The 72,089-nt window shown below is 37.4% G+C and overlaps 3 protein-coding genes across 4 annotated transcripts in view; 2 read left to right on the top strand and 1 right to left on the bottom strand.

The window, feature by feature from the left end:
• LOC122049562 overlaps positions 1-10,925 on the bottom strand; it is a 16,702-nt gene extending 5,777 nt beyond the window's left edge. For both annotated transcript variants that reach the window (XM_042610938.1, XM_042610944.1), the window contains exons 1-4: positions 10,850-10,925; positions 975-1,060; positions 360-881; positions 66-275 (exon numbers count right to left, since the gene is read on the bottom strand). In XM_042610938.1, coding sequence (XP_042466872.1) covers positions 66-275; positions 360-881; positions 975-1,060; positions 10,850-10,870 — 839 coding nt within the window. In that variant the 5' untranslated portion in view covers positions 10,871-10,925. The remainder of the gene's footprint in view (positions 1-65; positions 276-359; positions 882-974; positions 1,061-10,849) is intronic.
• A 14,169-nt stretch (positions 10,926-25,094) lies between these two features.
• On the top strand, positions 25,095-35,156 carry LOC122049554 (succinate dehydrogenase subunit 5, mitochondrial-like). The gene is made up of 6 exons (XM_042610925.1): positions 25,095-25,253; positions 25,875-25,921; positions 26,011-26,088; positions 28,239-28,543; positions 28,653-28,838; positions 34,815-35,156. Exons 1-6 carry the CDS (start codon positions 25,159-25,161, stop codon positions 34,869-34,871), a joined length of 768 nt encoding a protein of 255 aa, XP_042466859.1. The 5' UTR covers positions 25,095-25,158; the 3' UTR covers positions 34,872-35,156.
• Positions 35,157-37,136: 1,980 nt separating this feature from the next.
• On the top strand, positions 37,137-37,739 carry LOC122025855 (extensin-1-like). The gene has a single exon (XM_042584696.1). It carries the CDS (start codon positions 37,137-37,139, stop codon positions 37,737-37,739), a length of 603 nt encoding a protein of 200 aa, XP_042440630.1.
• Positions 37,740-72,089: the final 34,350 nt, after the last annotated feature.

Below are 72,089 nucleotides of genomic sequence, written 5' to 3'. Positions count from 1 at the left end.
GAATGTTAAGTTTCATTTCCTCTTTAAGATCATAGATTTAAGGAAGCAACATCAGTAATAAGTACTTCGAATTTTCTGAAAAGAAACAGAGAGCAATGCTGTCATCATTTGGTGGTAAATTATTGAAACTTGTAGGCCATTCATTTCTTGAGAGCTTTGTCATTTGCAGCACTGGTGGCAACTTAGTCACTATGTTACAAACCTTCTCACATGCTTTAATTGACAGACAAGCTTTTAATGGACCCAATTCCTCATGGCGAACATCAAAGCATCCGCTGCATGTCATAAGATAAAAGCTAGGATAATGACAGACTATCTAAAATTTTATAAAAATGGAATGACAAACCAGTATCACTGACCTCCAAACAGGACAGCGAAGGAGCTGCACCGATAAGTCAAAAGAGAGAAAAGTGTTTTGTCTAGTTTTTTCTATTTCTACTTGCGAGAGTGCTAGCAATTGACAAGAATTTTTAACAGGAGAATTTTGGCAAGTAGAATTTGCATGAATCTCTTCATCCAAATGTCCCCCGTCCGAAATTAATCTTCCCCTTGGTATAGTCAAATTCTTTGGAATTTGTACTTCTAAAAGTTTGTCTTTAGTTGCTTCAGCAGATTCATTCTCCAGCAATATCAATTTTCTCCTCTTATTCTTTGAGTGTTTCTCAAATAGTATTAGAGATGACTGGGGAAAGCCTGCATTATTCTCATGTCTTTTCCGTATATTCTCCATGCTAGCGATCCTTTTCGTTTGCTTAAACTGACACTTCAAGTGCTTCTTGGTTCTACGTTGGGTTGGGTTGACCATGGATGGCCTAGGCTTGCATTGTTCACAGGACCAACTTATCACTTCATGCTGACTAGGCAACTTATCCAAACAATATCTGCAATAACCATATGAATTTATATAAGACAACACAACATATAATAACCTACGAAACTAAAAGAAGTGGCTTGATTAAGCTACAATAAGATACCTGTGCTCAGCAGAAATCTGACAGTTGTTGCAAAATACAAGAAGTTCAGCATAGCCTGATACACCACATGTCTGGCAAACTGCCACCTGCAAAACCAAGTGTGTAATAATTTTTATTATTTATCTAATAACAAATGAGCATACACGAGGCAGCAAAAACATGCATTAAATCACGTCTCCTTTGGGACAAAAAGAGCGGACTATAAATATTTTCAAGGATAAGATATGTCCTCATAAAAAGTCCAATCTGTTTGTTACTAAGATTTAAAATTTCAACCCGTGCCGAGGTTTCGGTCCTAGACCGGAACAATACGATTTCAGTACCGTATCATGTCGTGCCGATATAGTTCGATATTTTTTAAATATAAAATATATTAATTAAAAACTAAAATATTAGCATAAATATTTAAAAAATAAACAAGATAAAATAATCTTTTAAAAAAGGAAAAGATATGAAAATAGATAAATAAAAAATTTATTATAATTTTTAAATTAAAATAAATGAAATATAAATTAATTAGATACTTTTATTAGGGTTTAATAAAATCTCTTTAGATTATCTCCACCATAATTAGGAGTTGATTAAAAAATTAACCTAAGTTTAATTTAAAAAAATCTGAAATCCGACACCACTCGCGAGCTCGCACGACTTCAGTGTTGTCGCAGGGTTGCGCGACCAGCCATGGCCGCAGGGATTGCATGACTCCTTCAGTGCGACCACTTTGGTCATGCGACCCCTCTGCAGTGACCGCAGAATCGCACGATACCTCCATGACTACAGTGGAAGGATTATGCGACCTCTCTATTACTGTTGTAGGGTTGAGCGACCCCTCTACTGTGACCACGGGATCGCACAACACACCACATTTGTCGTGGGTCTGGTGTCGAGGTCATGTCGATGCCGATCGCCAAGTGGAACGAGACGTTTCGCCCGTTTCGACACGGCACTTTAAACCATGTTTGTTACATATTGTTTTCCTTTAAACCTGTAGATCCTCAAAACTCACAGATAGCTCCACAGCCAGGAAGAAGGCCTCAGGCTAACTAAAATTGTTCAGATAGCTCCATAGGGACCAATTCGCTCAACTGAAGCAAATCTTAATGGGAAGTCCAGGAATACCGTAGGAGACCGTAAAGATCTATTTTTTCAAAGACTCGTTGTCTTGGTACCGTGGGCATACTGATAAAAAAGATTTCCGCATTAGTACGATCCAGAGCCTCGCTAGCAACCACGCTAAGGCAGAAGGTTTAATGGAGGCGGATGCACCCCAAGGCACAAGGGGGGCTATTCAGGATTGGAGCTTAGCTTCCACTCTATGGCTGGCTATTCAGGATTAAGGCACTAACCCATTAATCTAGAATCTATTGGACTAAATGCTCTCATCCCTATTATCCTTGTCCCTTGTATAAAACACCCCACCTCAATGTCAAATGGCAAGCAAGTTGCATCCCCTGAAATACCACAAAAATTTCAGCTCTCTAACATGATTTGAGGCCAAGATTGCATGGATATTGATCTCCCTACTTCACATTTTTGGAGCCACAGCCCTTCCCTGGACAAGTTTGTTATGATTTTTCCCTTTGACAACCCTTAAAAACATTACTGCTCTGCTCTTGTGAATCATAAAAGGCATTGAACTAATGTACGTATAAAAACAGCAAACACCCTTTGTCGCACACACAAGTTCAACAAAAGTAAACTAAGAATATGTGACTCATTTATATTTAGATGAAGTTTTTTCTATTTTATCATTGTTAACCAAGTCTTTTTATCTGCCTCTTCCTCTATTAATGAGTATCACATCACCTAACCAGGGCATTTATTGAACGCCTAAGTGCATGCTGATATTATCTTAAACTAACTTCTTGGAGTTTTTCCTCAATAAATACAACTCCGATTTTCTCTCATGTGTTTTTATTTCTTAGATGTCCATCCTCGAATATCCACACATCCACCTTAACATCCTCATCTCTGCGACTCTCATCTTTTATTTATATGTTTGCTTTATAATTCAACATTCAACTTCATATAACATAGTAAGTCTAAGGGTGTGTTTGGTTCGTGGTTATCGTTGATAACCCTGTTTGGTTTAGATAATGACTAATTCCCAAGTAATGAAGGATGTCCGCCACACCACTAAACATCAGAAAAAGTAGGAATCCGATTCCTTTGAAAGCCTAGGGTGGCGCTTGGTTTGGATAGTTGGAAAATGAGAAAATAAATTCATTCTCAAACCTTGTGTTTTGTTAATGGGAATGGAATCAAGATTTTAAAATGAAATCTAAAAACTTGGGTATTGATGAAATTCATCTCTTCTCTTGGATTTTGATAGGAATGAGAATAAAAATTAAGTTTTGAACAAAAATATCCTTAATATATTTGTTCAATTTTCCTTTCATTTCACTTTCTCTCTCTTTATTCTCATTCATCATACTTTCTCTCTCCTCATTCTCTCATTCTACTTTCTCTCTCAACATACTCTCTCCTCATTCTCTACCATTTCTCCTATATTATCTCCCATCACACTCTCTCTCCTCATTCTCTACCATTTTCTCCTGTATTATCACTCTCTCTCCTCATTTTTCTCTTCATTCTCTCACATCACACTCTCTCTCCTTATTTTCTCTCATCACACTTTCCCTCTCTTCATTCTCTCACATCACACTCTCTCTCCTCATTTTCTCTCATCACACTTTCCCTCTCTTCATTCTCTCACATCACACTCTCTCTCCTTATTTTCTCTCATCACACTTTCCCTCTCTTCATTCTCTCACATCACACTCTCTCTCCTCATTTTCTCTCATCACACTTTCCCTCTCTTCATTCTCTCACATCACACTCTCTCTCAACATACTTTCTATCTCATTATTCTCTCTCATCATATTTTCTATCTCCTCAATCTATACTCATTTTCTCTCATCACACTTTCCCTCTCTTCATTTTTTTCATCACACTCTCTTTCAATACACTTTCTCTCTCATTATTCTCTCTCATCATACTTCCTCTCCTCAATTTATACCTCATCATATTTTTTTCTCTATTTATTTTTTTCTCATCATACTTTCTCTCTCATCACTTTTTCTCTCATCATATTTTTCTCTCACATCTAATTTTTTTTCTCTTATTTTCCTCTAAGGGTAAAAAAAAAAATTTAAGTTCATTCCGATTGAAAATATTTAACTAACCAAACATTATTTTTAAAAATGATACCCAAACTCATATTCATTCCTATTCCATAATACTATGATACTCATTCAGTCCGATTCATAGGAGTGACTCAAACGCCACATAAGATTTTCCTTGATTCTGAAGTTAACAAAATTTTTCCAAAATTATCTTCACAGTTCTACACATCGAGGAGAGGGGAGGGGCGGACAAAGGAGACAGTCTTTGTCACGGCTCGTTTTGCACACTGACTGTTGGCGATGGGAAGGCATCGGGTCGACGGCTAGGCCGACTCGTCGCAACGGCGACGACTCGGCAACTCGCAGTGGCTACGGCTGGAAGTGGCACCAATTCCCCTCTCCTCTACGACAACCACGGTGGAGGGGAGCAACGACTTGCGAACCGATGCCAATGGGAAGGCATCTGCCAACGACGACAGCGGCTCACAATGGCACTGCGACTACGACTGCAAGGGTGGGAGAGTACACGAATGAGGGAGAGAATGGGCCAGTAAATAAAAAAAATAGACAATAGGCACAAGGAAAAAAACACAGTGAATTAACAATTTTAGGCTCAAATAAGATAATTACAATAAGTTTTGTTTTAACAAGGGTAATACAGTAAAATCCAATAAATTTTGTTGTGTTACCTAGGATTAAACCAAACATTAGATTATGTTTTATTCTCCGTAACCTTAGTTATATGATTACCTTGTAATTATATAACCAAAGTTATACATAATAACTTGAACCAAACACACCCTAAGTTTCATTTTGTAAAACTTCTCTTTACAAAGAAGATCTAATGTCCTTCATTTTAAGTATTATGCTTATATCCTATGTATAACACCTTTATCAACTCCATCATTTTACAAAATAATCCTCAATACTTAAAGCTCTTAGTTATTAATAACTCATCATTTCATAACTTTATAATTACTTTATTATATCTATTACTACTAAATTTAAATTTTATATATTTTATTTTTACTCTACCAAACCTAAAACCTTTTAGTTTCAATTTTTTTTTTGCCCAAGATTCAACTTTATATTATTCAATCATGTGTCTCATCCACCAAAATAATATCTACAAACAACATGCAGCATAATAACGTATCTCAGATATATTCAATAAATTCATTCATTATTAGTGTAAAAAGGTACACACTTAGAGTTGTTCCTTAATATAAGTCAATCTTTATAGGAAATGATACAATTAATGAAATCTTCACTTTTATCGTTATATCGTCATACATATCTTATTGTTTAAATATATCCTACACTAACATCTTTCTTTTTTAGAATTCTCCACACAATATCTCTTGAGACTTTGTTATAAATTTTTTCTAGGTCAATGAATACCATGTAAATGTCCTACTACTTTTCCAATACTTTTCAATCAGTAGTCATATATAGAGCTTTCATCATTGACCTTTGCATGAATCCAAATTAATTTTTATTCACCTTCACCCTACGTTAATGTGATATTTTTTTCATTTTCAATATTAATACTTCCCTAGACACTTTTATATCTATATTGAAGTATTACCTAATCCAATCGCTTGCTCATTCTAAATTCTATTTAAGACTTGTTTTACTTTTGAAGTTTAAATTAATAAAAATTTGAATTTCTATACTCCTCTAGTTCGTTCCAAAATCTTCTTAAACCGTTGATAAAAGTTAAAGAAAATACTTCCTCCACTCTATCATTTTCATCTTTAATACATTTAATTTGAGTAAGATCCCTTATTTTCCTCTCTCATCAAAATCATTATTAGTATTAAGTCAAGTAGTCTGGATATTTCAATATTAGTTGAAGCATATCAATAGCATGGGTGTTGATATCATTAAACACCAAAATATCAATAATAAAATTAAATTAATAGTGCATAATATAATAACAAAAGGATATCAAATTGTTATTTAATACTATTAGAAAGAATAGATGGACTAAGCTACTAGATTACTACAACTTAGACTAGTGTGAATAAGTCAATCAAAGATTGTTGTGAGGCAAAAAACACTTACTCCGACAATTAGCCACCACCCATTAAGTCACCTCCCATTAAGGGTCAAGTTAACAACAACAAAAAATCGCTTAAGGATGGCATGCACAAGATGAATACTATAGGCACACAAAGCAATCAAAAAGATGAAAAAAATGAGAAGATGAGAAGGGAAAAAAAAGGATAGTCGGGTGTACGAAACTTCCGCTAATGTAGGATCCCGAGGAAGAGTCCTACTTTGCAAGAGTGTTTTCGAGATTCGAACCTATAAATCACACTAAAACAACTTTACCTACAAGTTTTAAGTCCCTTATTCATTATGTTCCATGATCTTACTGACAATGTAAGTGTTAACTAACATATGCATACGACGAGAATGTAATACCTCCTAACCAAATGGTGAATGGTTAAGCATCCAAGACTAATATATGAATACTTGATTCATAAGGAGCAAACCAAAAGTATCATTGCCACCAACTCGTACATCATTGCCCCCTTATGATACGGTAATGGGACATCTTCCTTACCTTAATAAGGACATCATGTTAGAAGCGCATCATTCCTTATGATAGTCACAGATGTGACATCTCCCTCTTTCAGGTTATAAAAAATCCCACCTCGCAGGCCAAGGTATGCGAAGATTTTTACAAACATTACCTACACATATGCATTACTTTACTGTACTATTTATCTTCTTCATTCTTATCACTAGAGACTGACTTGAGCGTCAGTGTAAAAGACTAGGACAACCCGGACTCCCTCTAACAATCTGTCTACCTTTCCTTGTCTTCTAGCAGCCCAAGCACTATTGACGAAAACTTTCGGTCTCCTCTTCTTGGTTTTTCTTGAAGGTCCAGCAGTCCAATCAACCTAAAAGATAACTCATTACCTTCTTCTCTCTCTAAGTCACAGTGACTTAGTCCCACTTCATCAATAATCCAGCACTCCAGCCTTCGTCGCTTCCAGACTGGATCATCAAATTTAGCGTCATATATTAAAACACACTACACCTAATATGGAACGTGAAGATGGGCAATGCCAAAAAACTCTCATCATTTCCATGATCCCGGATGATTTTGACAAACAGAGCACCGCCATAGTGCAGGAGCAAGAAATCAGAGTTTTTTAGGCATCGTTCTCGTTCGACCGTTGCACTAGAAGCTTACGAATCTTCGTCCCAAATCCTTATTCTCCAGAGCCTCAGTCGATCGACAGGTTGATTTTTCCATTATGTTCTCTCCTCGACGTGGGCGTTAAATCCTCAATCGGTTAGCAGGAGTCGAGGGACAGAGTTAAATCCTCAATCAGTTGGCAGGTTGGTTTTTCTATTATGTTTTGTCCCCGACTCCACGGGTATTCGAAAGTCGAGACACTGAGTCAAATCCTAAGCCGATCGACAAGTTGATTTTTCCATTATGTTGTCTCCCTTACTCTGCGGGTGTTCAGGAGTCAATGGATCGAGTCAGATCCTCTGTCGATCAACAGACTGATTTTTCTATTATGTTCTCTCCCCGACTCCACGAGTGTTCAGGAGTCGAAAGACCAAGTCAGATCCTCAGCAGGTCAGTAGATTGATTTTTCCATTATGTTCTATCCCCGACTCCGTGGGCGTTCAGAAGTCAACTCTGTGAACCTTAGGAAGTCGAGGGATCGAGTCAGATCCTCAACCAGTCGGCACAGCAAGCACCATAGCTGCCCACTCGACACGACCACCGCAGCCACCCGACACAACCACCGTCACCACTCTCAACATTGAGACAGTACCTTACGACTGGCAAAGAGGCTATAATCGCTCATTCGGACTTATGGTAGGCTCAAAGCCTCTAGCCCAGCGTTACAATACATGTTCCAACGCCGCCAGAAACCAAGTTTATGTTTCTATGCTACAAAAAAAAAATCTGATTCTTAGGGCTTCGCTCCTTGTAAAGGTCGGCCCCCTCCAATTCTTAGAATTTCGCTCCCTTTACGACCACGAGCTCTGCTCCCACTTATAGCCACGAGCTTTGCTCCCACTTATGACCACGAGCTTTGCTCCCACTTACGGCCACAGGCTTTGCTCCCACTTACGGCCATGGGCTTTGCTCCCACTTACAACCATGGGCTTTGCTCCCACTTTACGACCACGAGCTCTACTTCCACTTACGGCCACGAGCTTCGCTCCCTCTTTATGGCCACGGGCTCTACTCCCACTTACGGCTCCCCAATCAGAGAGTGAGAGTTTAGCTCCACGATCAAAGACTAGAACCTTAGATCCCCGATCAGACACTAGGGGCACAACTCCCTGAGCAGACACTAGGGGCACAACTCCCTGATCAAAAACTAGGGGCAGTTCTCGATCAAGGACTAGGGGCCTAGCTCCCCGATCAGAGATTAGGGGCTCAGCTCCCCGATTAAATACTCAAGGGCTTTGTTCCTTACGACTCTTAGGGCTTCGCTCCCTACGATTCTCAAGGTTTTGCTCCCTTTGACTATCAAGGCTCGGACTATTCTCTCCCTAACTCTGCGGACCTTTGGGAATCGTGGATCGAGCACTATGTCACCGCTATAGTCGCCTGCTCGACATTTGCTCGACCGCCTGCTAGGCATCCGCTCGGCTGCTTGCTCGGCATCCGCTCGATTGCTCGCCCGGCATCCGCTCGGCCACTCGCTCGACATCCACTCGGCCGCTCGCTCGACATCCGCTCGACCGCTCACTCGGCATCCACTCGGCCGCTCGCTCGACATCCGCTCGACCGCTCACTCGGCATCCACTCGGCCGCTCGCTCGACATCCGCTCGACCGCTCACTCGGCATCCACTCGGCCGCTCGCTCGACATCCGCTCGGCCGCCCGCTCGGCATCCTCTCGGTCACCCACTAGGCTGCCCGCTCGACAACCAACTTGGCATCCGCTCAGCCACTCGCTCGGCACAACCACCGCCGCTCGCTCGACTCACCATAGCTACTCACTTGACATCATACAATGGGCCTAGTGATCTTTCCCCGACACTGCGATCAAGATTCAGCATTACGTAAGGGCTTCGCCCCCCTATAATTCTCAAGGCTCTGCTCCCTACAGTTGTTAGGGTTTCACTCTTCATTGACCACGAATGCTCCCGTGCTAACAAATCGCCACAACACAAGAATCCAATCAGTCGAACTCGCACCTCCTTCAACTAAACTTGAAGGAGAGGCTTGTGATGCAGTTAATAGGGATGATGACATGTGGGCAGGGGATATTTTTAGGATTTTGATTGTTTTTTCCCCGTTTTTACTGATGGTCTTCGTCGAAGAAAGGAAGGGGCTTCTTCGTTTTGGCCCGTCTCACGCACGCCACCACACTCCCTCTCCGCGACGAACGTCACCGGCAATGACATCTTCTCCTCACTCACCGCCGAGGGACCACTCCTCTCCTTCCTCTCATGCGCCGCCAAAGGGATCACCTCTTTCAGGCAACCGCCTCATGCTCATGCCTCCAACGCCACTTTTGTAGGATCTCCTTTCTCGCCGTCATATCTTCATCCTTGCCATTATCTCCCCCCCCCCCCTTTTCTTCCTCAGGAGGTCACCGCCTCCTCTCTCGCCAACCACGACACCGGCTACGCCGCCTTAGGCGACGACCACCTTACCGCCATCGTCGAGCAGTGCCTTCTCCTCCTTCCCGCCACTGATCTCCGGCTAGCGAGCCGCCTCCCCTCTCCGCGATCCACCCCCATTGCCAGATTTACGCCTCAGCCACTAGCTACCACCATATCTATGCCCTAGCCGTCGAATTCTGTCAGATCTACTCCTCGGCTACCTTGATCAGCCTTCACCATCACCTCCTAGCTTCTAATCGCTGCCGACTCCGCCAGAACCCCTCACGCACACTATCGTACACTTCCGACACTGATCCGGCATAAATCTATCGCTATCGTAAGCCTCCGACGCCGATTGAGCCCCCAAACCTTCGTCGTTGTGCATTTCCGTTGTACTTCACCTCCATGGTCAATTCGATTCCTAAAGCCCTAGCCGCAGTTGTGTTCCAGCCTTCGACTGTGTTCCGACCTTCGAGCCGCTATTGTGTTCCAACCTTCGAGCCTTCGACTGTGTTCCGAGCAGACACTTCCGACCTTCTCTTGGCATGCGCCTTCTCCAGCTCCCCGAGCAAATACTTCAAGGCCCAAATCCCTGAGTGGATACTTCAGGGCTCAACTCCCCGAGCGGATATTTCAGTGGCTCACCTCCACTCTAACCTGAAACCTCTCTCGGATCCAGATATTCAGCTGCTCAGTGGCACATGGAATGATATGACACATGCAGCCGTATGGTGGACGTAGCATGATCCCACGAGATCTTATACAGTGCCAGTCTGCCAGATATGATTGATGTTAACTTCTGATACGACGATGGGGCATCTTCCTTACCTTGATACAACATCTTGTCATAACAATCACAAATGTGACATCTCCCTCTTTCATGTTATAAAAAGTCCCACCTCGCGAGCCAAGGCATGCGGAGATTTTTACAGATCTTCATTTCTATTGTCGGAGACTGAATTACGCATCGGATTGGAAGGTTGGGGCAACCCGGACTCCCTCTAACATTCCATCTACCTTTTCTTGTCTTCTAGTTCTAGCAACCTTGCATGCACCATTGACGGAAGACTTTATGGCACCTTTGGTCTCCTCTTTTTGGTTTTTCTTAAGATATATAGCAATTCAGTCAACCTAGAAGACAGCTCATTACCTTCTTCTCCCTCCAAGTCATGGTGACTTGGTCCACATTCCAGCCACCTCACCGGTAGACCAGCCTTCGCCACTTCTAGATGGGATCATCAAAAAAAAAAATTTACAAGACTAAGGACAACTTCTATTATCAACTTGACTTGAAAAAAATCTAGAAACAAATATTCAAAAGATAATAATCTTAATCAAGAAAACATGATAATCTTTAAAATGTCAAAGTCCATTCTCAATGATCCAAGCATCTTCAATCTCTACAATCCTTTCTGACAAAATAGTACCAATTAATGTTTCATCTGGTGATATCAGCAACTAAAAAACCACAATGCATTTAATTTAATAAGAAGGTTGGGTCACGGATGAGATCGTTCAGAAATTGTTGATACACAACCTATAGGCAAATCAATAGACAAAGAAAAAGCTTTAAATATTGCCTACATACGGTAGTAAGTCCTCAATCTTATAAATTAGTTTGATGCAAGTGACCGTCTTATCTTTGAGACGGCCAATCCTACTATACATGGAGTATGATATGGCAACAACACAACTTAGTACATCAACATATGGTCCAATGCAGAACAATTAAATAACATTTCAAAACAAAAGTGTGCTCTTGAGCATACTCAATCGCTTGGCCACAATTAGCATGTTTGGACTTATCTTCTTCTAAAACTAAATGAAATTCAATACCTTACAGTTCAAATGAAGAATGAACTCATGTGATAGGGGTAATAGCACCAATGTAGGATTTAAACCATTTGTTGTAAAACTCTCTATTTGTGGAAAAGTGTTGTCAAGCCTTGATGAGTTTTTCACTGAAAAATAAAATGAGGTGCCCTTTTAGCTCAATGTGTCCCCTATGTCTGCCTCAATCACATTGCATTTTAGAGAGGTTAAAGTTTCAAATTAAAATTTTAGTTATCTTTTTTTAAATATCCCTAAAGGCTGTTTATGCAGATTTAGGGCATTAAAACTCCTCTGTCTTCATGAAGTCCAACACGGGAGCCATGATGATACTAAAGTGCTTAACAAAGCGATGGTAAACGGTTATAAAGCTATAAAATTTTCGACCTCTTGAGCAAGTACATAATTAAGCCATTATTTGATCAACCTAATCTTTTCTAAATTAATCAACATGTAAAGGGTAGCCCGGTGTACGAAGCTCCCACCAAAGTAGAGTCCCGGGAAAGGGTATTGTACGCAGCTTTACCTTGCTTTACAAGGTCTAAATTAGTCAATATGTCTTTAACAAAAATGATAGACCTGAGAAAGAGAACCTAAGCAGGTAGTAAAGAGCACTTTTTCATATTGCTAAACAACTTTTTGGCATTAATAGTCTCTAGACTGAGGCAAATGTAGTTAAAGTGATTATCATGTATCACGATATATATCAATATCATCAAAAAAACACCGCAATGATTTTTACTATGAAAGATTTTAGGAGTTGCTTATTCACTCACATAAAGAGGTACTACAAGGGTAACACTAACCTGACAAACAGTTCATACCATCTTACATCTTATAGACAGTTTTCCATTCATCACCAATCCAAATTCAAATTTGATAGCTAATTGCACAAATCAATCTTAGAAAACCAACAAATTCTTGTTATCAAATCAAGCATGTTAAAGCCTAAGTTGGAAACATCATGGGTCTTTTATTCCACCTCTCATGGAGGTACACATAGGCCGAACATCTACTACAATTCTACCATCCTTTGACTCAGTAATAGGTCACTCGTCATTAGTAGCTAGGAGATTTTCCAGGGGATTACATGATAGTTGAGGCAAACAACAAGGCAACAATGGTCTAAACGCTCTCATTATGGCACTTAGCAAATTAAGGATGTATCTTACTTCATGACTATCCTATTAACCATCCTGTCCACACAATGCATCTGACCAGGTCAGATGCTACTCAAGAGCTATCATCCACAATCTCATTCCAATTTTATGGTTTCTATCAACAAATATGATTCCTCCACTTCTAGGTTGTGCTTAGTATATCATCCCAAACAATCACCTCGCTGATAGTTACAGTGTAATTGTTACAAGGGAAGAACCACAAAAAAATTAAAGTGAAGACAAAATTTAATTAACTAGGCTTCACCTCTATTTCCTTTAGTGAAAAGAGGTAAAGGGAAGGAAAAAACGAATGAATCTTTTCAATTTTTCTCTATATAACTAAATCTGTTCGATTTCATAACATGTGAAGGAGCCCTACCACATGTTATCTTATCAATCACATTTCATCCTACACAAAATGTTTGAAAAGGAATCAATCCTTACCTTACGAACTGGTTTACTACGAGGGAAGGAAATAGCTAGGTGATGAAAGAGTACAAAAATCATTCATAGGAAACAATAAAAAAATATTTCTCTTACTAACTATGGGGGGAAGAAAGAAGTAAAATTACCCTTTAGAGCATTTCCTTAAGGAAGAAAGATGGAAAGCTAAATTTCAAATTTTAATATATTGATAATTTTAAAAAACTATATATAAAAAATATATTAAAAATAATTTAGGAAAAAAATCAAAAGAAGGTCCCTCATTTTCATTATCATCAACAGAAAATCTCACATTGAAAAAATATCAAAAGAGAAAATGAACCAATTTTTCATCACAAAAATACTCTTATTTCAATATTATTGTAGCAATTTTGCCCAAAACTAGTGTAACATAGAATAAAATTGCTTCTAACTTTACCAAAATTGTTACACTAAAGGGCAGCCCAATGCACAAAGCTCTCATCAATGCAGGATAAGGGTCTGCTTTGCAAGAAACTATTTCCAAAATTTGAACCCATGACCTCAACTTCACTGCTGTGTCGAGGCTCCATTTCAAAATAGTTACACTATTATATGAAAATACCTTTATTTCAACTTAGTCAAAATAGTTTCATAACACTGTTGTAGCATGTTGTGACAATTTGACTAAAAATCAAAATTGTTACACGTTATAGTAGTTTTGACCAAATAGAATGAGAGCAGGTTCAGACACCCAATGGAAAACTCCTTTTAGCCCTTTACTTCCCACCTATCTCAGCCAAAGGAAATGAAGGAAGAGAAAGGCTGGAGAATCCTTTTCCCCCTCATTTCCGTTTGAGTTATATTCCCTGAAACACAGGCTGTGGGTGAGAGGACCAGACGCTGGTGGAATATATACGAAGTCAAACTGCCATCACAGCACATACAGATACAGGAATCTTGAACCCATAAAGCCACCATGCAACCAACCTAATACATGAATAACGATTACCATACCTTAAGTCTCAAAAATTTTTGCTAGGAAGTTTGCGGGTTTGAACCATGGCATCCTAACATCCTTCCTTCAACCGTAAGAACAAATGCAGAACCCCTAAAACCCTATAACTTAAAGTAGAACACCAAGCCTGGCGCTAGAACCACAAAAGATTCGAGCGACGACAAACCTAAAGTTGGAGGAGCCGGTTTTGCTAGGAGGTTGGCGGAGTTTGAGCCATGGCATCCTAACACCCTTCCTTCGGCAGTAAGAAGGATGGACGACACATCAAGAACTCAAAACGAACAAGAAACGAATGCAGAATTCCTAAAACCCTATAAATCAATTCAAAAGTAGCATACCATGTCTCGCGCTAGAACCAGAAAGGATCCGAGCGACGACAAATATGAAGTTGGCGGAGCCGGAGATGGAGAAACCGAAGAAGATACAAAACAAGAGGAGGAAGAAGAAGAATGCGAGAGAGAGAGAGAGAGAGAGAGGAGAAGCAGGTTTCGGTTTCTTCCGCTGGACGGCTCGAATGTGATAAATAGCACGGCGGTCGGTGCGTCGGGGGTTTTCCGAAATAAGTGAGTCAGGGTTTCTCCAGACTCCAACCGCTGTTAAATAGAAGCCGCCACTAAGGATTCAATTAAAAAGGCAAGGGTTTAATTATGGATACAAATCGACGTGCACTAGACGAATCGTTCAAAGTTCGCAATTTTTTTTTCTAAAATATTTTTTAATTAAAAAATACAAATATATATATACATATATAAAAAGAATTTCCTGCAATTGCCGCACGACACGATCGCCCTAATCTCTATCCACGTGGCCAAAGGACCTTTGGCCTCGTGGCCAGGGACACAATCACGTGGCTAGGGACCCGATGAGGCAGTCGCCGTAGTTCAGATCCTCTGTCCCAGTTTTTCTCTGTCTCCATGTCTTATTTTCGATCGGACGATTCAGATAACATCTTAAGGATGTCTTACACATCATAAAAATGATGCACACATATTAAAGATGTCATGATACCTTGAGATGTCATCTGAGCCGTCCGATCAACAATGAGACATGGGGACAGAGAAAAATCGAGACAGAGGATCTGAACTGATCAAGTCGGTCGTGCAATTAGAGGACGTTGATCGGGCTGCACACCGCACTCGGCCAAGTCGACCGGCCACGGCAACCACGCGATGAGGTTTGCCTGGCTAGGGCGACCGTCCCGGGAAGAAGTATTTTTGGGTAATAATTAAAAAGATGACCTTTTATTATAATCAATCAAGAAACGTTTCTTCTTTATTTTTTTTTATTAAAAGTGAGTCCCACACCCATCATCTCTGTCTCTTTAAAATTAGATCGCCGTCTTTCAATATTATTATTTCTCATCGTATATATTAAATTATAAATTAATCGATTAGTTCTATAAATATAATAAATATGTAAAAATGATATGCTATCATTTGAATGGTTTAGTAATTGCTACAAAATTTAAGGCGGAGCCACGTTTTAAGGTTACCCGATTTTAGTCCGGGGGCCTTACGGCATTGAGAAAGAACTATTGCTTGAATTTGTGGTGGAAGAAACGAAAAACATGAAAGCAAGAGGAAGGTTGTCACATTTAGGGTTAATTTTGTAGTGTTTAAATTTATTTGATTGTTCAAGATTAATCTTATTTTTTTTATAAGTTTAGTTTAAGTTTGATTTGTTAGATGTTATCAAATTCATAATTGAAATTTTTTTTATTATTTAAAAGTTTTCTATTTTAAATTTATTTAATTAGTTATTGAGTTTAATAATACAAACTTATTTTTTTATTTTGAAAGTTTATTTATTTATCTAGCATATTAATAAGAATTTTATTGATGAATATCATTCAAAAATATTATTTACGAATATTATTCATAAACATTATTCATGAACGATATTCATGAATAAATTTATGAATGTTATTCATAAATATTGTTCATGAATATTAATGAACTAAATCATATATGTGTTCAAATTTATTTATTTAATTTAATAAGTTATTCAAACTTGTTTATTTAATTGGTATTATGTATTGAATGAACATAAATAAAATTTTATTATGGTAATATCATGTTTGTTCATGAACATTCGGTTCATTTACAATATTAATTATGTAGCAAAAAAGACAATTTGCTTATCCCAGTGTATACATTAACTCATCCCTAAGTTAACACAGAAGAGATAAATCATGAATAGCTATTAGTCATTAGTACAGATGGTCAAAATATAAGAAAAAATATGCTCCGACATATCTAATTTTGATCCTATGACTTTATATAATAATATTTCATGTCTTAATCATAATACCATCCGATCCTCCGAATGCCCCTCTCCACCCCAAGAAGGCGAATACGCTCGCCCCCAGCGCCCCCGCAAATTCGTCCTAAGGTCAACACGAAGGAGGTAAATCACGGACAGCTACTAGCCTTTAGAATAGTGACTAGCACATAAGGGAAGTATTTACCTCGGTTTTACTGAGATTCGAATCCTAGATCTCACTATAACAATATCTCATATACTAACCACTAGATCAATCCGAAGAAATATTTACCATACTAATCATGAACCGGGCCGTCATCAATCTGGATAGATCAGCTTCTGCCCTATACATCTAAATTGGGGAATTAATGTACAGTGTTTTGAAGGCAGTCGTTACCTTTTGAGTTTTGTCAAGTTTTTATATATTATTTTTTTTAAGTATGGTTTTTTAATAATTTTTAAAATTTAGATGCATTTTTGTTAAAATATTTATTAATTATCTCATAAATAATTTGTGCGACTAATTTGTAATTTTATATAAAAAAAAAGGGTTTGACCGATTCATTTACTTTGCAAATTAAAAGGGGGAAAACGTGAGATTGGGATAATTGAAAGAGAAAAAAAATAAGTTCACAAAATTAGAAAATTAAAGCATAATCAGTTTTAAATATGAAGCTCGTTTGGGCATTTGATTTTTTTTTAATTTAATCGATTGACTCTTTCGATTTAATCACGGTTGATGCTCCAACAACGATTGTCGAATGTAGGAGTGAGCATTTGATTAATTTAATATTAATTTTATATAAATTATTTTTATTATTATTTTAAATAAATTTAGTTAATTCGGTGTTAATTGAAATAACTAATTCAGTTAATTCAATTTTAGTAAAACTTTGATTTGATTCGATTAGTCAACATTAAATCGATTTTTTTTTAATTCAGTTAATTTATTGACCGAATGCTCACCCCTAGCCGAGTCAAATTAAATTAAAATTTTAATTTGATTCCAATTTAAAACATTTAAGAGACTATCACACTGTTAATATTTCAGGAATTTATGAAATGACATACTTAGATTTCGAAAAAAAATCAAATCACACCCCTATTTGACAATGATTAAAGGACACATTAATACTCCCAGGATGTATTACAGACGATGGACGTATAATATCTTTGACATAATGATCAGGGGTTAATTCTCAAAAACTGATGGTCTGGGATTTACCCTATCATCAGGGGCGGAGCTAGGATATTAGTTTAGTGTAGGCAATTGCAGCTACCGTTGACGGACATGTTGCGGAGGGTGCCTCGTCCAGTTCCGACAGCAACCCAATAGTAGTGAAGCAACTAAAGCTCTCCACATTACAAGTCATGTTGTCGTGTATCTTGCTAAAAACTTTTTGCATCATCTGGCTATTTTTTTTTTTTTTTGCATCATCTGCCTAATTTTTTTTCTTATACTTGTATGGAAAACACAACAAGAAAAGAAGTATATCAACATGTATCTTGCTTTCGGCATACTACATATGCTTGTTATGCCGTTTAGTTAGGAAAAAAACAAATACTAGATGAGAGAATCATAAAATTAAGGGTGGTTTCGGTGCCTAGGTCAGCAACAGAAAAAAAATATAAAAAATTAATGTTTTTGTTCAATAATGTATTTGAAGTGCAATGAAATTTTATAAAGAATTTGGGATTGTAAAAAATATTATTAACATGCATCAAATATTGTTGTAACAAGACAAAATGAACAAGCGCTTATTCTTTTTTTGTGTCATCTGCATCATCTATTTTTTTTTCCTAGGTTGTGTTAATAATATTTTTTAAGTGGGTTCTGGCTCAGTGTGGGCAGCTGCCCACACTGGGCCTGTGCTAGCTCCGCCCATGCCTATCATGCACCTATACCCTGTATACCTCCCTCCATATCCGTAGGGCCGACACTAACGGGACCGCTAAGATAACAGATTTATCTTTTTTTAAAAGAAAAATTAATTTGGGTGGTCTTTCAGATCTATCCCTCCATCATTAACTTTTCATACATCGATTTCTAATGTATTATGTATCCCACATATAAATATATAAATTTTAAAATAATTTAGATGGTTCGAATATCCATATAACCTCAATATCTCTCTCCCCCTCTCTCTTCTCTCCCGGAAAGTAAATCTCTCTTCTTCTCTTTTGTCAATTTATGCACTCAATTTTATTATTTTTTTAAGTTCACTATTAAAATCATAGCCAAGATTTGACATTAAATGTATCTTCTCCAACTCTATTCTTTCATGTGGTTGTAAATGCTGGATCGTAGACGTTCGATAGAGGGGGGTGAATATCGATTATAAAAAATTCGTCGATAAAAGTAAGCGCAGCGGAAAAGTAAAACAATGCAATCTAAGACAAGAACCAATTTTACTTTGTTCGAAGCCTTTGGCGACTCCTACTCCAAGGCCCATACACGAGGATGCTTTCGATGGGCAATTCACTAGCAGTTCGAAAGATAATACAAACTAAGTACAGAAAATGCTAATGAAAGAATTAAAGCAATACCAAAAAAATAAGAGACTTAAAAAGAGAAGCAGCGTGTTTGTCGGAGCTTTGCAACGTCGCAGGAGCACAGGAGAGCGAGTTCTTCAATTCAGAATTGTTGTTTTGAGCTCCACCCTTGCCCCTTATTTTATATGAGGCTCGGGGCACCCCCAGATCCCTTCCGGGTGCCCTGGTGTGACGTAGCAGGTCCAACCAGCGAGCTCCACGTGTCGACGTCGTAATCAGGATAGAATTCGCCTCCGGGCGCCCAGAGCGGATCCTTGGCATCCTTGAATTCTCCAATTTGAGTCAAAATGTGGCTAGGCAATAAGTTGACCAAAAGTTTGGTCACTTTATCATTTGCCTCACTCCTTTGAATCTGCTCTTTGCTCCATTTACTTTTCTTGAGGACTTTTCCCTTGGAGTTCTTTGGAGCTTCGAATCCTTCCATGAGAGCAAACCATTGCTCTATCTCCACCATTAAGAAATTCTCAATCCTTGATTTCCAAAGATCGAAGCATGTTGAAACGTATGGTGGAGCCACCCTTGTGTCAAATCCAAGTCCATCTTGGAATTGCATCTTGAAGTTGAGCTTCTTGAATTCTTTGACTTTGATGAATTTGCTCCAACTTTTTCACCCTCTAGCTTTACTTGTTTTGTTTGCCCATTCCGGCGATGATTCCGGTGAAGAGCGACCTCGCTCTGATACCACTTGTTGGGACCGAAATGTAGCTAAAGGGGGGGTGAATAGCTCGTCGCGTGCTAAGTGCTATTTGTTGCTTGTTTCTTCAAAGATATGCAGCGGAAATACAAGAAACAACTACAACAATGCTAACAGATGGATTTTACTTGGTATCCACCTCACAAGAGGTGACTAGTCCAAGGATCCACTCACACACACACACCTTCACTAATAAACACTCATTTTCGGTAACTACTAAAGGCGGAGAAGCCCTACAAGACTCTCAATACAGAAAGAAAGGAAAGAGAACAAAAGTATAAGCAAAGCTTACAATGAATACAAGAAATCCTAACCCTAGCTTTCTTCTTCTTGCTTTTGATCCGCCTCTTGACTTGGAAGAACTTCTAAGAACCTTCAAGAACTAGCGATCTGGAGCTTAGAGAGAGCTGTGGAGTTGTTGTCGAGGATCTGAGATGAATCGGTGAAGCGCTGCTGAAGGAATCGAATGCTTGCAGCTAAATACGACGCCAACGGTCGGATCCTGATCGATTGGATTGCTCCCAATCGATCGGGGAGGCTTTGGATTGATCCACTGATCGATCCAGAGCGCCTCTGTGCTCTCAGAAAATGCCTGGATCGATCCAAGGCTTATCGCGACAAATTGCAGCTTCCCAATCGATCCATTGATCGATTGGGGCCTCTAGATCGATCGGCTGATCGATCCAGCAGGCTTCTGTGCTCTCGCGACTGCCTCCCAATCAATCCACTGATCGATTGGGATGAAGGCTTCTCGTGGGGACTCCCCAATTGATCGGCCGATCGATTGGGCTCCAGCCAATTGATCGACTGATCGATCCAGCTGCTGGTTTTTGCCCAAAACCAAGTCCCAAGCCCCTCAAACCAATATCCGGTCAACCTTGACCTGTTGGTACATCATGCCTAGCATCTAGTCACCCTTGACCTGCTAGGACTCCCTCACCAAGTGTCTGGTCAATCCCTTTGACCCACTTGGACTTTTTTCCTCGTGCCAAGTATCCGGTCAATCCCTTGACCTACTTGGACTTTCACCAGATGTCTGGTCAACCTTGACCCATCTGAATTTTCCCCGTGCCTAGTTTCACTCACCAGGACTTCTCAGCTGCCTGTCTTCACTCACCAGGACTTCCAACTGCCTAGCTTCACTCACTAGGGCTTTCACCTGGCTTCACTCACCAGAATTTCTCATTGCCTAGCTTCACTCACTAGGACTTTCCATCTGCCTGGCTTCACTCACCAGGGCTTTCACTTGGCTTGGCTCACCAAGATTTTCATACTGCCTAGCTTCACTCACTAAGACTTTCCATCTGCCTAGCTTCACTCACTAGGTCTTTCACCTGGCTTCACTCACCAGGATTTTCATACTGCCTACCTTCACTCACTAGGACTTTCCATCTGCCTAGCTTCACTCACTAGGTCTTTCACCTGGCTTCACTCACCAGGATTTTCATACTGCCTACCTTCACTCACTAGGACTTTCCATCTGCCTAGCTTCACTCACTAGGTCTTTCACCTGACTTCACTCGCCAGGATTTTCCTTCTGCCTAACATCCCAGTTAGGACTTCCCAGTCAAGTATCTGGTCAACCTTGACCTACTTGACTTTTTCTTTAACCAACATGATCAGACCCTGATCAGAGGGGAATTGCACCAAACAATCTCCCCAAATGAACAACTGCACCTGCACTTGTCCATATCATCGAAGTCTTGTATTGTCAAACATCGAAACTCAAACCAAGACTCAAGTTTGGTCAACCAGGTCAACCTTGACCTGTGGGATATTGCACCAACAATAACGCAACCCCTAATTCAGTAGGCTTTTCGATTGGATCTGACCCGAGTTCGGATTCGATTTTTACTTGATCCTCGAGCTTCATCGGCTCCTCCTGAAGTTTGATCAACTAGGTTCAAAGCTCATGTGCATCTTTGTACTTTTCTAGTATGCATAAAATATTGTTAGGTGAAACATTACAAATAATTTTACTTACATTTGTGTTTAGTTCCGAGTTCCGAGAAGGTTTTCTCAATATCGGCCAATAATCAAAGTTTAGACTTCCTAAGAAACATTCCATTCTTCGCCTCCAGTAGTTGAAATCTTGATCGTACGGTGGTGGTTCGTTGGGGTTCTATCCTTCTTGAAGAGCCATTAGTCTTGCACACATGGAAACAGAGAAAAAGTCCCAAGACTTGGTCTTGGATTAGCAGTGTTGAAAAAAATATAATTTTTCACTATTTTTTAACAATAAAATAAAATATTAAAAAAATATTATCTCAACTTTTTGAAAATATAATATTTTGTCGATACTAAATAATGGTGAAAAGATGACAATGTATTTTTCAAAAGTAGTTTTGGAGGGAAAAAAATGAAAGACATAAGGTTTTATTTTAAAAACAAGCAATATCTATTTTTTTAAAAAAAAAGACCCCCCTTTGTCTGATTAGTGGTTGCACCAAATCAGAGCGATACCTGCTCTGATACCACTTGTTGGATCGTAGACGTTCGATAGAGGGGGGGATGAATATCGATTATAAAAAATTCGTCGATAAGAGTAAGCGCAGCGGAAAAGTAAAACAATGCAATGCTAACACAAGAACCAATTTTACTTGGTTCGGAGCCTTTGGCGACTCCTACTCTAAGACCCGCACACGAGGGTGCTTTCGATGGGCAATTCACCAGCAGTTCAAAAGATATTACAAACTAAGTACAGAAAATGCTAATGAAAGAATTAAAACAATACCGACAAAATAAGAGACTTAAAAAGAGAAGCAGCGCGTTTGTCGGAGCTTTGCAACGTCGCAGGAGCACAGGAGAGCGAGTTCTTCAATTCAGAATTGTTGTTTTGAGCTCCACCCCTACCCCTTCTTTTATATGAGGCCCGGGGCGCCCCGGATCCCTTCTGGGTGCCCTGTTGTGACGTAGCAGGTCCAACCAGCGAGCTCCACGTGTCGACGCCGCGATCATGATAGAATTCACCTCCGGGCGCCCGGACCACCTTTCTCCAGGGAACATCTTTCCTGCAAGGCAAGGTTAGTCCGAGATAAATAGATAATGTATATCCTGCAAAACAAAGTGTTAGCACAGTTTATAAGTTCAATATAGAAAGTATGACTTAGATTCCGTCTTTCCGAGACCGGAATCTAGTCACGATCTCGACTTAGATATCCGAAATGGATCTAAGATGAATTGACGCCTAATGTTCCCTTCCCGGGAACGCGTCCTCACGGTTACTCCCTTCCAGTGACTTACCTTTACTCACCTGGTAGATGTCCGGTCAGCTCTTCGACCCGTCTGGACTTCTCGCCAGCTATCCAGTCAGCCCGTCGACCTAGCTGGACTTCGTGCCAAGCCTCTGGTTAGCCCGTCGACCCACTTGGACTTCGTGCCAAATGTCCGGTCAGCCCGTCGACCCATTTAGACTTCGTGCCAAGCGTCCGGTCAGCCCGTCGACCCGCTTAGACTTCGTGCCAGACATCCGGTCAGCCCGTCGACCTGTCTGGACTTCGCCTGCACACTCGGTCAGAGTATTAAATCACGACAAATCTAACTTAACCTGATTTGTCATTCAACAAAACCTGAGTTAGATCGTTAGTGTTAACCGCACCAATAGTAAATTCACAGAAATCCTTGACCCTGCGAGGATTAAATCCCCATCCCCTCTCCATCTTCGCTTCCCATCCTCAAGAACAAATCGAAGAGAATAGTCATCCTCACTTCTCATCTAACATTCACTGAACTAATCGGGGAATCCATATCCCCGCCGCCATCCCTGTCCCCCATCGCGTCGTATCAGGATCAGTTCAGGGACGGAGATAGCATCCTCATACCAGCCCCCCATTCGTATGGATTATACCTTGTCGTGGGTTTTCCCCATGGGGTCCCGATTTTGTATGGAAAATTATCATTCCTAGCCACATTGGACTTGATCTAAGAGTAGATCATGACCAAGTTGGGCCTCATGTAGGGAGATTATACCTAACTTGGTTATATTCTGCCCTCAAATCAGGCCCAACGTGGTCCTGGTCTCTAGGAAACCATGCATGAGCATTCTAGTTAAAAGTTGACATAATATTGGAGCACCTCTAAGGAGTTTGAAATAAGTAATTGTGAACACCTTTTGACTCATTGCAACCTTATAAACTCGCAAAATCTGAAAATGAGTGCAATTTGAACTTTATAGGTCGATCAGTGGATTTTGACCGAAACTCACTTATAGACTTAGGCTATTTAGATTTTTGCTAACTTATACTCATCTAGAAAAATTGAGTGAGAGGAATGCATATATGATATTAAACTTTAGTTCTGATCAAGGAACACTATAACCCTATGTGGGGAGACCAAACTCAACTTGGTCCCAATCTATTCTCATACCAAGCCTAATATGGTCATGGTCTCTAGGAGCAGACCTAGACCAATTTGAGTATTGTCTCCTCATACCAAACCCACAATGTTTCTTAGTTTGAACTAAGATTTCGCATCATATTTATCTTTCTCTCACTCAACCTTATTGATGGGTGCAAGTTTACATAAATCTAAATAGCCTAGACCCATTAATGAGCTTTGGTTAAAATCCACTAATTGACTAGAGAGCTTAGATTGCACCAATTTCAAGTCTTATGGATTTATGAGGTCATAAGGAGTCCAAAGGGGCCCTTCATTACTTATTTTGGATTCCCTAGAGGTGCTCCAGTATTGTGCTAACTTTCAACTACAACACTTAGGTCAAGTTTCCCGGAGACAATACCACGTTGAGCCTAATTTGAGAGCATGTCAGGACCAAGTTGAACCTAGTCTCTCCACGCCATACCTAATATGGTCCTAGTTTGCTCTCAGATTAGGTTCAACGTGATCTTGATCTTCAGGAGACGAAACTCAAATATTATAGCTGAAGACTTTTTTCTCCTTGGCACTACTAGGGAAACTTTAAAATAGTAAAAGAGGACACATTTGGATTCCTTGTCACTTTATAACTTCGCAGGATTTGGAATGAATGTAATTGAAGCTCTTTAAGTAGATCAATGAGTTCAAATCGAAATTCACCGATAGACCTAGATTATTTAAATTTTTATGAATTTATAGCTGCGTGAAAGAGTAGAGTTTGGAGAAGATAAACTTATTTAATAGTTAAATTAAAAAAAATAAATTATATAAATGGACAGGTGAGAGAAAAAAAGACACAATGACACATCTTTCACTCCTTAGCAGGTAAGATATTGTTTGGGATTATCTCATACCCTATTAAAAAAATATCGCTCCACTAATGCTAAATGAATCTTTTACCTCCTTCCAAGTGAGTGAGTCCGTTCTCTCCATCTGCCCCCAGGAGAACACAACTGAGGATGACCGGACCCACAAATCAATTTAGATCGCCGACGGTCTGAATTAAATCATGTACAACTTACCTGATCGAACGGCTTAGAAGGCCCTTCACTTCACGCACTACTTCTATTCGATAAATTCGCCCTTAAATACTGATCGTTCCCAGCATCAAAATTGATTCCGCTTTTCAGTTTCGGCGTGGTGCTCTCCGATCGTAGACGATAGCGATGGCGGCTTTCAGAAGAGAGGGAAAGAAGCTTCTGCTTTTCTCTCCATTCTCCAGAAAATCGATTGTAGCTCCCCGATCCGCAGTTTTATCTGAGTAAGAATACATAGATAACCCGTCTGTTTGCGGATCTGATCTTCTCGGCCAGTGTTTAGTCTCTAAAATTTCTCGTCGATTCAAGGCTTGTAAATTTTTTGGATGGTTATCAAACCGTTGGTTTGAAGAATCGTACTATTTAGTCAGATATCAGTGTAAAAGCTACCCATGTTCCTGGATCGATTTTGAAAGAAAAACATCATGGAAATCGTTTGCCCATTATTAAGATTACGTGAGCGATCTTAAAGGCAAAAAAGGTCGATTTAGCCAAAGTCGTCCACTTTAGGGTTTTTTTTTTGCAGGCTTTCTTTGTTGATAATCTAGCGATTGAATTTTCTGGAAGACATGGTTGTAAACTTTGTATTTTGACATAGTTTTCCTTTAACCACCTCGGTTTAAAAATAAAAAAATTTGTTACTTCATCCTTGATCGAGTTTATCTTACCCAGTACTTATGGAGATATAATCTGCATAACTACCATTTGTCCATCTCTAGGTGCTTCTAAAATATTTTATAATTTTCACCTTTTCCTTCTGTAGCTACTTTGATTATTGGCATGGATAATCTTTCTTCTTACCTGAAAATTTTACCAAACTATTAACTTTTTGATTATGTCACCAGTGTGTTAATGCCAATGGAGGGATGCTCAATTTCATCTCAGATTAGAAGTAAGAAAGCATTGCCACTTCACTTAATATATTGCAAAAGCCAGAACATTATCTTTGCATTTGGAAGGTCAACTTTGTTTTTGTTACAGCATTGAAGCTCCAATCTTCTCAAGTCCGAATCCAATATCCAGATGGCATCTCGCAACCATTTCCTGCAGTTATTAGAGGTACTTTTAGTACACTTTAAGATTTTGATTATTTCAATGCATAGACTTGCAGAGATGCTAGCTGCCATTTGCGTTACATAGAGCATTTAGGTGATTTTTTCTCATCTTTCTGTTAGACTTTTGTTCAGTTTTATGCTTATATTTTGTCACAAGTGATTCTAGATAGTTGTGTTATACTAAATTATTTGGAAATGCACTATTTCGGGACTTGCGAGACATATTCTATAGTTATTATTTGTGTTTCTTAGTAGATTCCTCACGTTTTTGTTTTCACCATTATTTATTACTCTTATAGAAGTATACATCAAAATTTAAGCACAATCATTTTCTTTTTCGAGATTTGATTGCTGTTTGTTATTCTATTGCTGTCTTATTCTTTCGTATGCTGTGAATACAAGAGGTTCTATTTGTAAGGCTTAATTTTGTCTAAGACTCCTGTGATACTTTATTCAATCAACATTTGCACAAATGACCATGTGATTTTTTTTAGTTTCTTCTTTCTCATTTTCATAAATTACCACAATTTTGGAAAAACTGTGTGTTAACAAACTATCATGATGCCATGGTGGTATTTTCCTTATGTTCCTTGGACTAACTAATAAATGGACTATTTTGTTATGCATGGTGAAGGTTGAGTGACCAAAACTTGTATATTGTTAGTTTGAGAAATCAATCTAGTCAAGATTGAAAGATATTTGAGTCCAAAGGTAGAGGTGTCAGATATATTGGGAATTGGTAGTGTTATCAACAGTGCAAATGCATTGCCTATAATCTATATATTATAAGGGTCTTGGAAATTGATGGTGAGAATTGGTGCTTTGAACAAGGTCTTGGAATATATCTACCGAGCACACTATTTCACCTCCAGTTTACTTCAGAGGAGGTTTAAAGGATTCTGGATGATTGAAGTGTATAGTTTAGAGGAGGTTTGATGACCTTTTCAAAAACATCTCTAAACCTCCCATAAGAACAATAGTCCAATAGCCTCAAGAAATATAGCACCCTTATGTGTAAATATGTTGTTTGAACCTCTATAGTCTTTGACCTTTTTAGAGACAACTTCTCTCATTTAGCTTGATAAATAACTTTGATCTTGTTTTAACTTTGGACTGTGATGATGTTTAATATTTGAATTATTTATTTGAAAGTGTATTTCTTTTGGATAGCATAACATAAATTCACCCACCTCTTATGTGATGTCTATCGTCTGTTTCATGTTCTATGATTAAATCATAGTTACAAAATGTAGCTCTTAATTTTAAGTTGTTGCAAGTTGAGATGATGGGCTTTAAGTCTCAATTAGTTGATGTAATGCATAATGTGTAGCAACACATAGTGGGCAGCACCCATGACAAGCAAACCTATTCGGCTATTCATAACTTACCTTTGAACTCCAATCGTTATTGTGAAGTATTTCAAGTTTCTACAACTTTAGTTTGTTATGACCCTTGGATATAGATCACGTAATGGGACGGTTTACCGGTTAATTTTTGGAATCAATCTTTGTCTTCTTGGTTTTACGACCTTGACGACCTATGGTGGTAGGGATAATTTGAGGCTCGTTGGGATTAGAGAACCTCTCAATCTAATCTTTATTGCATTATTCTAGCCATTTAAATACATTTGACGTTCCTTCCCGACAAAGAAAGAAAACAAACACTTAATAAGAAAGGTTTTTTTTTACTCCTATTGAAAATAAAAGATACTCAACTTAAATAAAAATCAATTACTATAGCCGAATTAATTCTCTTGATATGCACCCTTCTTTCTAAATCTGTCGTGCACAGATTCTCTTTTGTTGCATGGGCTTGCTCACGGTCCATAACATAGTTACAGGTGAGTAAATGTGTTTCTTCACTGTTATATCCTTTCAGATTATCTAAGTAAATTTAACTTACTACATTTGAATTTTTTTTATAGATATTCTTAACATATTAATTCCACTCATGTGACAACATTTCCACTGTCACAAACGTAACACACTGGTGCATGTTAATTCTGCAAGTTATCAATCAAGATATCCATGTTTTTCTTCTTATCCATATTGTTTATATTTCACAGATTTCACTTTGCAAATGTAGGATTGACAATCTTTCTATTGCTAACTACCTGACGAGATGTCTCTATTGTTTACAATGGAGCTATTTCAGGTTGTAGCTTTTTTCCTATGGTGAATTTAACACGTGCGTTCAGTTCAAACATAAAGCAGTTACCTTTCATCACTGACCCTGACATAGAAGCTGCATTAAAGGATTTATTGGCAATTAACTGGGATGAAATACCAGAAACTGTCATCAATGAGACAAAGACAGCTCTGTCCAAAGCTACAGAAGATAAAGCTGGCCAAGAGGCACTGGCAAATGTCTTTCGTGCAGCTGAGGCATCAGTGGAGTTTAGTGGGGTATTGGTGTCCCTTAGAATGGCACTTGATGATCTAAGTGGCTTTAGCGGTGAGGTCTGTTCAATTTATTTCTTTTCATCTAAAATTAGCAGCTGGATGTCATTAACCTCATTTTGCAATCAATTGCCCCAACATGGACCTAAATAAATATGATTATTCACAGAATGTTGGTCACCTGCCAGAGCATCTGGAAGATGCTATAAGAGCTGCATATAAACGATATGTCACTTACCTGGATTCATTCGGTCCCGATGAGACATATTTGAGGAAAAAGGTTGAGCTTGAATTAGGAACAAAAATGATACATCTGAAGATGAGATGCAGCGGAATTGGATCTGAGTGGGGAAAGGTAACAATATTATGTTGTTATCCTTTGTGCTATACTGCTATGTGTTACAAGTTATTGCAGCATGATTTGTCTCTTTTTATTACTCAACTTCGCATGTTTGCTTATGTATGATATGGTAGAGTGAATCATGGGTGAAATTAAATGATAGGCGGATTTATCATCTGGGGAAAACCTTTGTTCTCTAATTTATTTATTCGGTAAACCTGAATTTTTTAGTTGGCCATTCATGTTTCATCGCTATTATGTTCACTGCTGTTCAACCACTTGTGATAGCCATTTGACGGCCTCATGATTGTCATGTGGCTTCAAATTGGTATGGGGAAAAATTGAAAATTTTATTATTATTATTTTCAACTATGGTAATGCCATATGGCAGGCAACCAACCATCAGTGCCATGCTTCAACCATGTGGTGACCAAGTCAAGCATGCAAGTGGGTCGAATTGAAACTGATTTCTATATCTTATAATACTAAGATCTTTAGAATTTAAGTTTGTGTTCGTCTGCAACTTGAATTACCTGGTGGTGTTGACTGCTAGTTGAACTGAGTTAATCTTGGGCCTAACCTGAATAGGTTTTGCAATGTCTAGAGGCAACTGACAATCTTTTATCTTGGCAATTTTGCAAAAATGGACCAAAGTTTTCCTTGTTATTTTCATTCTTATGATTGATTTATACTTACTAAAATATGCTTGGTTTCACTGCTTTATGATATTTATGGAAATAATCTAAATATTATTCAATATTTGAGATTTTTCTCCGAGAAACTTCACATTTATTTCAATAACTTTGCTTCCTTTTATATACAAATTGCATACTCCTATTCAAGGAATTGAAATCACATAATATCTCCTAATCAATTACCGCTATTATCAAATCAAATCTTCCTAATTATACAATATCAAATCAAATCTGTAATAATCAAATATGTTCAACAAATCTGCAATAATCTGCCTAGATTGGTTCTCCACACTTCCCCTCAATTTAGGCGGTAGATGTTTTCTAACCCAAGGATCGTGCTCATCTCACTTAGATTAGGTCTGAACAAGGCCTTGGTAAGGATGCTTGATGCTTTGCTAGAATGTAGTTAAAGGTGATTGACTTATCTTCAATTCTCTCGTTGATGAAATGTCGATCAATCTCCACATGTTTGGTATGATCATGGTGGACATAATTCTTGGTAATTGCGATAGTTGACTGGTTGTCGCATAAGATTAGAGTAGGGCATGATGTCTCGACTTTGAAATCGTTTAGCAGTCACTTTAGCCATATCCCCTCACAAATATGCAAGGCTAGTGCTCTAAACTCAACTTCTGCACTACTTCTAGCGGCCAAAGTTCGCTTCTTGCTTTGCCATGTTACTGGATTTCCCCAAATGAAAGAGCAATATCAGGATGTAGACCTTCTATCATTTGGAGACCCTGCCAAATCAGCATCAATATATACTTCTAAAGATCTGCTACTTTATTTCTTGGATCATTCTTCAGGTATATCAATATAAGATTCAGTGCCGTCATGTGATCCGCAGATGGATTACTAAGAAACTGACCCACTCGACTCACTAAGAAACTTATGTGACATGTATAATCAGTGTTCTAAATGATGGTTGAGGCGGCCGCCTAGGCACTACCTAGGCGGGAGGTGGGTATTAACTGCACCGCCTTTGCCTGAGGCAGTGCTTTAGGAGGTAACTCACCTCCTTCTATCACCGCTGCGCCTCGAACCGCCGCCGCCGCTCACCGTTTCACCACTACGATGTGTTTCCTGGCCCGGTGACTAGTCCGGATGCGTGTGCGAGCTCGTAAGCATCACCCGAGCCTGGCGACGTGCCCAGATGTGTCACCCAAGCCTGATGATGGGCCCGGACGCGTTGCCTGAGCTCGATAACGGGCCCGAAGGCCTCGCCTGGACCAGCAATGGGCTTGAATGCGTTGCTTGAACCTAGCTATGCGTTTGGACGCTTTGCGCAGTCCCGACAATGTGTCAGACTCGTCGTCGAACCGAAATAGGCACGCGGGTAAGTTGTAAGTTAGAGTTTAATTAAATAACATTAAGTTAATAATTTTAATAAACTCCTAGCTATGATTGCGATAATTTAAATAGATTTAATTAAAGCTTAATAAAATTATCTGATTAATTTAATATATGTATATATTTATTTATTTTTAATTTTTAATATTTAGATTAAATTTTTATTTTTTAATTAATATATTTTATTAAAAGTAATATTATGAAGAATAGTAATTATTTATAATATTATGTATAAAAAATAAAAAAAATTCAAACGCCTAGGCAGCCGAAGCGGTAGGCAGTCACTGACTGCACCGCCACTACTACCTATCGCCATTTACAATACTGAGTATGAGATAGGTAGATCAACTCACCCACTAACCGTTGGTATTATCCCTTGTCAGCCGCCAATCCATCAGTTCTAGTCATATACCTTGTATTGGGATCCATGGGAGTTTCAGCCGGCTTGCACCCACTTATTCTAGTTTCACGCAACAAATCAAGTATGTATTTGCGTTGGGAAACAAATATGCTTTGTTGCTTCATGCCACTTCCATTCCCAAGAAATACTTTAAATGTCCCAAGTCTTTGATCCCGAATTCTTTAGACATGAGAGATTTCAGTCTTCTAATTCGTCACCATGATTTCCTGAAAGGACAATATTATTAACGACAATATCATTAACGTACACAATCAAAACAGTGATTTTCTCATCTAGGAGTATTTAGTGAACAAAGTGTAATCAACTTGTGACTGAGAGCATCCATCATTCTTTAAGACTTTTGTGAATCTGTCAAGCCATGCTCTTGGTGATTGTTTCAGCACATACAGTGTCTTTAATATATTTTCTTTGTTTACTTGTCTCAAAGCGCTGGGATGCCCATTTATACTTCTTCAGTCAAGTCTCTATTAAGGAAGACATTTTATCGAGCTGATACAATGGCCACTCCAAGTTGACACCAATGGATAGTAGAACACGAACTGTGTTGAGTTTAGCGGTGGATCTGCCACCTCAGCAACCCCCTAGAGTCGGCCCCACGGCGGGAGGCACATGATGGGGTAAATTCTAGGTCATGAGTTCTTGTGAGATTCGATCGCTGTTACACAATAAATGCTATGTGCCCCACCGTCTATGCTACGCCCTGGGGCACTATGTTAAGTTTAGCCACTAGCCTCAAGGTCTCCTGATAATTAATTCCATATGATTGAGTATATCCTTTCGTCACTAGGCGTGCTTTGTACTTGTTTGTGCTCCCATTTGCATTCTGTTTAATTGAGAACAACAACCTACACCCCACATTTATCTCTTCTAGTAGTAGCTTTGTTATCACCCACGTGCCATTCTTTTCTAGTGCATTATATTCCTCGAGAGTCACCTTCTTCCATTCAGGAATTTTAAGAGCTTCATCCACAGAGTTAGGAATACTAAATGCATGAAATGATGATGATAGCTTTGTGTAGGAAATGCAATTGTGAAGAGGGTGTTGAGTGTACAATCTTATAACTTTCCCGCGTGCAATTGGTAGATTTAATGTAAAATCTAGCTGTGGACTAGAATCTATTGTCTCATGTTGTGATTCAGGTTCAACTTGGCTTGGGGAATTTTCTTGGCAGTGTTGAGGTAATACCGGCACTCGATGTTTCCTTCTTTCATACACGTGTAGAATAGGAGAATGAGGAGGAAAGAAAAGCCTAGAACCTTCCTTCCTTCTCCCTCCTCCCCGAATTGCAGCTCTGATACCATGTGGTTTTTCTCTAGAAAGCTTTACATTTAGGCTACGTTTGGTTGGGTATAATGTAATTGAGCTTGTAATGTAATCAAATTTGTAATGTAATGTAATGTAATGTAATCTTGATTACATTACCACGTTTGGTAATATAATGTATGTAATCTTTGATTACAAAGGTGATTACATTCTTTTGTTTGGTATCCATTATTTTTTATAAAGAATGTAATTCATATTATTATAAAATGACAAAAATATCCTGTGACTTCTACCAACGGGTCGCCGCACCTCTGTTGGAGCTTACGTCCGGTGACCGATGACGGTCGGCCGGTGACGACCGACGATCGGCGGTTGGTGACCGGCGACGACGACGGCGGCGGTCGGCGAGGGCCGGCAATCGACAGTGGCGGCGACGACTGACGACCAGCGACGGTGGTGGTGGCCGGCGACCGACGGTGGCGGCGGCGACCGGTGGCGGCCGACGACCGACGACCGGTGGCGGCCGACGACCGACGACCGGCGGCGGCCGACGACCGGTGACCGCCGCCGCCGGCGGCGGCGGCGGCCGACGGGCGGTCGACTAACTAGGGGTATATTCGGCATTCAAATTTTGATTAAATAGTTACCTCGTAATGTAATCGGATTACATAGTATTTGCTTTGTAATCCAGATTACAAAACTTCACTACCTTTTGTAATCGAGATTACATTACATTACAGGTTTAAAGTTAAAACAAACAAAATAATCAGCCTTGTAATGTAATCCTGATTACATTACAAGGCTGATTACACCCTACCAAACGTAGCCTTATTTCAATAATTTTACCTCCTTTTATATACAAATTACATACTTTTATTTTAGGAATTGAAATCACATAATGTCTCCTAATCAATTACAGCTATTGTCAAATCAAATTGTATACAATATAAAATCAAATATGTAATAACCAAATCTGTGCAATAATCTGCCTAGATTGGTTCTCCACAATATTAATATACAGGAGTATCTTGTTTTATTTGTATGGTAGGAGAAAACAAGTAAATTTCTCTCATAAAAGTTAAAAGACCATTTTGGTTGTGCTCCTTATCTTTTCAGCTAACGTGCCTGCTGGCTAGGCTAGACTTGACTATACTGGATAATAACACTGTGAAGAAGAACAAATGGTTGTGTTTAGCCTTAATTGTAAATGGGATTTTAATTCAAACAGTCTTTGTAATTAGTTTTAGTATACAGTCAGTCTCCTATAGACGAAGGTATTAGAATGAGTTTGTCTCCAAACTGATTTATTATTATTGAGAGTGATCTAAATAAAGAGTCTTGTAGACCAAGCTAATAAGAGTTCCACCAAGTTTTGAGCAACTATATGTATGTAGGTTAACATCTATAAATAATCAAGCAAGGTTATCTCAAATATTATATCTCATCCTAATATTCAACTTCTCTTAGTGTGTACTGGTATCCCAGTCCCATATTCCTAATATCTCAAAACGTGTTGAACAATTCAATGCATACCCATATCCTGCTCCAAGTAACATATGTTTCCTTTTACTCTTTTCCCTTAATTTGTTGAGCTTATGTTTTCAAACTAGTTATATTCTTCACTTCTCATTTTGATTTTTGAGTGAATTGTTGTTCAAGTCAATCCAACCGTTTCATGTATGCATTTACATCAAGTCTATTAACATTTAGATTTCTTCAAAAAAGTACTCTGTTTTCAGTCTATTTTGTTTGATTTCAATTTTATTTATTAATGTTCAATAAATCTTTAGACATTTTACTGGTTGTGGCTTTCTTTAGATTTTAGAGGGATAAGATATATATGTTGACTTCAAATAGTTAGGATTAAATTTATTAATGTTGATACTGATGGAATTGATTTCTAGGTAAACTATGAGTTTATAATAAGAATTATAAGGTCGGATAGAAAAGATTACAAATGTCTTGTGTCAACATACAAAACCAAATTGAAACCAGGGATCAGACAGAATGTAGTGGAACTTTGTGATCTGATTTGTTTACACTTGGCTCGTATGTCTTGGTTGATACAAATCAGGGTTTTCATCAGTTAGATTGATCTGAACATGGTTTGGTTTTCTCTGTCTCTCTGTCTCTTTTTTTTTTTTTTTTTCATTCTAGCTGTTAATATTTTTTTGACTAGTTCAGAATGCATGTTTGTTTATTTGCTCAACTGCCTACATATTTGCTGAGAAAAGCACTAACCCCGAACCTGTTACTCTCAGGTTACACTTCTTGGCACTTCTGGACTTTCAGGGTCTTATGTGGAGCTCAGATCGTGAGAAGCAGTCTTGAGGATTCGAACCATTTCTGTCCATTAGTGGCTTTCTTGGGCTCTCGCCTGGCCGCTTACTTTCCTTTATCACAAAGTGTACTTGAAAACGAACTGTCAATGTTGTTTGATATTGCTCTTAACTTTTGTTGGAATAAGGCGATGAACTTGTGACTATAACACATTGTTTCATCTGTGCTTCTTATGATATGGCTTTTAGACAACTATGTTTTTGCAGTACATGTCTTGTGCAACACAACTATTTGGTTCTAGTTTATTTTTCTTGTTGAGGTCATTGTGCTACTTGGTGCTGTTGGTAGATGCAGCATTATGCATGTGTTTGAGTTCTCAAGCAGAAGATCAATTTTTTTGGTATGGAATTTTGTTCTTATATTGACCCTCGATGTGATAAGAAGCTTTGGGTTCAGTGCAATTATAACTAAATGGTAAAGATTTGATGGCTACATAAATTTCCCTTATTTGAGTTTTATATGAAGGACTCTTTCATTTAAGTGTTTTTTTAAAGGGCTTTAATATATTTTTTCGGGCAAATTACATTTTATCTCTTGAGGTTTGGTTAAAGTATGAAACGATTCTCGTGGTTTCAAAAGTAATAAAAAAGCCCTTAAAGTTTGGCTAAACTAACAAAAAGTCCCTTGATTAGTCGGCGATAGTAGTCAACCGACAAAGATAAAAAAAAGACATATATACCCTTGCGTTTCAACGGGAAAAAAAGTAAAAAATTATCTTAAGCAGTTGAAAATTAACTAAAGTAAAAAATTACTGCAGCTTGAGAGTCATTCCATTGATCTATTGTGTAACCCTAAATCCACAAAGTCATAATATCTTTGATTACAAATTTCTTATCGAAATTATCTATTGTAAAAATTCGTTCTCCTCGTCTTATGCTCCAAACCACAACCAGCCGTTCTCCTCATCTTATGCTCCCAACCAGACTCCTCTTTTCCACATTTTGTTTCTTTCACTGTAAAGAGTAATCGATTACATTTTGGTAAGAAATTTGTAATCAAAGATATTCTGGCTTTGTGGGTTTAGGGTTTACACAATCGATCAGTGGAATGACTCTCTTAAGCTGCAGTAATTTTTTACTTTAGTTAATTTTCAACTACTTCAGATAATTTTTTACTTTTTTCCAAGCTGAAACGCAGGAGTATATATATCTTTTTCTTATCTTTGTCGATTGATTACTATCGTTGATCAGTCAAGGAGATTTTTTGTTACTTTAACCAAACCTTAGATATTTTTTTTGTTACTTTTGAAATCACGAGGATCATTTCGTATTTTAAGTAAATCTCAAGGGATAAAATGTAATTCGCCCTATTTTTTCCCTACTCTGTGAGCCATAAAAATAAAAATAATTTTGAAATGACTCCCCCATTAAGAATTGATTTATGGAGTTGCGGCAAGCGGTTTGTATATCGGACCTGAGATAAAATTAAATATCTACATTTAATTAAAGTTTTATTTTCGATCATATTACTTGAAATTAATTGAATTAACCTTAGTTTTTTTTTTTTACAAACTTTTGGTCAAGGACTGTTGAATTGACCGACCAACTTTTCCTTTTGTTTAAAGATAAAACAATAATTAAACCTTTGTTTGAAAGAAGAAAAAACAAAACCATGTTCATTCGCGCACGATATTCCACAAAAAGTTAAAGAGCTATACACATTTAAATTCCGCCATGCTCTTTCTAATTCTTTCTTTAGATTCTTTCGCCACATAATAATTGAAGTAGCGAGGTGGAGGTCCGGTGCAAAAGTCTACGAGTCAATCTAATAGGGAGTCCATGTCTGTCACATGACCGGACAATGAATTCTTATCGAGTTTAGTAATTGTCCGGAGAACGCGAATGGAGCAGGTGCGACAGGAGCCTCGATTCACGCAACGCCGGGTTAGGTACAGGCTACGGACACGCTACCGCCGAACCGGAGCCGCGTTAAAGAGGATCTGGCCTCCCAATTCTATATCTCTGTTTTAAAAGATAATTTTTCAAAAAAAACTCCTTAATCATTTTAAAAATTCCAAAATCATCTTATTCACTATTTAGAATTTTACTGTAATCATAAATTTAGATATATATTTTTGTAAATATCCGGCGGATAAACTCGACCTTCACTGGGAACGAGCTGCACTGTATAGGAACATGCGAAACTCGAGTCGCCTCGAGGTCAGACCATGCTTGCCTGACTGACTCCCATTGGCCACTCTTCTATAAATGTAAGCAAGGGCGAAGGGTCCTCCATACAATGTCATGGCTGCCGTTCTGTCTAATCAAGTCACGGCCTTCTTGGCCGTGCTCATGCTGCTATTCTCCACTCACAGCGTAGCTTCCTCCCTTCCTAATTCCTACACGCCTACCCCCGTCGCCAAGCCGCCGCCTTCCCGCCACCTCGCGCCGCCGACGGAGCACCCGTATCGAAGTACACCATCACCGCCAACTCATGCAGCGCAACCTCCGTGCTACCAGCGGCCCCCTCCAACAACCGGTGCGCCTCCTCCGCACCACCACCACCACCACCATCACCGCCAGCCTAAGCCGACGCCACCGGTTGGCACGGGGCGTCACCCGCCGTACTACCACTCCTCCCCGCCGCCGCCACCGAGCCATGCTCATCAGCCCCCTTACGGCGAACACCCTCGTCCACCACCGTTGTACAAGTCCCCTCCAACTGCGCCGACCCGCCGTTCCTGTCCGACTCTGCCACCGCCGTCGCCGCCGGCCCATCACGGATACCCACCATTGCGACCGCCGAGTCACCCACCACCTCCGCCGCCGCCGTACAAGACCATCCCCGAGCACGGGTCTCCCCCGCCGCACCATTACCATCAAACTCCACCGCCACCGCCGTACTAGAAGTATCCTGTCTTAGTAATTACCCGGGCACTTGCTCATCCAGTAGTGTTCGATCAACTAAGCTGCGAATAAGTGTCATACTCTTGTGTGTGTGTTCAAAATCAAGGTTAGATTTCTAAGGGATGTAACTGGTTCATGTTCGTGCTAAGTAGTGTTTGCTTGTCTGCTTAATTCAAGTGAATGAAGATGATCTGTTGTTTTAGAACTAGATTACAAAACAAGTAAAAGAAGATGGCAGAAGAATCCAGGCATTTGAAATGAGGTGAAATTTGAAAGAAAAAAAATGAAAACGACAAGAACAATGCTTTCTCAAAAGGTAATGCACAGACCCCCAAAAGGAAGCATCATTAATAATCTGACATTACAGGCAGCTGCTTTTGAGTTGCTGACCAATTCAATCGAATTGAAGCAGCACTCGAGGTCCGGTAGGCAAGATGAGTTAATTTGATAATAAAGGGAACATATGGATTTTTTGATCTGCTAGACCAACCTTAGAACAGCTCATGGTCACTGGCCAACAGACTAGATGGCTATCGTTTGATCTGCCAAACCTTTTAATCTCAACCTTCTCCTCGAATACTTTATGAGATACTTATCTGGTATTGGTGTATCGTCCTCTTGCAGTGATTCTGATTTTGCTTTGCCATCTCTCCGATACCTTGATGGATACAGCAATACAGAGACACGGTCTTTCTTCCCCTCACAATCGGAAGCAATGCAATCTATTTCAGCATCTTCTCCATGTGTCTTAACATCTTTACCGGTGCAGCTTCCCTGATCATCTATCAAAGCTGTGAGATTATCATCAATTGACTTCTTGGAATCTGTATCAGCCTTCTCCGCCACAATTCTTGCTTCCATTACCGCGTTATCCGGACAAATCCTAGTCTCCTCTACAAGGTTCCTGCCGCAGCGTTTCTGGATCGCACAACAATCGATGCAGGTGAAGGATCCCGGAACGAGGCGCCAGGGACCGATGCACCGGTGTTCGATAACGCCGCATCGGAGATGAATTTGGCGGGAGCACCGGAGGCAGGAGAGTGAGCGTTCGACGTCGGTGATGGGGGAGAAGCAGTAGGAGCAGAGAGCAGCAGATTTGACGCGGTGGAGGCAGACGCCGCAAAGGAGGACGACTCGCCATTGGGATCGTAGATGTACTATGTGGTCTCCTCCGTCCTCGTCGGAGGGGAATGGATGACCACAGCTGTGGCAGCAGAAGCGGTCCGGAGCTTGCTGAGTATTATTGTTCGGAAGACCGAAGGAACAGGAGGGCTCGGAGGCGACGGCGACGTCGTTTCCGGGAAGCAAGAGAGGGAGGATAGGAGGACGGCCGAGGCCACGAGCTCTCTTCTCGCCTCTTCGCCTCCCTTTAACCATGAGTGACGTCTTCTTCCCTTTCGGTGGGGGAAAGGCTCTATTTCCTTCTCCACTTATGATTGGAGTCTAGAGGTAAAGTAGTCAGCACGACTGCAAATAAATTATACATGTGATAATCGCGATTTCACAAATTCAGAATGATCTCTTAATTTAATAGTACTAATTGATTCGGGTTGTTTTTTTGTTAGTCTAAAATTTAAACTTGTTTATTATGTATTGATACGGTTGATAAGGATGACCTCGATCCATGGGTCAACTAGTGATCCATGGCTCAACTAGTCGATGTGGGTGATGGTTAAAGTTTAAGGTATGCCAAAATACAGGCTCTCTGGTCGATGCCTACGGGATTCTATTTTCTATCCTTTCTCCGGCTAAAGTTAATTGGACAAACTCTTAAGGCCCAACTTTTCGGCTCAACTAGACACCTATAGAGCTTTGCTATCCATGTCCTCCTGGTCAGGTAGAATGATCGGACAGATTTTCAAGGGTGCAGCACTTCAGTTGGCCAGTTGGCTGTAAAGTTCAATTCTTTGAGATATCATCGTAGATTATTTATTTCTCATGAGAAACTATGTTCTCGATGCATGACCCATCTTATAGTACCCTAACGGGCCTCTTGGTACATGAGTCATTTCACCGTTAATGCATCACATGAGTTTATTAGAAAGTCAAAAAATTATAGTTCGGACAGATACACAATACCCCCTATACTTATGATGACATTACAAGATACGATGGGAGTATGCTGATTAGACATCTTATCATGTGGTAATATAATGCCTAGTTAAATGTAGATATAAGAGGTGGTATTATAAAAGAGGTCATTTTTCGTTGGCGTAGATACACAAGTTCATTGTCTTTTTCTCATTGCACCACGGTTTTTCTTTTCTCTTCTTGACTTGATTGTTCGAGTAGCTGTGCTAGAAACCCTCCCTTGGCTTGCTTATTGACGATTATCCCGCTCTACTTTCTATTGGTGTTTGTAGGCATCTTTGACGTTGCTCTGTTGAAGTTTTCTTCTTGTCAAACTCCCAGCTAGCTCATTGCTTTCAGATGGAGCTTGGGTGACGCGCGTGTGCACCTCACTACGATGAGTATATATATAATTTAAATCTTTTAATAATCAACTTTCAATTGATTTGGTGAAACCCAAAATTAAGTTATGTTAATATCATTTTTTTTCATACAAGAAATAATTTCAAGACTTGTTAGTAATTTTAACTTCTTATCAATTTCAAATCATAGGCGCATAACCTAATTTCTATTATCTACATTGCTTCTTTTCACTGTCTCAATTCTCATCGATTTTCATCATTCTATCTCTCCTCTTTCTCTCCAATTTTTGTTATAATTTTCTCCTTCTGTCCTTTTTAAATCACAATTCATCTGTTTTAGCTCTTTTGTATATTGATACAGTAGTATCAATTAATCTATATCTCATTAATTTTTTTGAGAAAAATCATAGCCACATCTATCTATTTTTGTATCTCATCGGTTCTTTGGATGATATATGTTGATAGTTCTAAAGCATGAAATATATATATATATATGTTGGATCAAGAATTCGCTAGAGGGGGGTTGAATAGCGATAAAAAATTTATCGAGTTACATAACGGAAAAATCAAAAAACAACAATGCTAAGAAGATTCGTTTTACTTGGTTCAGAACCTTTGTCGACTCCTACTCCAAGACCCGTACTCGTCGAGTGCTTTTGTTAGATAATTCACTAACAATTCAAAAAGGTATTACACAATTGAATTACAGGAAATGCTAAAAGGAATTCCGACAATAATAATAAGGAAAAAAAGAAAGAAAGAAAACACTTTGTCGGAGTAGCCTCGCGGCGTCGCAGGAGCACAACAAAGCACGTGATAGAAGATCTTGTTATAATTCTTTGCTCCAGCCTTCACCCTCCTTATATAGGAGGTTCGGGGCGCCTGGATCCCTTCGGAGCGCCCTGAATGTGATGTAGCCGAGCCAACCAGGGTGCTCCACGTGGCGAAGCTCGTTGGGGATAATTTTTGCATTTTGGATGCCCGGACCTCCGAGCGCCCGGACCCTTGTTTTCCAACAGTTTCCTTCCTGCAAGAAAACGTTTGTCCGAGACAAATATATATCCTGCAAAACAGAACGTTAGCACAGTTTATGATCAAAATGAAATATTAATTAAACTCCGTCTCATCGAGACCGAAATCTAGTCAAGATCTCAACTTAGAGTTCTGAAATGGTTCTAAGTTGGATCGACGCCTAAGTTCTCATCCCGAGAATGCGTCCTCACAGTCACTCTCTTCCAGTGACTTACCTTCACTTACTTGTCAGACGTCCGGTCAGCCCGTCGATCCGTCTGAACTTTGTGCCAGCTATCCGGTCAGCCCGTTGGCCTAGATGGACTTCGTGCCAAACGTCTGGTCATCCCTTCGACTCGTCTGGACTTCGTGCCAGCTATCCGGTCGACCCGTTGACCTAGTTGGGCTTCGTGTCAGACATTCGGTCAGCTCGTCGACCTATCTGGACTTCTGCACACTTGATCAAAGTGTTTAGAACACAAATGAAACTAAATTAACCTATTTTGTCATTTCATAAAAACTTGAGTTAGACCGTTAGTGCTAACCACACCAACAATTTCTCCCTTTTTGATGTAATGACAACGATGTAATGATAACTTGGTTAAGTTAGTGAAAAATATGCAATTAAAACAATCAATTTGATTTTTTAAGTTAGCTTTTATTTTAAATTTGGTAGTTTGTTGTTTAACTAACTTAACCACCTAACCCTCCCCTTTGACATTCATCAAAAATGAACATAGAACAAATGATAATTTAAAATGCAAGGAAGTCTACAAATATAAGTCAGATTGAGTAGGGGAGTTGAAAACATAGAATATTTTATTTAAAACGTTAGTTTTTAGTTTTCTAAAAATAACTAAGTTTTAAAGTTTTAGAAAGATAACTTTTTGAACTTGTAACAAAATTTTTAAAGATAAAATTTGCAAATTTAACTTTATTTTCGAAATAAGCTTTGCAAACATAATTTTCAAATATAACATTTTTACAAAAGGGAGATTATTAAGGCTAAGTCCAATTTTCAAATAAAGTTTTCAAAACTAAATAAGATTTTATTTTTCAAGACTTAGTTTATAAAAATCCAACTTTTTTAATCAAATTTCAAAACTATGTTTGGAAAATCCAACTTTCAAAACCAACTTTTGAAACTAAGTAAAATCTGTTTAAAACCTAAGTTTGTAACCTCCAATTTTCAAAATAAATTTTCAAAAATATGTTTTCAAAAATCAATTTTTTAAAGCTAAGTAGAATATAATTTTCAAAACGAAGTATGAAAAATGTAAGTTACAAAATCGAGTAAAGTTTATTTTTCAAAATCAACTTTTCAAACCTAAATTTGTAAGTTCTAAATTTCGAAACTAAGTAGATAAATATGATTTTCAAAATTAAATTTGAAAAGTTTAAAGTTCGAAACTAAATAAAATCAATTTTCAAACTTAAGTTTAAAACAATCCAATTAAGGAAATCTAATTTTCAAAACTAAGTTTGAAAAATCCAAATAAAATTTTTGTTTAAAAAAAAACTTAGTTTTATAAAAGTTAGTGTTAAAAAGAAATATTTTTCAAAAATTAATTTCAAAATAAGTATTAATCCTCCCCTGAATGTGACAATACAAAAATTGTCTAATCAATTTGCTACTTACTGACTATTAGATGATAACAACTTTTACTTGGTTAGTCAGGTTAAGTCTAATTGTAATCAGTTAGTATTTGACTAAACTGAATAACTTAACCTGATTAATATCTGTTTTATATTTAACAGCCAGACTTATGTCGATGCACTGAAATAAGTATCTTAAGTTCAGGCAATTTGCCTATGCATCTCACCCCTTTCTAAGTTCGGCAATCACAAACAAGGGAATGCTAGGGTGTTGGCGAGATGCTCAAGTACTAGCCCTAAGGGAACATGCTTTCTAAGGAATTGTTCTAGTCTAAGGCTAAAACTGATTTAAAATTCTAAAAATGGGAAGTTTTTATAAAAAAAAATAAAGATTTTATCCTAGAATTTGAAAGAACTATTTTTTAAAAAAGTTTTTGTAATTTAAGAGTCCTAGTCTATTAAACACATTTTTAATTTTCTACGTAGATTGGTAAATTCACTTTCAGGGAGGGGTTTGATAAATATGTCAGCTAAATTAGATTTGGACTTAATGTACTTGAGTTCAATATCTCCTTTAGTGACATGATCCCTGATAAAGTGGTGTCTAATTTCAATGTGTTTGGTTCTTGAATGATGCACAAGATTTTTTGTTAAATTAATTGAGCTAATATTATCAATTAACACTTTTACATTTGTAAGGTTTAAGTTAAAATCTTTTAAGGTGTGCATCATCCATAATAGTTGTGCAACACATTCTCCTATAACTATATACTCTGACTCGGTTGTAGATAGAGCAACACAGTGTTACTTTCTACTAAACCAGCTGACAAGTGATGGACCTAATAATTGACATCCACTACTTGTGCTCTTGCGGTCTAATTTACACCCAGCGTAATCTGAGTCAGAATACCCTATTAATTCAAAATTATTAGTTCTAGGATATCAAATTCCTACATTTGATGTTCCTTTAAGGTATCTAAAGATTCTTTTGACTTAAATCAAATGAGATTCTTTAGCACATGTTTGGTATCTAGCACATATACTAATTGCAAATAAAATATCGAGTCGACTTGCAGTTAAGTATAGTAGGCTACCTATGACACTCCTATTGTATTTTAAGTCAATTGATTTTCCATTAGGATCGTCATCTAGGATTGTGTTAACTGTCATAGGTGTTCTTATTTCTTTAGTATTTTCCATCCCGATTTTTTAAAGTAATTCTTTAGTATATTTTTGTTGATAAATATAATTTCCCTCATTTATTTGTTTGATTTGTAATAATAAAAAGCAAGTTAATTTTCCTATTAAACTCATTTTAAATTCTTGTTCCATTAGATTTGTAAATTCTTCTAAAAATTCTGAGTTGGTTGAACAAAAAATTATATCATCTACATATATTTGGGCTATAAAAATATCCTCTTTTATTAATTTAACAAATAGGGTGTAAGTGCAGCGTAGGCCGGCAAGAGGGGGTGAATTGCTGTAAACAAAAATAACACTACCCTCCTCGTTCTTTCAACTCAATTAATGCAATAGTAAATAAAATAAAGACAGAAAATAAAAGCAGAAACAGAATTTAACCTGGTTACAACCAAGAGGGTTGTTAATCCAGGGCAGTAAGAAAGCACACTAAGAAAATTCTCCTTTGCTGAAGGCGGAGAATCCTTTTACACTCTAATGGCTCAGAACTACTGCTAGGAAATGCTTACAGAGTTGAATGTAGAAGTTGTTTTGAATTCCTAGCTCCAGGGGCCTTTAAATAGCCTCTGGAAATCTGATCTCGAGGGTCCAAGGTGCCTCCAATAGGGGTCCAAGGCGCCTCTAAGTGGTGAGCGGATAAAACTTTATCCGCAGCTCGAAACAGTCAGTTTGACCTGTTGAAGGCGCCTTCAACAAGGCTGAAGGCGCCTTCAACAAGCCTGAAGGCGCCTTCAACAAGCCTGAAGGCGCCTTCAACAAGCCTGAAGGCGCCTCCAAGCTGGCAGCTCAAATTCCAGCTTGCTTTCTTCAGCTTCCGACGCTCCGTTCTTTTGGGTGATTTCGGCCAACCGAAATAGGGCTCACCCAAACTCAATTTTCAGCATTCTCCTCGAGCAACCTTCCGCCTCGGCTTAACGTCCCTCGAACGCCGCGCACGCTCTTCACGCCCACCGGAGTACTCTTCCGCAGTTCTCTCGTCCTTCGGACGCACCGAGCCCGTCGGCTCCCTTCCCGTGCCGTCCTTTTCGCTAGCTGCGTCTTCCGCTCGACTTTCTGCGCTCCTAAGCTCCTGCACACTCAGACACAGGGATCAAACACAAAGCATGACCTAACCAACTTGGTTGATCACATCAAAAACTACCACGGGGTCTGACATAGGGTTGGGTCAATTTGACCTTGGTTGAACCCTTTGGATATTAGGTAAGAGGTTAGTTTTTCATACCATGCCCTGGATACTTGCTAAATTCCGTATAAGACTTTCTTTAATTTAAAGACATTGTCAGGGTGTTCTAGACTTTCAAACCCAGGTGATTGTCCTACATAGACTTCTTCTTTTATCAGTCCATTTAGAAAGGTTGATTTAACATCCATTTAATACAGTTTGAACCATTTATGGGCTACATAACTGAGTAACATTCTAATGGACTCTAACCTAGCTATTGGGGTATAAGTTTCATCATAGTCAAGTCATTCTACTTAACTAAACCCTTTAGCAACTAGCCTAACTTTATTTCTAGTAATTTCCCTAGTTTCACTTAATTTATTTCTAAATACCCATTTTATTTCTATTATCTTTTTATTTTTGGGTAGTGACACTAAGTCACAAACTTCATTTCGTTCAAATTGAGCTAGTTCCTCTTTCATAACAATGACCCAGTCTGGATTAAGTAAAGATTCAGCTACGATTTTAGGTTCAATTTGTGAAATCAAAGAAATTTAGCTCAGGTTTCTAAAGGATGACCTAGTCTGAACCTTTAGGTTTGGATCACCAATTATTTGGTCAATTGGATGATTTGGGTTGACTCTTATGGTTCTAGGCTGTTGATTCTCTTGAGATTCTTGTTCCTCTTCATGATTGGTTCCTTCTTGATTACTATTGCCTTGAGTAGACTCAATTGGTTGAAGTTGGGTTTGTTCTAGGTTTTGTTTGGATTCCTCAAATTTTACATTGGTGATTTCTTCAATTCTTAATGTAACCTTATTATAGATTCTGTATCCCTTACTATTTAGTGAATATCTTACAAAGATTCCATTTTCTATTTTAGAAGTGAATTTTCCTAAGTGTTCTCTTGTGTTTAGTATGAAAGCTAGACACCCAAATACTTTAAAGTATTTTATATTGGGTTGTTTATTATAATATATTTTGAAAAAGGTTTTGTTATGTGTTTTATTTAGTGTTGTTCTATTTTGTACATAGCAGGCTGTGCTAACAGCTTCTGCCCAAAAGTGCTTAGGTAGATTATATTCATTTAGCATAGTTCTATTTTTCCTTTCTACAATTTCATTCTGTTGGAGAGTTTTAGGATACGAAAATTTGTGATGATATCTGTTTTCAAGAAAAAATTTATTAAAGTTATGATTTTTAAATTCTCTCCCATTGTCACTTCTAATTCTTTTAATTTTAAGGTCTTTTTCATTTTCAACTTGTTTGCAAAAGTTTGTAAAGATTTCAAACGTTTCATCTTTATTTTTTAAAAATTTTACCCAAGTGAATCTAGAATAATCGTCTGTTATTACTAGACAATATAAACTTCCATTTATTGATTTGACCCCATGTGAGTCAAATAAGTCTAAATGTAGAAGTTCTAGTATTGAATTGGTTTGAGTTTGATTAGTTGGTTTGTGAGTAGATTTTGTTTGTTTACCTTGTTAATAGACATTACTTATTGTTGAGTCTAAGTTAGGTAATTTTTGTAATCCTCTAATTAATCCATTTAATTTACTTATATTTCTGAAATTAGTGTGTGACATTCTTCTATGCCATAACCAAGTTTCTTCTTTTTGTGTTAAATAACACTTAATTGAAGAAGTGGTTAAGTTAATTGCATAGATGTTATCTTTTCTAAACCCTTTTAGACTTATCGTAGGGTTATCTAGGTGCTTGATTAGACATTTTGAAGACAAACACATAACCTTATATCTAGTATCACACAATTGACTGATACTAAGGATATTATACTTGAAATTTTCAATAAGTAAAACATTTGTAATAATGAAGTCAATTTTAAGCTCAATGTTACCTATACCAATTATCTTGAGTTTGCCATTGTTACCAAAGACAACTGTTCCTAAACTTTTGTAGGTAAGTTGAGTGAATTTGATGTACTCTCCAATCATATGTTTGAAGCAACCATTGTCCAAGATTAACTTGGTTTCCTATAATTAGTAGGGTTGAGGGTTAGTCTATGTCTTAAGTTCAACCTTACTTAGGTAAGAATAATAGTAAAATAATTATAATTTATTATTATTATTATTATTATTATTTAAAATGATTTTTAAAGCGTTTTTAAAATGATTTTTAAAGAATTTTTAAAATGAAATTTTTAAAGAGTTTTAAAATGAAATTTTTAAAGAGTTTTAAAATGAAATTTTTTAAAGAGTTTTTTTTTAAAATGAATTTAAAAGAATTGAATTTTTTAAAAGAATTTTTAATTTTAATTTAATTTAAATTAGAATAATTTAATTTAAATTAATTTTTAGTCCTTAGTCATCTTACCTGATCTAAATTTTCAATCAGAGAATCCTATAATTTTTATGAGATGAAGTTAAGTTTAATTTTAGGGTTTGATTTAACTTTATGTTAGATTCAAGTTTAGCTTTGGGCTCAACAAATATGCATTCTCTGGATAAACTTCTGGGTTATGGTGAGTCACTTGGACATCATTAAAGTAACCATGCTTTCGAGGTTTTTCCAAATAGTCCTATCCACTGAACTTAATATAAATCTTGGTCTAACTAGTTAGAATCCGTAAAGGGTAGCTTCGGTTAGTTCCACTAAGCTAATGCACCAGGTCGAAGTCATATCTTCCTAGACATGCATAGACATAATTTCCTTGACGTACTATCATCCAAAACTTTACCAGTATCGTTGGCCAAGTTAAACTATTTTCTCTTTGAACTAGTCCTAATTATCCTGCCGTGCAGATTGGTTTTGGTTATCCTGTCGGGTAGGTTAATTTTGGAGGTGCCAGCTATTATGGAGCATCCCCCTGAATTATTGATCTGTTATTTTTTAAATTCAAGGTTTGTGTCTATTACTTTTATAACTATATTTAACTTGATGATAATCTGATTTTTGATGGGTTCTTAAATTTTTCGATTTTGATTTTATTGATCTAGGTTTGTGGTTTGGTTTTTGATTTGGTTTATTAGATTTTATATAGTATATTTTATCTTTAGGTATGTAATATTGGTTAATTCTTACTTGCGTGGTTAAGCATGCTTTCGGAACCCATGCTTTATTTTGTTATTTATGTTGAGTTATTAATGATTTAAATGTTTTATTTGAACTTACCTTGTAGCCAAGTCCGATTTTGTTGTAAATTACTTTTTGATTATTTAAAATAAGATCTAAATTTTTAGATCTTGTTGTAAATTTTTCTAGAAGATCTTTAGTTTATTAATCTCTATTTTTAATGTTAAATTTTCCTCCTCAAGTGTTTAGTCTTGAGTTGGATTAGCATTTGTGATTTATTCCTTGAGGTTTTGATTTTCCACAATGAGCAATTCATTTTCATTTTCTATTGTAGCTAATTTCCTATTTAAGAAGCAATAATTTTAAAGAATTTTTTATTCAAATTAAAATATACCTCTTCGGGGCGTTCGTAAACGAGTGCGGACTAGTGGCTTGATTCGTGTTTGGACCCATCTTCCGATTCGCCCTCCGATTATGCTTCGCGGGCCATCAACACGAGGTGACTCCGGTTCTTCTGATCTTCAACTTCCGATTCTTCTAAGGACAAGTTGTCCCACGCTGCTTTGAGAGCCTTCTTCTTGGTTGTCTTCGTCTTGTCGCTCTTCACTCTTGGGCACTCATTCTTGTAGTGGTCCTTCTTGTTGCATCCGAAGCACGTTACGTTCCTTGGTTCGGTTGGGGAGTTGATCTTTTGCAGGTCCTTTTTGCTGAAGCTCTTCTTCCTCTTTGTGAACATTTTCCTTACAAGATTCACCAGGTACTCTTCGTCTTCAGAATCCTGATCAGACTCATCTTCAAACTCAGGCTTGTTTTTCGTTCTTTTCTTGGAGGAACCTGCAAACAAGGCAACACCTTTCTCGGTTCTGGCGTTAGTCTGCTCATGTAATTATAATTTACAAAATAATTTATTGAGTTTTAATTTGGATAATTTTTTTGAAATTTTGTAGGCATCCACTATAGATGCCCACAAAGTATTACGCGGAAAAGCATTTAACGTGTACATGATTAGATTGTGATTCTCCATTTTGTGGCCTATAGGGTGGAGTCCGTTGAGGATGTCTTTGATCCTCGCATGCAGTTGACTCGCCGTTTCTCCTTCATGCATTTTAATATTAAATAATTTATTTAAAAAGAGATTACGCTTCGTTACCTTGGCGTCGCTTGTTCCTTCGTGTAGTTTAATCAATTTATCCCACAATTCTTTTGCGTTTTGGTGCGGTCCTACCCAGTTCAGTTCTTCCTTCGTCAACCCACATTGTAGTGTATTGAGGGCCTTGAAGGTTGTATAGGACTTCTTTTTCATGTCCGAAGTCTACTGTTCCGGGTCCAGTGGATTTTCGAAGTTGTCGACTAGCGCTTTGTAGCCTCTGGTGACGTTGAACCATTGGTCGAAGTATGTCTTTAGGTAAACCTCCATCCGTTTCTTCTAGTACGGGAAATCGTCCCCGTTGAATAGGGGAGGACGTACTGTGCTAAAGCCTTCAATTTGAGACATAATTATCCTACATACAAGAAAACAAATAGACAAGAAGTCCCAAGACTTGGTCTTGGATTAGTAGTGCGATATTTAAGAAAAAATTATCTAAAACTGAATTGGTGTTGCGCCAATTCAGATTAATTGCGTCAAAAAGATTTCCAAAAAGGTAATAATACCAGTTTGGAATATAACGAAAAACTGAAAATCGAAAAAAAAAATAAAAAAAGTTTCACCCCTTGTTTGATTGGTGGTTGCATCAAATTAGAGTGGTACCTGCTCTGATACCACTTGTTGGATCGAGAATTCACTAGGGGGAATAGCGATAGAAAATTTATCGAGTTGCGTAGCGGAAAAATCAAAAAACAACAATGCTAACAAGATTCATTTTACTTGGTTCGGAGCTTTTGTCGACTCCTACCCCAAGGCCCGCACTCGTCGAGTGCTTTCGTTGGGCAATTCACTAGCAATTCGAAAAAATATTACATAATTGAATTACAGGAAATGTTAAAAGGAATTCCGACAATAATAATAAGGAAAAGAAGAAAGAAAGAAAACACTTTGTCGGAGTAGCCTCGCGGTGTCGCAGGAGCATAGCAGAGCACGTGATAGAAGATCTTGTTATAATTCTTTTGCTCCAATCTTCACCCTCCTTATATAGGAGGTTCGGGGTGCCTGGATCCCTTCGGGGCGCCTTGAATGTGACGTAGCTGAGCCAACCAGGGTGCTCCACGTGGCGAAGCTCGTAGGGGATAATTTTTACATTCCGGGCGCTCGGACCCTTGTTTTCCAGCAGTTTCCTTCCTGCAAGAAAACGTTAGTCTGAGGCAAATATATATTCTGCAAAATAGAGTGTTAGCACAGTTTATGATCAAAATGAAATATTAATTAGACTCTGTCTCATCGAGACCGAAATCTAGTCAAGATCTCAACTTAGAGTTCTGAAATGGTTATAAGTTGGATCGGCGCCTAAGTTCCCTTCCCGGGAATACGTACTCACAGTCACTCTCCTCCAGTGGCTTGCCTTCACTTACCTGCTAAACGTCCGGTCAGCCCGTCGATCCGTCTGGACTTTGTGCCAGCTATCTGGTCAGCCCGTCGAGCTAGCTGGACTTCGTGTCAAACATCCGGTCAGCCCTTTGACCCGTCTGGACTCCATGCCAGCTATTTGGTCAGCCCGTCGACCTAGCTGGGGTTCGTGCCAGACATCCGGTCAGTCGTCGACCTGTCTGGACTTCTGCACACTTGATCAATGTATTTAGAACACAAATGAAACTAACTTAACTTATTTTGTCATTTCATCAAAACTTGAGTTAGACCGTTAGTGCTAACCGCACCAACAATATGTATATATATATATACAAAAATTATAAATCTCACAATGATTTTCCATAGTAGATCTTGATATTTGCTTTTCGTACAAAACAAAAGACAACTCACAATGATGCTCAGAAAAGAAGATCGGAGAAGATATCAAAGAATAACTTGTCGTCGGAAGAATGATCATGAATGAATCGGAAAGCTCTTCAAGATTCCACGAGCCAAATTCCTCTCTATTGGATGTTCTCCTTGTCGATTACTTGCTCAATCCCTCACAGTGATGCTCGGAAAAGAAGATCGGAGAAGATATCAAAGAATAACTTGTCGTCGGAAGAACAATCAAGAACGAATCGGAAAGCTCTTAAAGATTCCACGAGCCAAATTCCTCTCTACCGGATAAACCTTGCACATAGACCTTTCCCATATGGGACGAACCCGACTTTGCACAAACCTCGCACACAACAAGCTCCTGCAAAACTCCCCTCTTCTTCTTTGGCTTGGACGCATATATATTAGAGGAAGATGACTCTTCCTCTCCCTCTATTAATATAAGAATTAAGTGTCGGTCCCTTGGAGGTCAGCAAGAGGGGAGGAGTGAATTGCCCTACAAAAACAAATCAACCCTTTCTTGACTTATAACTTGAATAAGAACACTTGTAATTAAAAATAAAGAGACTAATGAAAAAGAAATAGATATAAGAGGAATTACTTGGTTTACAATTAGAAGATTGCTAATCCAAGGAGAATGAAGCACATTTTTCTGAAGATCTCCTTTGGGCGGAGTAGCCTCTTACAACGTTAACAGCTCACAAACAAAAGTAGAACAGAAAGAATGGAATTACAAGTTGTTGTTCTAACTGTTGAAATCAACGTTATATTTATAACACTGTTCCAGGCACCTGGAAGGGTTTCGAGCGCCTGGAGTGGGATAGAATTCTATCCCCGACACGTCAGTCAACGTCCATGTCACTTGTGATAAACTTTGGGTTCCGGGCACTCGAACTCTATAGGCTCCGGGCGCCCGAACCACAAAAGTCAACAAGGTTGACTTTTTACGGTCTGGTTCCTCTGCTCCGGTTCTACTGGTCTCGATCCGAGTTTTCCGCTTCGGCTCCGCTAGCTTGGGAGATCTCGGCCATCCGGAATAGGACTCACCCGAACCCAACTTCCGGCCTTCTCCTCGAGCAGCCTTCCTCCCCGATTTCTCGTCCCTCGAACGTCGCGTGTATTCTTCTCGTCCATCGATGTACTCTTCCACGACACCTCGCCCCTCTGACGCACCAAGCCCGTCGACTCTCTCCCGTGCCGTCCTTCTCGCTAGTCGCGTCTTCCGCTCGACTTCCTATGCTCCTAAGTTCCTGCACACTTAGACACAAGGATTAAACCAAACAGGACCTAACTTAACTTATTTGATCACATCAAAACAACCTTGGGGTTCTAACAATCTCCCCCTTTTTGATGTGAGCAACCCAAGTTAAGGTAGAGTAAATAAATATAATGTAAAAACAAATAATTTTGCAAATAAGTGCCAAAAGATTTTTCAATGAAAATTTTTTGATTATACCTCCCCCTAGACTTAACATTCTTCTCCTCATTTGATTACATAAAAAATGGGGCTCTTAAAAAGTCTAAGGTTAATTTTAATTTTTTTAAAAAATTATAATAAATTAGAAAGTTTTAAGTGTTGCAAAAAAAAATTCTAAGTAAAAGAAATTTTAAGCAGAAAAAAAATTCTAAGTTAAAGATAAAATTTTTAAGTGAAGTTTGCAAAAATAATTTTAACAGATATTAAATCATTGACAAATATTGAAAGCATTTTATTTAACTATTTTATGTTTATTGGTTTGTTAATTAAATATTTAATTCAGAAATTGACTTCTAGGCTGTGGTGAGACACTAGACCTTCTTGGTTATTGGATCATCAACCACTTCTAGACAAAGCCTTTTAATGAATTCAAATATTTATCTTTCTACCTAAAAGTCCTAAGTCTAATTTCACTTTTAATTTAAATAAGTTTTTGGAACCTAATATAGGTTCCTTCCTACAGGGTCAATCAGGTATTTTCTAGGAATATATGCTTTTGTTATTTTTCTGATATGTCCTTTGTGAAATCTATAATACCAATTTAATACTCTATAGTTTCTAAAAATAGAAAAATTTGGACGTGCAGAATTTTTTAAGTTATCTATTTCTTCCTTTAATTTAGTATTTTCAAGTTTTACTTTTTCAAAATCTCCTTTAATTTAGAATTTTTGCGTTAGGTTGCCAGCCAGCGTCAAACTATGGCAAAATTTCATGAATGAATCCATTAAACTATTGTGCTAATGCTAGGTTGTTCCCCGGAAGGAACGCGTTGCAGGGTCCGACTGTAACGTCTCGGCAAGGACCGCTACATCTCCAGAACTCGGGTGTAGTGATAAATATGCAAGAGTTCGCGTTACAGGGTCCGACTGTAACGTCTCAGCAAGGACCGCTACATCTCCATGAGAACTTGGGTGTAGTGTTAAATAGGCAAGAGTTCTCACACCATAGGTTAGATAAGAACAAATATGATAGGAAAACTAATAATCTAAGATTTGGAACATGGAATATAGGAACTCTCACTGGTAAATCAATGGAGGTAGTAGATATGATGATTAGGAGAAAAATTAATATTTTATGTGTACAAGAGACAAAATGGACAGGTGAGAAGGCAAAGATGATAGAGAACTCGGGTTTTAAGTTATGGTACACTGGAAAAAGTAAAACAAGAAATGGAGTGGGTATTATTGTAGATAGTTTGTTAAAGGATGAAGTTGTAGGAGTAGTTAGAAATAGGGATAGAATTATAGCCCTTAAGATAATAGTGGCGAAAGAAACTATAAACATAATTAGCGTATATACACCAGAGGTAGGATTAGATGAAGCTACCAAATCAAGGTTTTGGGAGGATTTAGATGAAATATTACAAAATATTCCACCAAATGAAATGATTTTAATAGGAGGTGATCTAAATGGGCATGTCGGAGTGAAAAATGAGGAATATGAGAGAGTACATGGAAATTATGGGTTTGGAACGAGGAATGAGGAAGAGAAAACTATATTAGATTTTGCGATAGCATATGACCTTATATTAGCTAATACGTTTTTTAAGAAAAGAAAAGAACACTTAGTCATATTCAAAAGTGGAAATAATAAATCGCAAATTGACTTTCTTATGGTTAGGAAGAAGGATAGAAAGATTTGTAAATATTACAAAGTCATCCTTGGAGAAATCTTAACTATCCAACATAGTTTAGTAGTGTTGGATATACGCTTCAAACATAGTATCAATAGAAAGAAAATATATACGATTCCTAGAATTAAGTGGTGGAAGTTAAAGGATGAGAAACAAAATATATTTAAGGAGAAGGTAGAAGCACAAGCATTAGGTGAAATATATGATGAATCTAATACAATATGGGATAAGATGATATTAAAGTTGAAAATAGTAGCTAAGAGTGTACTCGGTGAGTCAAAGGGACATGCACCACTAAGTAAAGAATTTTGGTGGTGGAATGAGAAAGTACAAGAGAAAGTGAAGAAAAAGCGAATAGCTTATAAGGAATTATATATTTGTCAAAATGAGAAAAACTTAAAAAAATATACAATAGTCAAAGAAAGAAGTTAAGAAAGTAGTGAGTGAAGCAAAAATGAAACTTTTGAACGATTATATCAAAAATTGGATACAAAAGAAGGGGAAAGAGACATTTATAGAATATCTAAAGTGAGAGAAAGGAAAACAAGAGATCTTAGCCAAATAAAATGTATTAAAGATGAATGTAATAGGGTATTAGTAAACGATGGAGAAATAAAAGAACAGTGGAAGAGATATTTTCATCAACTTTTTAATGAAAGTTTAGGTGATCAACTTAACTTAGTTAATTTAATTAGGTCGAGCATAGAAATTTTAATTTTTATCGTAGAATTCAAACTTCAGAAGTAAAACAAACTTTAAATGAGATGCACAATGAAAAAGCCGTTGGACCAGATGATATTCCGATAGAGGTATGGAAGTGCTTAGGAAAATAAGGTATTGAATGGCTTACAAAATTATTTAACATGATATTGAAAACGAAAAAAATGTCTAATCAATGGAGGATAAGTATTCTAGTTCCCTTATATAAGAATAAGGGAGACGTACAAAATTGTGCAAACTATAGGGGTATTAAACTAATGAGTCATACTATGAAACTTTGGGAAAAAGTAATAGAAAAAAGATTAAGGAAGGAGACCATAGTGACAGAAAATCAATTTGGGTTCATGCCTGGAAGGTCGACAATAGAAGCTATACATCTTCTTAGACAATTAATTGAAAAATATCGAGAGCAAAAACAAGATCTACACATGGTATTCATTGACTTAGAAAAGGCATATGATAGAGTCCCAAGAGAAATTATATGGAGAATTTTAGAAAAGAGAGGTGTTAGCGTAACATATATTGAACTAATTAAGGATATGTATGAGGATGTAATGACCAGAGTAAAGACTTCAGGCGGAGTAACTGAAGCATTTCCAATAAAGATAGGGTTACATCAAGGATCAGCTCTAAGTCCCTATCTTTTTACATTAATTATGGACGAACTCACTGCACACATTCAAGACACAGTACCGTGGTGCATGTTGTTTGCAGATGATATTATTTTGGTAGATGAGACACGTGAAGGAGTAAATGCTAAGCTAGAATCTTGGAGGGAAACACTAGAAGGGAAAGGTTTTAAGCTTAGTAGATTAAAGACAGAATATATGGAATTTAAGTTTAGCAATATTAGAAGTAATGAAACAATTGTTAAGATAGGAGAGGACGAGTTGCCCGGAACCGAGAGATTTAAATATTTAGGATCATTTTTACAAAATGATGGAGGGATTGAGAGAGATGTCTTACATAGAATACAAGCAGGATGGGTGAAATGGAGGGGAGCGTCGAGTGTTTTATGTGACCGTAAAGTACCTCTTAAACTTAAAGGTAAGTTCTATAAAATCGAAGTTAGACCTGCTATGCTATATGGAGCTGAATGTTGGGCTATGACTCGAGCACATGAGCAGAAGATGAGAGTTGCAGAGATGAGGATGTTAAGGTGGATGTGTGGACATACGAGGATGGACAAAATAAGAAATGAGAGCATTAGAGAGAAAGTAGGAGTTGCATCTATTGAGGAAAAACTCAGAGAGACACGTTTAAGATGGTACGGACATGTACTTAGACGACCAATAAATGCTCCAGTTAGGCGATGTGAAACTATGATAAACATGCATATAAAACGAGGAAGAGGAAGACCAAAAAAGACTTGGTTAGCAACAATAAAACAAGATAAAATTTATTTAAATATAGATGATGATATAATAGGAGATAGAGCTCAATGGCGTAAAAGGATTCATACAGCCGACCCCACCTAGTGGGAAAAGGCTTGGTTGTTGTTGTTGTTGTACTTTTTCAAAATCTTCTATCAAACATGATTTTGCTAAAATTCTTTTTATTTCTAAGTTTTCATTTTTTTCATTTATTATTTTTACTTTTTAACTTGTACATAGATTTTGCAATAGACTTAATACCAAAATAAAGTTGATCAGGAGGTAAGAGTCATATATCACTTACCATATCAGACTTGAAGCCTGACTCTCCCCCTGCTTCACTGTATTCATCTGAAGTCGCTCCCCCTTCATCGATGCTGGCTTCTGAGGTGCTTTGCTCTTCATAGGTTGCCATCAGTGCTAGTCCGACATATTCTCTTATTTCTGATTCTGATGAAGAGTTGTCGTCCCAAGTAGTAGTTAGAATCTTGTGTTTGTTTTGCTTAGGCATCTTGCCTTTTTCCTTTTTGAGCTCCAGGCAGTCTTCTTTTAAGTGTCATTCCTTTTGACGTTGGTAACATTGAACCCTTCTTCTATTTCTTGGATTTTTCTTATTCTGCATTTCTTTAAATTTGTTAGATCTAAAGAATTTTTTGAAATTCCTTACCATATAAGCTTCTTGATTTTCTTCTGAGTCTAGCTCGGGTTCATCCTTCTTGGTTGCATTTAGTGCCATAATTTGGCTTGAGTCTTTTGTTATCCCTGCACATCTGGTTTCTTGTAATTCTAGAGTAGAAAATAGTTCCTCTAGGGTACTTACCTTCAGGTCCTTTGAGATATAGTAGACGTCGATTATTGAGGTCCATTCTGGAGTCCTAGGAAAGACATTGAGTGCGTAGCGTATCGTGTCCCGGTTGGTTACTGTTTCACCGAGGTTTTTGAGTCCAGTGATTAGTTTTTTTACCTTCACGTGTAGATCGACAACCTTCTCACCTCTTTCCAGACGAATATTCGTTAGTTTGTTCCAAAGTATGTCTCTTCTTGTGAGCTTGGCTTCGGATGTGCCTTCGTGGAGTTCCAGGAATTTTTCCCAGAGTTCTTTGGCCGACGAGTAGCTCCCAATGCAGTTTACTTCTTGAGGTGGCAGCACGCTCAGCAAGTGATATTCCGCTCAGTTATTTGCTACGGAATCATTTTTCTCTTTCTTTGTCCAAAGATTCTCTTCCTTCTCCTCTCCATTTTGATTCATAGGAGATACAAAATCATACTTGATTATTAAACGAATTTCAAAGTCTATTTTTAGGAATACCTCCATCCGGCGTTTCCAATGTGCGAAGTCTCACTCGAATTTAGGTGGAACGATGCTTAGTCCGACCATTGGTTTCTTTGCTTCGGTCGACGGTTAGTCCTTCTGAAGCGTCCTTACTTTGATACCACTTGTTGGTCCCTTAGTGGCTGGCAAGAGGGAAGGGGTGAATTACCCTACAAAAACAAATCAACCCTTTCTCGACTTTTAGCTTGAATAAGAACACTTGTAATTAAAAATAAAGAGACTAATTAAAAAGAAATAGACACAAGAGGAATTACTTGGTTTACAATCAGAAGATTGTTAATCCAAAGAGAATGAAGCACACTTTTCTGACTATCTCCTTTGGGCGGAGTAACCTCTTACAACGTTAACAGCTCACAAACAAAAGTAGAACAGAAAGAATGGAATTACAAGTTGTTGTTCTAACTGTTGAAATCAACATTATATTTATAACACTATTCCGGGCGCTTGGAAGGGTTCCAGGCGCCTGGAGTGGGATAGAATTCTATCCTCGGTGCGTCGGTCAACGTCCACGTCACTTGTGATAAACTTTGGGTTCTAGGCGCCGGACTCTATAGGCTCCGGGGCGCCCGGACCACAAAAGTCAATAAGGTTGACTTTTTACGATCTGGTTCCTCTTCTTTGGTTCTGCTCATCTTGGTTCGGGTCTTCCGCTCCGACTCCGCTAGCTTGGGTGATCTCAGCCATCCGGAATAAGGCTCACCCGAACCCAACTTCCGACCTTCTCCTCGAGCAGTCTTCCTCCCCGATTTCTCATCCCTTGAACGTCGTGTACGCTCTTTTCATCCATCGGTGTACTCTTTGCGACACCTCGTCCCTCGGACGCACCAAGCCCGTCGGCTCTCTACCATGCCATCCTTCTCACTAGCCGTGTCTTCCGCTCGACCTCCTGTGCTCCTAAGCTCCTGCACACTTAGACATAAGGGTTAAACCAAACATGACCTAACTTAACTTGTTTGATTACATTAAAACAACCTTGGGGTTCCAACATTAAATAGGCTAGAAGATGAAGCGGAAGGAGTATCCATTCATCTTCTTAACTCCAACATCTCCCATTCGTCCAAGTCAATCCATAAAGGTCATCTAGTCACAAAGACTATATTGTAATCAAGTCACAAAGACCAAAATGTTGGCGCAGCGGGGCCGACAAGAGGAGGTGAATTGCTTGAAAAATAAAAATAACACCTTTCCTGTTCTTTCAACTCAAATTAAATGTAACAATAATAATAACTTAAATTAACAACGAAAAAATGAGGCTCAAGATTTACTTGATTACAACCTAGCTGGTTGTTAATCTACTACAAGAAAACAGAGCTTCAAAAACGGATTTTTAAAACAGAATTAAAATCTGTTTTAAATTTTAGTAAATCAAAAACAAATTTAATACGAAATTACTAATCTATTATATTTAAATAAAATATAATATATAAAAAAATATTTGAGACGGAATTTAAAACAAACTCAAAATGAATTTATAAAATAAATATTTATAAATAAAAATAAATACTGATTCGAAACAGAATTTAATACAAAATTTTGTTTGTCAACAAATCTGTTTATATATTTTTAAACAAAAATAAATTATGTTTTTAATTTATATAAATTATAAAGAAATGTATTAAATTATTATTATTTTATTTATTTTATTTTTACAAAACCCTATTATAAATCCTTACATTTTCTCGTTGTCTCCCTCGCGACCTCTTTCTCGTCGACTCTGCTTTCTTCTTCCCCTCTTACCTCGCCGACTCCTCTGCTTACATATTCTCGTTCGCGACTGTTTTTCTCGCCGACTCTTCTTCTCTTATCCGCCGACTCTGCTGCTCGCATCTCACCGGCTTGGTCAATCTCGCCGACTTCGTCTGTTGCTCTCTCTCAAAAGGTAATCCCTAATTTCTTCTTCTTCCTCTTGCTGTGTGGACTGCCACGCAGCACGCCCTTGCTTTTGTTGACTGCCACTGCCACAGACTGGTGTGCCACCAAATAATTACTAGAGACAACAACAATGTTAGACACTCAGCGACCAAATTTGCAAAAATTTGTGAGATTACTGTTGTTTAGGGAAAAGTGGCAGGGAGAAGCATGAGGCAGAGAGGCATGCGGATTGCTATCCTACATTTCTCCTCACAAATTTGTGAGATTTCCTCACAAATTAATTTCTAATTTGTGAGATTGCTGTTTGGTAGGATAATTTGTGAGGCATGCCGCATGCTTCAACAAATTCTAAGGACTTAAACAAATTCTGCTTTAGTATTTGGTTTGTTGTCTCGGACACTCCTTTTGTATTTTTTTGTCAACTCCACTCTAGAATAGGAGATATGACTTGTCAAGAACAAGAAGAGAAGATCATATATTCTTTGGTTCCCTTTGCCTTTGCAAAGAGAATAAATTCTATTCCTTTCATAGAATCCAGAATAACATCTCCATCTTTTGTTTGTATTTATGTTCACCAATGATTTACAGATATCCTCTTTTAAAGCTTCTATCTCTTTCTTAAGAAAATTAATTTCCAGATTTTTATCTTGCAAAGATAGCTCACTTTCTATGAATTCAATTCTTAGTAGCTCTATCTCAATTAGCAATATTTCCTTTTCTCCATTCTGTTCCAAGCCAAAAAGATTTCTCTGTTTGGAAGGTTGACACTTCAGATTTGAATTACTGCACTTCTCTTATGAAGTCTTTTTGCAATGCTTCCTCTTATGAAGTCTTTTTGCAATGCTTCCTCATAGTAATCAAAAACCTTTCAAGTTTTCACCACATGTATGAACTCGATCATGTCAAAAGAATATTAGAAACTTACTATATATACTGGAGCATGGAGATTATAATATTACTTATAACATGTGGATTGAGGAGCAAAATAAGCTGTAGCATGTGAAAACACTCGCTAACATCCATGCAGTTCATACACAACCTAAGCTAATATTGCATCCTGAGTTGTTAATTTAATGTCTTTTTTGAATATTTACTGTTTTATTAATGAAATTATTCATCATTAATATTATTCTAGCAATGCATATCAAGTTCTAATATTCAACATTTAAATGTCTATTGTTCTTTTAGTATTTTATATTTGGAGATATATATCAAATCTTAAAATTTACATATTATTGATTGTCAAAATATTGAAGGTGCTGAATTAATACAAATAGACTTTTAATAAATGTAAATGATTAGATAACAATAAAATTATAGTTTTAGAATTGAATGTTATAAAGTTATCTTATTTTGGTTATAAAACATATCTGTATATTTTCTAAAAATGCAGAAAATGTCTACAAATTGTAATTGGATGTGGCGTCAAAAAGATGATAATGGTTTTCTTCTCAATGAGTTTGATGAAGAGGAATTAAATTCAATGGAAATTGAGGAGCTTCGTCGTGTTATGAATGTCAAGCAAGTTATTGTAGATTATGAATCGCTGGAGGAAGAATTTGAAGATTTTGAATCAGACGAAGAAACACAAGATGAAACAGATCACAACTCTAATAATAGTGCTAGTGAAATGGGAAATTATAATTAAATATGAGTGCTATTTTGTTTAGCATTAATAATAATGCTATTTCAAAGAAACACATATCACGACTTTAATTGCTATAATTAAATGTATTACGTCGTGTAATGAAACAGATTGTGAATTACTGTCGTTTATTGCTTTATGCTAGTGTTCTATTGCTGCATAGTGCTACTGCTATTGTTCTATTGGTTATGTACTGTTTCATAAATTGCTATTGTTCTATTACTGCTAGTGTTCTATTAGTGCTATTGTTCTATTGGTTATGTACTGCTAGTGTTCTATTACTGCTATTGTTCTATTGGTAATGTTATATTTATGCTAGTGTACTAGAAATTCTACCGTTTCATATGTACTGTTGTTCTTTGGTGTTACTGCTATTAGTATTGGTATACTGCTATTGAAATTCTGCAATTGTAGTGGTGATTTAATGCTAGTGGTGCCTTACGTAGTGGTGATCTAATTACTGCATGGTGATCTAATTACTATTGAAATTCTACATGGTGATCTACTGCTATTGTTCTATGTACTAGAAATTCTGCAATTGTAGCGGTGATCTAATTATACTAATTACTGTATGGTGATCTAATTACTATTGAAATTCTGCATGGTGATCTACTGCTATTGTTCTATGTACTAGAAATTCTGCAATTGTAGTGGTGATCTAATTACTACATGGTGCCTAATGTTAGTGTTTACTGCTATTAGTATTGGTGTAATGTTTGTTTGAGTTAAAATATGAAAGGAAGATACATATGAGACATGCATACTGGTGTAATACTATTAGTATTGGTGTATTTTATTTTGTTTACAAAAATTTGTCACGCTTGATATTTTTTGCAGAAATTTTATTTGCATAGTGTAATCTATACTACATAGCGTTTACTACTGTTCACTCTAAAAATTTGTTGTTCATTGTTGTTCACTGTAGAAATTTGCGGTTTACGGTAGAAATTTTGTTTACTGAATTTTATTTGTTGTTACTGCAATTATCTTTTGCTGAACTTTTTCTGAGATTCTCTTTTGCTGAATTTTTTATTTATGTGATGCAGCCAACAAAGGAAGATCAAGGGGGAGAGGATGACACAGATATCAATCTCTTAGAATACAAGATGAGTATGTTATGTATATTACTTTTTTATTAATGGTATACAAATTTGAATAAAGCATTGAGTTACATAATATTTATTTTAATAATGATGTTTATAGGCAACTTGATACAATGCCTGAACTTGACAACATACCAAATGAAGTACAGGTGCGCAAATTTTATCTTGATAATATATTTATTAAATTACATATATTATATGTATTTGTTTGTCCTAGGATGAGGTGGAAAGACAAATCTTAGAAATTGATGTGATCAATGATGCTCAATATGAAGAAGGTAGTTCAGTAGTTCGACGAAGAGGACCTAATCAAGGGTCTAAGATTCCATCAAATATTGATGAACAAACTAAAATAAACGTGGCTATGAATAAGTAAGTCATATGACTTTTAAATTTAATAAGTTTTCTATCTATTTTGTAATAAATTATTTTTAGTTTTATAATATTATTAATTTTGTTGTATTTAGATTCTCGTGAAATTACAAATGATATCAAAGGAATGATTAAAGGAACATGGCCAACGTGGAAAAAGGTGCCTAATGATATTAAGGATTTGCTTTGGGAAAATTTTAAGGTAAGTAATATATTTTAAATTCTAAAAAAATAATCTCATTTTGTATGAATTAATTCACCGTTGATATTATTTATAACCATTAATTGTCTATTGAATTTGATGCAGTTGAGATATAAATGGGATAATTTTACAGACAGAGAAATGAAAAAGGTATGGAATGAAAATGCAAGTGAGAGGTACAGAGCAACAATTCATTTGGCTAAGAAAGCAACATTATCATCGGCACATGAAGATTTAGGAAGGGAACCAAACATATTAGATATGATAGGTAGGGGACCTGAATGGATGGAGGCTAATATATGGAATGATCTAGTTAAAAATCATTGGAATACAGAAGATCACAATATCAAATGTGATATTGCACGTAAAAATAAAATGATAATGAAGGATAGGTCTATTACCAAACATACCGGGGGTTCAATTTCTTTTGGAGCACACCGCGAGAGGATGGTAAATCTCTTTTTTATATGTTTATTTCAATAATTTATACATCTCATTTGTTAAATTTAATATTTAGATTTAAATCAAATTTATCTCATATGATCTGATATATATTGACATATGTTATATATGATTGTAGAAAAAAGAGTTGGGACGAGAAGTGGATGAATTTGAGGTTTTTGAACGAATGCATAGAAGGAAGCAAGGTACCGGAGAGTTTATGGATAACAAATCGGCCCGAGTTAGTGTAAGTTAACATAGTTAATTATTTATTAATATCATATTGACATCTCATTGTTTGTTTTTATATTTATTAAACTAATAAAAGTTATTGTAATATGGACAGGAATAATATGGAGAGTGACAAAATGTTGATGGTCATTCTACTAATCCTTCATTCAGTCTCCAATCATGGTGTGATGTGGTGGGTGGCCAATATAAGGGAAGGGTGTATAGATTTGGACGCAATCAACACTTTAGAAGATCATACAATGAAAGTTCCAACGAAATATGCTCCAATGAGAAAAACAAAGAACTATCACAAGAAATTGAAGACATGCGTGCTACTAGCAAGAGAATGGAGAAAGAAATTATTGAAAGCAAAAATAAATTGGAACTCGTTATCACAGAAAATCGACAAAGGGAAAAAAACTTATCAAGGAAGGTAGACAAAGGGAAGAAAAACTCATGGAGGAAGGTAGACAAAGAGAATAAAATCTCAAGGAGATGGTTCGTAAGATGATTCAAGAGGTTGGATATGCAAATCATTTGTATCCAGGAGGATCTGATCCCCGTGAGCGTCGTGATAAACGAAATAAAAATTAGATTTAGTTAGATATAATATGAATATTTGGATGATGTGATATTTTTGGATTAAAAATTAATTGCTTCGAATATTTTTAATTTATTTGAAATGTGTGAGTGTTTTTGCTAAAATAATATGTAGATGAGAAAAATAAAAATATACTATAATAAAATATTATTGATAAATTTAAATATGAATTTTGTAAACAGATTTATAAACAAATTAAAATTATTTTTGACATGTTATTTGAAACAGATTAATAACAGAATTAAAACAAAATGACAAACAAAATTTATATACGAATTTATAAACATGATTGTAAGCAGATTTATAAACAAATTAAAATTATATTTAACATATAATTTGTGACAGACTAATGACAGATTTAAAACAAAAGTATAAACAAATTTTATATACGGATTTATAAACCAGATTGTAAATGGATTATAAACAAATTAAGATTATATTTATTATATAATTTGAGACAGACTAATAACGGATTTAAAACAAAATTAGAGACGGAATTCTTATTTGAAATTAATTTCATTTGGTTAAATTTAAAACAAATATATAAACGGTTTTTCAATCCGTTTATGAAATTAGAGACGGAATAATTCTGTCTCAAAATTAGCTACGGGGCTTTCAATAACGGAATTTTGAGACGAAATATTTCATTTTAAATATTGTTTAGAGACAGAACAATGACTTTCAGAAACAAATTTTGTTGTCTCTGAAGCCATGCTTTCTTGTAGTGATCTAAGGACAATAAAAAAGCTCTTAAAAGATCTCCTTCGTGTAGGTGGAGAAGCCTCTTACAATCGTTAAACACTTAGACGGTTGTTAGGAAAATAATAAAGGAGTTGATGTCTATTTCCTAGATCTAGGGGTTTTTTATAGCCCATAGGAAAACTTATCCGGAGCTGAAAGGCGCATTCAATAAGGTGGAAGACGCCTCTAGTGAGGCGCCAAAGGATAAACCTTTATCCCTTGGCAACGGTAATATTAGACTGGTCGAAGGCGCCTTCCATATGGCTAGAAGGTGCCTTCGTACTGTTTATCGAAGGTGTCTTTCAGCCATGGAAGGTGTTTTTGACAGAGAGGCACTAAGGCACCGTAGAGGCGCCTTTAATTCCCTTTGAAGGCGCCTCCAGCAGCATCTTTAGCCATCTTTTGCTCTCCTACTGCTCCGATCGCCTAGGTGATGTCGACTGAATGAAATAGGGCTCACTTAAACCCAATTTCTGGCCTTCTTCTCGAGTAGACTTTCGCTCCGGCTTCTCGTCCCTCGGAACGTCCCGCACATCCTTCTCGTCCACCGGTGTACTCTTTCGCAGCACCTCATCCCTCGGATGCACCGAACCCGTCGACTCCCTTCCCGTGCCATCCTTCTCGCTAGCTGCATCTTCCACTCGACTTCTTTAGGGCTGTAAACGAGCCGAGCCGAGCCGAGCTTTGGGGTGTTCAAGCTTGTTTGATAAGATAATCGAGCCGAACCGAGCCGAGCTTAAAATGAACCAAGCTTTTGAAATGAGTGTTCAAGCTTGGCTTGGTTTATTTTTTATAAGCTTGAGCTTGTTTGAAGCTTGGCTTGAGCTTGGTTCGTTTAGATGTTATCAAGCTCTCAATTCAAGCTTGGCTTGAGCTTGATTCGAGATTGACTTGAGCTTGGTTTGAGCTTGGTTTGTTTAGATGTTATCAAGCTCTCAATTCAATCTTGGCTTGAGCTTGGTTCGAGCTTGGTTCATTTAGATGTTATCAAGCTCTCAATTCAAGCTTGTTTGATTGTTTGAAACTTTTAATTGTTTGATTGATTATTAAGATTGATAATTTAAATTTATTTATTTATTATATTTTATTTTATTGTTTATTTAGCATATTGAAAAGAATTTTATTAATAAATATTGTTCGTGAACATTGTTCACGAACGTTGTTCACAAACATTGTTCACGAACGTTGTTCACGAACGTTAACGAGCTGAACACATATGTGTTCAAGCTTGTTTGTTTATCTTAACGAGCTGTTCAAGCTTGTTTGTTTAACTAATCTAATGTATATTGAACGAACATAAACAAGCTCTTACCAAGCCGAACACCAAGCTTGTTCATGAACGCTTGGTTCATTTACAGCCCTAGACTTCTTATGTTCCTAAGCTCCTGCACACTTAGACATAAGGATCAAAACATAACATGACCTAACTTAACTTGGTTGATCACATCAAAATTACCACGGAGTTCCAAGAATATCTCCTTTTTTGATGTGTATCAACCTGAATTCAAGTTAGGGGAAAACAAACAAACCAAATTGCAAGTTGTAATGAAATTGCATGAATAATGTTATAAAAGAAGTTAAAATAACATTATAATATTGCAATTGAGTGAGGAAAATTCAAACTTCAAATTTTAAATGTCCTAACTCCCCCTAAACTTGCCTTTCATCCCCTTTGATCACATCAAAAAATAGGGGAAGAAAAAAATTAGAATATTTTGAAATTAATTTTGAGGGGTACTAAAAAAATAGTAAACAGAATGTTTAACAATTTTTAAAAATTTTCATAAAGTCATATTTTGTATTTTGACAAAATAAAAAAGTTAACAAAAATATTTTGTCAATTGTAAAAATTCGACTAAAAAAAAATTCCAACTTGTTAAAAGATTATAATAGTAAATCATTTTAACAGTTAGTCAATTAAATATTCATTTCAATAATAGGCTTCCAAGCTGCAGCGAGACACTAGACCTTCTTGGATATTGGAGTAATAATCACTTTCTTAGACAAAGTCTTTAAAGAAATTAATATTCAATTTCCTTTCTGACATTGAGAGAATTTTAGTCTAAGTATGATCTTAGAACTCAATATAAGTTTCTACCTACTGATTAATCAGAAATTTTGGAGGTACATAATTTTTAGGAATATTCTTAATTTATCCTTGGTGATATCTAATATACCAGTTTAGCTTACCATAATTTCTGATTTTTGACAATTATTCAAATTCAAACGTGCATGGTCATTGTTCACACTTATAATTTGAAATTTTAATTTATCATTTTCTAATTTTAACTTATTAAACAACTCTAATGGACATGGATTTACTAATTGTTTTTTCAAATCATTATTCTCTTTTGCTAGTTTTACCAAATCCTTGGAAAGAATCTTAATGAATTTAAACGACTGTTTGGGAGATAGTGCGCGTACCTCACTTACCTCGTGTTCTGGTGCTCCCCCTTGATCGTAGTTTTCTTCTAATGATTCTTTCCCTTCATCAATGCTCATTTCTGAGCTGCTTTCTTCTTCTTCTTGGTGGTCGGCCAGTAGGGTTAGTCCGGAGAAGACCTCGACCTCAGACTCAGAGGATGATGATTCATCCCATGTGACCTTCAAGTTCTTGTGCTTTGATCTGTTGCCTTTGACTTTCTCCTTCTGCTTTAGTTTAGGGCATTTATCTTTGATGTGCCCTTCCCTTTGGCAATTGTAACATCAAACATTTCTTTTACTTCGAGAGTGTTCTTTTCCTGTGACTCATTAAATTTGTTAGATTTAATGTATTTACTAAATTTTCTTACCAATAGAGCTGCTTCGTCTCCGTCAATTGACTCTTCAGAGTATAGATCATCCGTTCTTGCCTTTAGGGCAATGTTCTGACTCGGTCATTTTCTTTGTCCTGCACACTGAGATTCGTGTAATTTGAAAGTGGAGAAAAGATTTTCTAAAGTAATCACCTCGAGATCTTTGGAGATATAGTAGGAGTCTACTATAGATGTCCATTCCGATATTCTCGGGAACACATATCTTAGCGTGTCCCGATTGCTTATTGTTTCTCTGAGGTTTGTTAGGCTGGTGATTAGCTCCTTGATTCTTCTGTGCAGTTGAGCTACCGATTCTCCTTCTTGCATTTGGAGATTGCTGATTTAGTTCTGGAGTAGATCCCGTTTTACGCGTTTGGCTTCGGACGTACCTACTTATAGTTCAAGGAACTTCTCCCAAAGTTCCTTTGCTGATTCATAGGTGTCAATTATATTGACTTCTTACAGAGGTAGCACGCTGAGTAGATGGAATTCGGCTGGTCCATTTGCCACGAAATCTGCTTGCTCCTTTTTGGTCCACTGATACTTCTCTTTGTATTTCGGTGCTACAAATCCATATTTTAATATTAACAGTAATTCAAAGTCGGTTTTAAAAAATACCTCTATGTGTTTCTTTGAAGACGCAAATTCTCTCTCGAACTTTGGTGAGTAGATTGCCGGTCTAGCTATCGATTTGGTGCTTCAATCGGCGGTTAGTTCTTGTGAGGCGGTTGGACTCTAATACCACTTGTTGGCGCAGCGGGGCTGGTAAGAGCAGGTGAATTGTCTGAAAAAGAAAAATAACACATTTTCCGTTCTTTCAACTCAAATTAAAAGTAATAATAATAATTATTTAAATTAACAACAACAAAAATGACGCTTAAGATTTACTTGGTTACAACCTACGTGGTTATTAATCCAAGGGCAATGAAAAAGCTCTTAAAAGATTTCATTCATATAGGCAGAGAAGCCTCTTACAATCGTTAAATGTTTAGACAGTTGCTAGGAAAATAATACAGGAGTTGATGTCTATTTCCTAGGTCTAGGGGTCTTTTTATAGCCCTTGGAAAAACTTATCCAGAGTTCGAATGCGCCTTCAATAAGGTGAAAGGCACCTCCAGCAAGGCGCCAAGGGATAAAGCTTTATCTCTTGGAAACGGTAACATCAGCCTGGTCGAAGGCACTTTCCATATGGCTGGAAGGCGCCTTCCATAGCGAGGCGTGGAGGCGCCTTCAATTCCCTTTGAAGGCGCATCCAACAACATCTTCATCCGTCTTTTTCTCTCCTACTGCTCCAATTGCCTGGGTGATGTCGGCTAACCGAAATAGGGCTCACCCGAACCCAATTTCCGGCTTGTTCTCGAGCAGGCTTCCGCTCCGGCTTCTCATCCCTTGGAACGTCGCACACGTCCTTCTCATCCATCGGTGTACTCTTCCGTAGCACATCGTCTCACGGATGCACCGAACCCATCGACTCCCTTCCCGTGTCATCCTTCTCACTAGATGCGTCTTCCGCTCAACTTCTTGTGTTCCTAAGCTCCTGCACATTTAGATACAATGATCAAAACATAACATGACCTAACTTAACTTGGTTGATCACATCAAAACCACCACGGGGTTCTAACACAGAACAAAACACTAGTTAGTCACAAAGACCAAATAAAAACTAGTTAATCACAAAGACCAAATAAGAATATCCAATTCATACTTTAGGAAAAATGGTTCGTGCGACAACAAGCACACTAAGAAATTATTGCTAAGAAGATTATTACACCTTACATAGCTACTCTATAGAACGAATCAGAGATATTTTCGTAATGACACATAGCCTCTCTCCTGACAGTACATATTTGTTATCCAGGAAACATCTAATCTCCAGTGGCACATAATCATTATCTTGGAGATATCCATGTCTTGCTATTTACCCAGATTAAATAATCTCTATTTACATTAATATGAACATCTCTAATTCCTCATAATGATTATTATGTCAAGAGCATATTCCATATATATTCAATATTCACAATCATTTCTATATATAACAGAAATGGGTCGACCAGTGAATAATATCAAAAGATGCAAATCTATTTAATCTTCCTTTTTAGCTATAATTTATTCATTCTAATCAGTCGCTTTCTTAGTTATGCTCCATAGATCGAATCATCCATAGCCAATAGGAAAATGCTAAAGTAGCAGACACTAATTATAACTTAAAGTAAACATCTAAATAGTCACTTATGGTAAAATTAAGATTAATTTATAATTTCAAGGGTTTCACATAGTAGAGAAGCATGGATCCATTCTTCTACTACCCTTCTGCTATGATGTTATTCTCTTTACTAAAAGGAGCGCATATTTTTCTTAAATTTTAACATCGTACAGATTTTGATCTAGACATATCTAATGTCTAATCCTAAATTCAACTTATGAATTCTAATATGGCCTTAAGCAGATTCAGTAAATGGTGGATATATTTACTCCGATCATTACATAAATGATCTCATCTTGACACAATTATCAAGGTGACCTTAACTTATAGGTATATCTATATTCATAAGTACATAAGTCATCCCATAAGTAGCTATCTTTCCATCTATTTATACTTAACAAATAGAGATGATTGTCCATGTGAGTGACCCAATCTCAACCTTTCAACATGCTTATCGAAATTTTAATCCAAAATGTAACAACATATACACCGAATAGATCATGACATTTTAATCCAAAATGCTTATCGAAATTTTCTTGAAATGACTCTTTAGTCAATGACTTAGTAAAAGGATCTACAAGCATTATCATTTTCTTATCCACAATATCCTTTACAAAATTATACTTAATTTTATATGATTGTTTTTGTTGTGATATTTTGGATCCTCAGCTTAATTGTCACAATACACTATAACAGGACTCCTACCGTTCTTAGCAACGTTCAAATGCTTCAGGAACATTTTCAACCAGACAAATTATTGCACAACTAGTGCGCAAGCCACACAACTTTCATTGTCGACAATGCTACACAAGCCTAGCCATATATCTTCTATTGTCAACAATGCTATACAAGCCAAGCCACACAACTTCCATTATCGACAAGGCTACATAAGCTACTTTTTGCTATTCCTTGATATGGTGCCACCATTTAGCAAGAAGTATAGTTAGATGTGGATTTTTTTTTGTCATGAAGATCTCCTACCCAATCTGCATTTGTGTAGCCACTCAGGCTCACCTTAGATCCTTGAAAATAGATACATAATCTGTTGTCTTTTTAAGATATTTTAATATCCTCTTCATCGATTTCCAATGTCTCGATCTTGGACTTAACTGGAAACGACTAACTAAGCCAATAACATAGCTTATAGCAGGATGAGTACACAACATAATATACATCAAACTACCAATAGCACTGACATATGATTTTTTTATTTTGGCTATTTCTTCAAGAGTCTAAGGATACAATATTACAATTCAATATATTGAAGTGTTATAGCATCTTAGTGATATAAGTCTCTTGAGACAAATCCAAAAGCTTTTTTGATCGATCTTTCATGATCTTCACTCCTAAGATGTACTCAGCTTCTCTTCAAAAATTAATACCCTCCATTTGAGTATATTTTTTTGTAACTAGTCGAGTTTTGTATCGATTAATTGATCCATCTGCTTTCCTCTTGATTTTGAGAATCAACTTATTCCCAATAGCCCTTCGGCCCAAAGGAAGATTGACTAAATCCTAAATTTGATTTTTTTTTTCTCATTGACTCAATTTCCTCATCCATTGCAACTTACCTTTTTTTCCCTCTAACCGAGCATCTTAATACTTCCTCAACCATTCGAGGTTCATTGTGCTGAGAGTGTTATTAATATCTTATTCTCAATATCAAACCATTTCCGAGGTTTAATCTTACAAACACTTCTTCATAAGTTGGATTGTTGATAAAACCATTTGATAAAAAAAAATATATCCGATTGACACTGATTCAATCTTAAGTTCAACACTCTGGCTATAAAAATTAATACAATATCTAAAATCAAGAAGACCTGTAACGGAAATAAGATTCCATCAAATTTCAGGAGTATATAGGACATCATGTATTATCCTGTCCGAAAATGATAAAGTGGATGGTCGGGGATGTGGCTGTTGCGCTGACTGGATGTAGATCGTGCTCCGCTTTGCAAAACAAGCAACGCCAATGTTGAGCAAGGAAAGGGATCTTCGATGTTGGCCCTCCGGCGCTCAAGTTAGTCACTGGAACTGAAAAAAGTGGAGCGACAGTAGCACAAGCACAAATAGTGAATAATGCGTACTTCTACTGGTGTATGGACCCCCCTTTATATAAAGTCATGGTTGGCGACATGCACACTTCTCGATGTATGGACACGTTCTCCAATATGTCCTATGAAAGGACTTATCAGGAAAGTGTCTCTAACACTATACCTTAACAAGACATGCATATCCCTGATAAAACAGTAGAAACTTCCGCCGT

This window comes from Zingiber officinale, chromosome 1B, assembly GCF_018446385.1.
Source record: "Zingiber officinale cultivar Zhangliang chromosome 1B, Zo_v1.1, whole genome shotgun sequence".
NCBI lineage: Eukaryota > Viridiplantae > Streptophyta > Magnoliopsida > Zingiberales > Zingiberaceae > Zingiber > Zingiber officinale.
The sequence above is the reverse complement of the archived record's forward strand: the minus strand, read 5'-3'. Positions and strand labels throughout refer to the sequence as shown.

Coding starts and splice junctions, on each gene's coding strand:
- LOC122049554 (XM_042610925.1), top strand. CDS start 25,159: ATGGCGGCTTTCAGAAGAGAGGGAAAGAAGCTTCTGCTTTTCTCTCCA. Junction 28,544..28,652: donor TAAGTGGCTTTAGCGGTGAG/GTCTGTTCAATT, acceptor GATTATTCACAG/AATGTTGGTCACCTGCCAGA. Junction 28,839..34,814: donor TTGGATCTGAGTGGGGAAAG/GTAACAATATTA, acceptor TGTTACTCTCAG/GTTACACTTCTTGGCACTTC.
- LOC122025855 (XM_042584696.1), top strand. CDS start 37,137: ATGGCTGCCGTTCTGTCTAATCAAGTCACGGCCTTCTTGGCCGTGCTC.